The sequence below is a fragment of the Watersipora subatra genome, chromosome 8 (assembly GCF_963576615.1).
Source record: "Watersipora subatra chromosome 8, tzWatSuba1.1, whole genome shotgun sequence".
Taxonomy (NCBI): domain Eukaryota; kingdom Metazoa; phylum Bryozoa; class Gymnolaemata; order Cheilostomatida; family Watersiporidae; genus Watersipora; species Watersipora subatra.
In genome coordinates, this window is record NC_088715.1 from 52,378,831 (window position 1) to 52,450,919 (window position 72,089).

General features: G+C 35.0%; 1 protein-coding gene across 1 annotated transcript; it reads right to left on the reverse strand.

The window, feature by feature from the left end:
- Window positions 1-5,582: 5,582 nt before the first annotated feature.
- Window positions 5,583-35,579, reverse strand: LOC137402164 (indoleamine 2,3-dioxygenase 2-like). The gene is made up of 13 exons (XM_068088645.1): window positions 35,572-35,579; window positions 32,452-32,568; window positions 30,347-30,442; window positions 25,981-26,100; window positions 23,208-23,341; window positions 22,836-22,935; window positions 22,591-22,708; window positions 18,574-18,677; window positions 13,324-13,399; window positions 10,287-10,385; window positions 10,095-10,194; window positions 6,519-6,595; window positions 5,583-6,359 (listed from the first exon to the last, which is right to left on the reverse strand). The coding sequence occupies exons 2-13, from the start codon at window positions 32,536-32,538 to the stop codon at window positions 6,289-6,291; spliced, it is 1,182 nt and encodes a 393-aa protein (XP_067944746.1). The 5' UTR covers window positions 32,539-32,568; window positions 35,572-35,579; the 3' UTR covers window positions 5,583-6,288.
- Window positions 35,580-72,089: the final 36,510 nt, after the last annotated feature.

Here is a 72,089-nt window from a genome sequence, read left to right on the forward strand (position 1 = left end):
TTAAGTAAACACATTGTTTGAAACATTAAAAATCCTTAATAAAGGTGAAGCAAACACGCAGAAAGTTATGAAATTTGCTCTGAGACAAAACGAGCAAGCAGAAAAAAGTTCAACCAACTCAATACTTTTTTTATAGAACCTACGGAAACTATGTGTTCCGGGTTAGAATGGGTAGCCACAGTGTTGAATCAGCTCAAGGCTGAGGGCACAATTTTAAAATCCAAGCAAAGTTAAAAAGAAAATTTCATCATATTATAGTGTAATATACCTTTTTATTAGTCAAACTTCAAGTTATTATATCAAATTATTTGATTGAATTATTTTTTGTAATTCAATTAAACCAATTTCATCTACGTATATACAAAATATAATATCATCATTGTAATTTTAGTTGATGTTGAATTATGTGGCCAACCACTAAGCAGCATTGTAACGCAATTATTGCAGTGCAATATGCAGTAAATTTGCTGTGCATTACAACTTTCCAATGCGTAGTTGACAGTTACTGTGCTCCCACTGCGATCTACCGTGATTACCCACTATGATCTACTGCACATTTACTTGGATGGCGTATTCTCTAAAACCCAGCAATTCAATCATAGTGCAAAATTTTTTTTAATTTGAAACTGTACGCACTGCAATTGCGCATTACGATGAAGTTAACACTGTATAGATCAACTGATGCAGTGAGTTTTCCAAGTGTTTGTATCTTATTGTTCAAAGATGTCAGGTACTATGATTTGCAATTTTTGAACTTGTGTTTGAACCCCTACATCATTTTGAAATAGGGAAAAAGCATTTACACCATTTCGATGAAATTAGAGTCATTATATTCGTTTTCATTAACATCATATAACAAAACCATACTATATATTCGCTTTTTAACCATGACAACACGACATGATCATTCTGGTCAATTTTTTTGCTCACTCAAGTTTGTGCTGCATTCACATCTTACAATCGTGTTGCGGTTCTGTTGAAGTCAGCTCTAAACTTGATTACGTAATGAGTTTTAGGAAAATCTACAGCGCATGTATGTATGGTTTACTGCATCTAGCACTGCAAAATATGCGCTAGGAACACACTGACTGCATCCATCACTGCATTCTGTGTAGTAGGTAACACCGACGGCGCACTAATACTACTTACCACGCATCGATGAATAGTTGTACTGTGTGGTATGCAGTATACTGTACTGTACAGTATACTGCATACCACACAGCAGTAAAAATATGCAATGCAAATACACTACATCCCACATGGCTGTGAAATGCTTACCACTGCACTGCTACCATAGATATCCTGGCAAGAAATTAAAGCAACATTTTACATCCGGGCATTAATGAGTAGTTATTAATGCACAGTTATGACCTTGTTGTAATGGTCGCAACCTACCTGTAAGTTACTAATGTCAGAAATTACTGAATAAACTATCCACTATAATAGCATTCGGATATACATGTAAGTGCAAACTAAAATTCTGTTTGCTTATGTTAATTTTGATTAAGATGCATTTTACCAAAGTTTTTATTCTTTAAACAAAAAAAATACTATTGTGATATGAAGTGTAGTCGCCCTGCCATAAACAACTGTGATTATAGTAGTACAAAAGGCCTGTTGATGTTACATTCAGAGGGTGTTCAAGTAGTAATTCCTAGAACATCGAGTCTGTCTGCTAAGCAGATGCTGTACATGTTATTTTAAGAAGATTGTTGCGCAAAAAATTGATCTGTGATCTTGGCTGGACATGTCCGAGTCCAGAGGACAAGAGAACCTCCATGACCGGCGATGCCCAGTTGAACGGTGCAATTTAAGATTGGATGTCATTCCTGTCACCATGAGCAGCCATTTTGGGATTTGAACTCCAACCTGTTGTTTGTAAATACGGCGCTCTAGACCACCAGACCACCGCTGCTCCATGTTTATTAGTACATTGTTTGCAAATCAAGCGTTTTAGGCCACTAGACTGTAAAGAGTAATGACTGCTGGAAGGACGTAAAATGGAAAAAAGGTCATAAGACAGCGCAAACGCGTAATTATTGTTGGAGAAGTAGAGTGTAAAATGACCATTGGGCATAAACACAAAATAAAATGACCATTTTACATTAAACATTAGATGACTGTTTGATACAGAAGCCTGCAGATGACCTAGACAGATGAGTGCAGATGACCTAGACAGATGAGTGCAGATGACCGTTTGATGTAAGAAAAGTATGAATGATTGATGAAAATGAAGTGCAGATGACCTTGACATACAATGAAACGAGGTCATGACTTGAAGATAAACAATGAATTGGTTTGATTATGTCTAAATTACACGAAAGAGAATATTATTTACCTTTTAATATATCACAGCCGCTTAAAACCGGCCTACTCAACTATCACATAATCAGCAACCAATTTTTAATTTATTTTATTAAGTTTTCACTTAGTTTTCAATGTATAAATAAATGAACACAATTGGCTTATGCTCACTAGAATATATCTACAAATGCTAATTTTCTCCACTTCCGAGCAGAAATCAACTTAAATATGCTACTTTTTTACCCGATAAGGCAATTAAAACAACCGAATGCCGTACAAAAATCATGTTTGTATTGATTAGGTAGACGGAAAAACAAACAAGCTGTCAAACCCCATTGGTGAAAATTCACAAATTCAGAAAAAACCCAAGAAAGGGTCCCAAATCTCCGCATACAAAACCAGTTTGTTCCAAAATCTACATGTACTTCGTATGTTAGAGCTGTTGAATGCACAAGAAATGATTTTGTAAGATCACTCTGTAGTTTGTCAATTGCCCAGCTCAGAGCCGTGCAATAAATCCTTAACAAGTAATACAAGAAATTACACATACCATTGAAACTAATGACTTTTATGAAACTACATACAACTAAAATATATCAAAAAGTAACTTAATAAGAAAATAAGCAAAATATATTTGTTATGTAACAACAAGAAACCAAAATGAATGTTAAACTTAGCATTGTGCTTGTTCGGAGGTGAAGTTTATGATAGAGATACTCCGCATGGCCTAATCTAACTTGGATAAGGTAAAGTTTAAACTAATATGAATAAATACTCTACAAGCTTTCATATAAATACTTCTGCCTATTTGTATTGTTGAATTTTTAATTTTGAACTGAGATAAAATTACTTATTACACCTATTTACTTGCACCGACTAAAATTCAATCTACCATGATAACAGGATTCAAATAACTTTTTTTGATTTCATGTTGAAAGTGAATAGATTATATGTAAAAGTTAATATACATAGTTATTTGATCGTAAATACCAAAGGAAAGTTATACTAGACTACAAAAATTAGTTTTTAAAGAGCTGATTATAGTTGTTTATGAGCAAGGAGTATCCAGTTAGCAGGTTTTTGAGAAAACTAAAAAATATACCAAATTTCGAAAAATATTTATGAAATAAAAGACTCCTAATATAGAATGTAAAATTTGGAAGGCCATATAAAATTGTCTAGCTAGACGATCTAACTAAATTTAGCTTAAATTATCTTTATACAGAGATTAATTATTACTCTGGTTCTATTTTTAGTTTTAAAAATGGAACCATGAGAAAAACTCACGAATTATTTGGTTAGGTATCAAATAAGTGGGTTTAGTAAAACGCTTGATGCGTGGAAAATTGCGTGACGCTGCGTGATGGCTAAAATCAAGCCAGATCGTCATAAAATTGCTCCAAATGGCTTATTAGGTGCATTTTAAGTAATATCTCAACAAACCAGTGGTTTTCTTTCCAAATTTAAGTTATTTTCAAGCTAATACAGGTCGAAGTTTTTTCAAGCATGTGTGAACATGACTACTGACAATTTTAACTAGTTTTAATACATTTTGAGAAAAATCTCAAAAAAACCAGAAAAGTGCATGAGGGTCAAAATTGGTCCAAAATCCATTTCAACTAGCTAAAACTGTTTTAGTAGACCCGTCAAACAAGTTTTGATACAGCAGTTGGCATTAAAAATTGAATTTTTTTCCACACCATTCTAATTTGATTCCACTTGTACAAATTCAAATGAAGTGCTTCTTCAATGCTATCTATTTCCGTCAATAACTAAAAATATATCAATCTATTGCGAAGGATGTTTCAGAAATTGAATTTTTGATTATTTTTTCGATTATCCTTTCATTAATAACAACAAATCATATTTATTATACAATACTTACATTTACTTTCCAGTGTATATTGAATGAAGTGCATGACACAAATGCAGTCGTAATATACATATCAAACACCTATGATCAGTGACCAGTAAACATGTCATCTGAATGGCATGATGAGGAAAGAGAGCACACTTTTTCAACTTCCTGAAGGAAGGAAACCATATTGATGTAGATATTACTTCCATTGTGCAAGTCTTGAACGAGCTTTTTCAATTCTTATCAAATTCCGTATTGGGCAGCGGAGTGTATTTGGTAAAGCATAATTGCAACCATTTTTTTATAGAAGTACTTCAAATGAGTTCAAGTGTACCGATCTAGTGTAATGCTAGTATCAATGTCAGAATGCTTTCAGCTAATGGCAGTTTCCTGAACAGCATCGCTATTGATTGATGTCAAAATGCTATTGAACCAACAAGTGGACGTTTCGCGCCACTGCGTGTATGGCTCAACTCTGATGATTGCATTCGTGTTTGTTGAAAAATAGCTTTCGAAGAAAGCCTAACTTAGCTCGTAAAAATGACTATCAGGTAATAATTTTTGTGGCAAAAAACAGTGAACCAAAAACTTTGCTTCCATTTTCATAGGTTAAGATAAGTCTAAAAAAGTATCTATTTCAAAAAATAACAATCTCAAAGAGTTGTGCTTACCATTCTGTACAAAAATTTCTTCCCTAACCTAACTTGTTTGACGTGAGATTACAACATCCTGCATGTTCATAAAACAAAAACTTTTCTTGCCTGATTCACAAGTGCTCTGAAGCATAATTTTCAAAAAATTATTTTTGCACTAAATTTTTGCTCAATTTTTTTCAGACCGGGCCTGAAGTGAACTGAGCTGTGCTATTAAAATCAGCTTATAAAAATGAGAGGTAATGAGTGTTGCCTGCCACTTCCTATTAGCCTGGCCCATTGCCAATGGACAATTTGAGTAAGCTTACGGATAGTTTGAGTAAGCTACTAATAAGAGCTACTCCTCTTCGTGGCATTACGCCATCACCCTGCATAGTAACGGAAAGCTGTCCCGTATATGCTCCCATATATCACGCAATGAAATTATCAAGCTTGTGTGACTGAGTTATAAAGGCATCGAACTGGCGAGCCAGAGATCAAATCTCCTGCGATATGGATTATTTCAAGATTTTAATAGCTATAGCTAGAACGACACACCGACATTGAGAAATCTATATACATGTATATATGTATATACAAGCTGACACACCACCTTGTAAAAACGCCACATTTTAGAAAGAATGTGACATGTTCTCAGTTCCGCTTACTGGGTTAGCAATAGCCTGTGCACCATTACCAAACAGAAGGTGACTCTTAGTATAAAACAAGTACATAGTTACCAATGGAAACCTTCAACTAACAAATTGGGGAGATAAATACTAGCGCTATATATTTATTTGACTATTTCTAAAAATATATGAATAGCGAAATTAAAGTGAAATTTTCTACTTAATAAACAAGTGAATATAGTTTACTGGCAAAAGAATGATGATCCACTGACAAAAGGTTGTCATACAAAACCTTACCACTATCATTGCGTGCAGGAATATTATAGATGGCCATGGAGGGAACAGCAATACCTGATGGTCAACAGAACTACAAACTGAATTCCTTGACAATGATTGCTAGAACAAATATAAAATACTAACTACTGTTTAACATTGTAGATAAAAATACATAAAAAACAATTTCATATTTCGCCTTTCATCGTTGAAAATGATTAGCTCAAGATTTCTTTGCAATCTACTGCTGCATAAATTCATGGAAAAGCGTTTTATTTCACTATTACTATGGCTCGCTGTTCAAACTGCCAGCTTTCCGAGTATTATTATTGTTATTAGCAATTGAGTCTCATATTGGCAAAAAATGGTTCACAAAAGTGCAAATTATACCAAATGAAAAATTTGTGAACCAATATGAATAACCCGAAACTAGATTGGTACCGAGTGAGCTCATTGTATATAGTTAAAAACCTCTAACAAAATGTGAGCACAAAGCAACTAGCTAAAAATAAGATAATAATATGTAATACAAATAGTATGATGTAATGTTTTCATTTGATTTCCTACTGTGTCTGGTCAATGTTTTCTACTTCTACTCTTCACCACTGCCTATCACTGTACTCTGGGTTGTTGAACGTATGTTCTTGAGGAAAGGAACTAAATCTAAAACATAAAATCTCCGCCTTATCACTGCCAATGTTATTGTCATTATTTTTGTCAGAAAGAGTGTAAAATGAGCTGTACTAGTACGAAGAAAAACTAGCTCAGCAATGTGTTAGAGAAACTGGTTACAGCTAGTTGCAACGGGTTGAGACAACTTACTTTGTCCACCTGTGCCTTGGTTCTTAAGGGTGTTATAGTTATTTCCTCTGCTCTTTGCGGCTGGGATGGTAACATACCTAGTGAGAAGCAGCACAGTGATATAAACAACGTCAGATGAGGCATCAGTAAGGAGATGTAGTTAGTTGTCAATCAGATTTTACCTCGGATATATCTTAAAGGTTGACTTGCAGCTACAATTACATTACAGTTAGTTAGTATCAAAATATTAACCATGTTTTACTCTGCTGTGTTGTAGGTGCAAAATATGAGGAAATGTGATTACAAGCTCTTAAAAGCTCAAAAACAAACAGTTAATCGCAGCCATCACAAAAACGCCGTAGTTTGGAGTCTCTTTATTTCGACGACATACTCAACATGGTTATTGTTTTGACACATGATGTAATCACGTGAAATGAAAGGCCAATAAAAGGCTCAATATAAAATGTCTCGTAGCAGTAGTTTATGACAAGCACTTCGGATTTTACCAAAAAGCTCTTATCAAATATAGATGCTCGCTACTTTACAGTTTCACTTCAGCTTGGTCTAATCATCTAGTCGTAATCTGATCATGTGACTCATACTTCCTGCCAATAACGCGAACAATTTCTGCAGCATTTTTCAACCATCACAGGTGACCAACAGGCTCATCATGTTTATCAGAAGATGATACGCACTCCTTTGAGGTAAGGTTAAAAAATTAAACAAATTTTTGTGGTAGGTTTTGAGATATCAGTGTTCAAAGTGACAGCATTACAATGATGATGAAATAGATGCGTAAGGACAATAGACATGGTTTTATTGAATGCGTGAAGGATATTTGCGAAAATAATTCGACAAATGAGGTTGCATGAAAGTGTAAACAGAAGCCATTGTGGTCAGCTACGTCCCATTTAAGCCGTTTTGGAAAGGGATTCCAACCTACGGCGTTTTCGTGATGGCTGTGATTAACTGTTCGTTTTTGAGCTTTTAAGAGCTTGTAATAAAATTTCCACATATTTGGCACTTACAACATAGTAAGACATGGTGAATCTTTTGATACCAAACAACTGTAATGTGAATTTTGTTGCAAGTCAACCGTTAAGTAATTGATAAATTGCCATATAAATAATGAAGAGTGATGCAGTGAGTCTAAAAAATCTCAGCTACAGACAAACATTTGGGAGCAAGAGAAACACCATTTGATTCTTAGCAGTTGAAATTTTATGTTTTCCATTTTATATTCTTTAGTAATTAAGCAAAAAACAACAAATCTTAGCTATCATTTTAAGCCTTCTATAAAACAAAAATCTAATAAAATTAAACTTTTGTTAGCTTCTTTAACAATGCTCCCCTGATATCCATTTTCATAACAGAAAAATATATTTGAAACTTTTTTAATTAAGACCATATATTTGAGTTTATTGACTAACTGTTGCCCTTTTTATGATTCCTGTATGGCATAAATTAAAAAATAGTTTAAATAAAAATAAAATTATTTCAAATTGTAATGTAATAAAGTAAAAACAAAAAATGAATTTACCAATTTAGCAGGAGTGCTTTAGTCTGTACAAAAAAAGTAAATAATTTCGCTAATAGCCATCCATTCTCTTAAACTTTTCAAATCAAGGATATGACTATTATTCAGCCAACTGTATGATATCCCAATAGTTTTAGTAACAAATAAAAGTAGCATAGTTATTATTCATATCAAAAAGGACCAGTTTTTATTCAAAAACAACCTTCAGAATTTGCCTAGGGCCTAATGCGAGCGAATCACACACCATATTGTTCTGCTTGAGAGCAGCGATGGCCAGAATGTTTGACCTACAAACAAGTTGGGGTTCAATTCATAAACAGGTCAAATAAGTGAAGTAACCTTCTAAATGCTACCAATTTCTTAGTCTCTAGGGGTAATGGAGCTAGAATACAAAAATAACAGTTTGAACAGCTTGAAAAGCTCTTCACGATACCAGTCTAACTATGGCCTATATGGAGAATAAAATAGTAATTACCGTAAAACCTCTAACTGACCGCCACTTCTATTTGACCGCCACCCAGGGAGAAGGGTTGAAAAGTAGAGTGCCGCTCTTTAATTGAACGCCACCTCTATTTGACCGCCACCCAGGGAGAAGGGTTGTAAAGTAGAGTGCCGCTTTTCAATTGAATGCCACCTCTATTTGACCGCCAACCAGAGAGAAGGGTTGAAAAGTAGAGTGCTGCTCTCTAATTGAACGCCACCTCTATTTGACTGCCACCCTGAGAAAAGGGTTGAAAAGTAGAGTGCCGCTCTCTAATTGAACGCCACCTCCATTTGACCGCTACTTTGACATTATTTGATCTTTACGAGCCCATAAGATCAATTTATCAGTAGAAAAGTGTCCACAAAATCGTATTAATAATGAATCGTTTAAAATCAATAACAATTGATTCTCTCGTTGTCCAATTCCAAAGCCTTTCATTTTTTTTCGATAAAACTTTGAAAGCGACACCATAGGAATGATTAATAACTGCCTCAGGCTAGTAGTAGTTCCTTGTTTAATGCGGTATTGATACTTCGAAGTACACGCATATAAAAATGGTTTACAGTTACGATGGTAGATAAATGACTAGTTTCAGGGTGAAGGTTGTGTCTAGCGAGCAAAGCGTTGACGCATTGCATTTGTGCTAAATGCCATTCGTGAAAGTATTGCTCAGCCAAAAAATTGTTTGGACACTAATATAGACTGTTCAGCAGTGTTGAAAAAGATTTGAGGTCAGAAGACATTGTAGAAGGCATTGGACAACCGGAAGAAGCTCATTCCATTGAAAGAAACAATCAGAATTCTCCTATCCGAGCAAATGATGCAAATATCTGTTTTGAAAATGTTAATTTTTGTTTCTGCATGCAATATAAGTATGGTTCGTTTATGTTGCTCGTTCAAGAATATATATTTGTAAGATTTGATCGATTAGCATTATATAACTTATAAATTTGCAGATTTATAGCACATTTTTAATAGCATCTTTGCGATTATCTTAACATGGCTTACAATGGATTGGCGCTCATAACTGCTCTTCTATTGCATGTAAAAAGCTAGTTTTGGCTGCAAACTGTAGCAAACATATTCATGAGTGCAATGAGCTTTTATTCAACATTGTGAAATATAGATCTAAAATAAAAATATGCCTTCAAATTTAAAATGAAATAAAAAAGTAAGCTCTAACAACTTGCAAAGCAAGGCACAGACTATAATATCATCGCAGATTAATTGCAAGCAATAGATAACTGGTAGAGAAATCTCTCGGCTTCCCAATGCATATTTTATTTAGATATTTTTGACAAGTTAGAGGTAAGTTAGCAGATTCATTGCATCCAAAAGGTTTAACATCACTCCACCGGAAAAGACGGAAAAATAAAAGGGCTAAATTTATCTTCCCAAAATTCTGAGGAGCCATTTGAAAAATACAATGCCAGCCTCTATTTGAACGCCACTTCCAATTGACCGCCACTAGAGAGGTAAGGCTGAAAAATAAAGTGCCATGGGGTTCAATTAGAGGTTTTACGATATCTAATATAGGTCTCGAATATAAAACTAAACACATGCTTGTGCAACTTACTTGACAACCATCTGTATGTGAGACGATCTAATTGCTACCATGCCCTGAACACAACTGTTATATGCTTTACACAAGGATTTGTCTTCCTGATGCCTCTGTACTGCAACAATAAGTGATTTCATCTATGAGTGTGACAATTATGTTTTAGTTATAGATGAATGCACGTTCTAACTACGACGAGCCGGATCTTACCAAAGCTTTTGGTTTCTGATGATACCTCAAGCATTTCAAGAAATTGGGAGTGAATGGGTGGCATGTACTCTCTCATCTTTAGAAGAAAAGCTCTCTTGTCTGTAAAAATTACAGACAAAAACAAATCAGTAATCAAACAAATCAGACAATCAGTAAGGAATTAAATATGAACAAAAGAAAATTACCATTTTCTCAGTCGGAATTGTCTTACTGTTTAGCCATGATATTTAGTTGCTAACTAATTTGATCTTCCCACGGCCTTAATTTGACCTAACAATATCTTGAGACCAGATTTGAGACAGCCTTTGTTATGCGGAAAAAAACTGGTAGAATTTATTAACCTTTATATAAACCCCCTCAGATAGGTCAGTAATTGCAATAGTAAAACTTTGAAGTACAGTTCATCAATACTGTTTGGTTTCATTCTTTACCAACCACTGTGGCCTAGCTGCCAACCAGAAAAACGAAAAAGGCTGTCAAAACTAAATTATAACAAATTACTAAGTTTGTACAAATTACTAAACTTTGAGAATAATCCTACTGCGGAACCAAAAGCTGTACATAAACAGAAAAACATAAATCTATTTTCCGACAGTTTCAAGCAGATCGGCAATACAGTAGAAAATCTATTTATAAAATTAATTCGATCTGAGAGTCGTTTCGTAAGAAAAATTTTTTAAAAGTTGGAACAGATTTTATGCTATAAACGCCCTAATTGGTTCGAAGATCCAACAAGACCTAGACCTGTTGTTCCTATGTAATCAATAATGGTTAAAACCTGTAGAAAGTACATGTTAGAGCTAGATACCAGCGTAATAAATAAAAAAGTGCCAATATTAAAAATAACAGAAAAATTACTGAATAGAAACGATGAATGGTAGTTGGTTTACCTTTATTATTGGCCGAATTTCGTTAGCAACTGAAACTAGAGCTTCACGAAATGGCGATTTATGGAAAATCGCCGCCTTTTAAAGAAATACCACTAGCCGCATAAGTAATATAATTGTGTAATGGCGATTCATCTCCCACCAGACGATTTTGAGAGTGGGTGATACTAGAACTAAAACGCACTCGCCTTCTAGTCTTATAATAAGCTCATGTCATGGCCACATAAGCCTCGGCGAAATAAATGTTACTGATGATCGCGAACACAACACAGCGTCTTTTTAAGTTAAAATATACAAAAAATTACAAATTTTTTACATAATAATCATTTGAATTTTAAAGCAGATAATAATGCATCTCTTGCAATGACTTTTGAGGCTATGAATCAGATGACAAGAATGTTTGCATCACACGAATGCAGAAAAAGCACATTCATGCAATTCCTGCGCATGCGTTTTTAAACTTTTGTGCAGTTTAATTTTCATAACAATGGCCAAAGTTCCTTCAAAAATTGAAAAAGAAATCTTCTGGTGTTTGGAAGTTTTTCAGAGATTTAGAATATGTGGAAGTGAAACAAAAAAGCAGAGGAAAATAGGAACACTAGTATAATATACCATGATGAATAGTATAATACAATATACATAATATAATATATAGTATAATATATTACGATATACCGCAAATCGTCTATTTGCAATATCAAATTTTCTGGTGATTTTTTGGAAATCGTCAAGCCCCAACTGAAACTGAGTGAGACGCATTGCATGTAGTACATATTCACGAAGACCAAACGGGCCAATGGGATGGAATGAAACTGTTGGTCATCAGAAATGCCAGTGCAGCTCAGGCGTACCACTTTCGAACAAATGCTGCCCATCCGCTTAAACAGCCAGCGGTGAGTTTCGTATTTAGAAGCATATTTTGCTATTCGGAGCAATATTTCTACGAAAAGGTGTTTTGTTACTTAAAAATTTCTAATGCAGAGTTTTTTGTAAGCAGTTTCTATTGTAAGTGATCAAAAGCGAATGTGCGCAATCATGGCATAAACATTTTATGCTATAACTTTTAAACCATAACTGTCACGAACAACTTTTATCATATTTACTAAGTAAATCAGACACGCTGATTCCGATTTTGTACTCAAAATAAAGATTAGTTCACTAACTTTCAGAGTAATGAAGGCTTCTTTACAGCGTTTTAATATCGGTCTCGAAAACAACACGATCGGTATAACAAGCTCTGCCCATAAATACGTGACGTAACCTAGCTTTTTAGGAACAGAAGTTGCGTAGGGATGTTTAGACCGATTACGAATAATAGAGATGGGTGTTTTATAATCCATTAATATCTAAATTCAGCCTTAAAAATAATATCAGTCTTTTCTGAAAAGTAGATAAGCTATTTAGCATTGCATATTTAAAAAAGCGCGATAACAACGCTAGCTTGTGATAAAACCGCGCTTTTTGAGCTCATTTTTCTCGGCGTTCAGCCCATTTAAACGCCATGTAACAAGCTACGAGCATTTTTAAATAGTTTATATACCTTTCATAAAAAACTGAAATTATTTTACAGGCTGGATTTAGATAATAATGGGTTTTAAGACACCCATCTCTATTATTCTAAATCGGACTAAACATTCCTAACTTCCGTTCCTGAAAAAGCTAGGTTTCGTCACATATTTATGGGCGGAGCTTGTAATGCCGATTGTGTTGTTTTCGAAATGGATATTGAAACGCTTTAAAAAAGCCTAAATGACTTTGAATGTTAGTGGACTAATCTTTATTTTGAGTACAAAATCAGAATCAGCGTGTCTGATTTACCCAGTAAATACGATAAAAGTCGTTTGTGACAGTTATGGTTTAAGTTTAACAATTGTACAGATGTGGTTAAAGGGTTAAATGAGTTAGCGAAAATATTCACTAAATGCTACTTACAAGTATGTCTCAATCTCTAGTGACAATGGTAACTGGAATCAAAATAGCGTATTGAACACCAGATTCAACCAATTTGGAATTACAAAACAGAAATTTCATGACGGCTTATCACATAAGATTGACTGCTTTAAACCAGCACAATACTCGAGGCAATGCTAATCAATATAACATTATTTGTAGCAAGTAGGATAACCAAACGTGACAGATAAAGCAAATACCTGGTTCATGGTGAATGCCAAGGAACATGTCTAGAGCCTGTATACTGGAGCACTGGGCTGCTGAGCCTCCATAGACCTGTTGGTAGCGAACATGCTATAGTAATGTTACGATAACATGCATGTGTGTACACCAAGTGAAACAGTTGTACTCATAACGAAAATCTTTACTTTTTAGAAAATTTATGACACCAAGTGTATTTTTACATGTTCTACGATAGTTCTAACTTCTGGTTGGTTTGCGCTAAAATTTAGGCGTGATTTGCCTCCCTCTGTCGATGTTATGTTCAATGAAGCGATAAAGTGCCAAAATGCAACTGCTCGTTTTATATATCGCTAAACTTCTTTAAGCTCTAGCCGCAAGCCATGCTGCATTGCTGTGAAAGTGCTGCACCGGGTATCATGTAACCATTCCATACTATATGTTTTATTTAGCAACTACTAAATAGACTAAAAACTAAGTTGAAGTTCAGTATCGACGGCTTGCTGTCTGTCGGGATTCGACAATGACGACGTTTGGGTCAAGGAGTATGGTAGAAAAGGGGTGACCCAGTTCTCAGCATCTACCACTTGCAGAACTGTCAGATTAACCTGAGGTCTTTGCAATACATCCAGTCTGACAGAGCCAAGTAGCCATTTCACTTGCCCAATGTGCAAAGGACAGAGGTCGAACTTAACCGTCTAGATCCAAAAGAACCAGCAATTTAGGGTTGAAAGCTTGCTGAGAGCTTGTTGTTAGATTAGCATTAAGCAGGACTCAAACCACCAACCCCATGGTTAACAGTCAAAGACGCTACCACTAGGCCACTCTGACACCCCAAAATCAGTATCAAGGATTGAATAAATGCATCAGTGAGATGATGACTTCAATTAAGGAGAGGAATGGGTAAACAACTCCTAGCTTTCACTGCAATGAGTGAGCAGAGGAATAAACACAAACAACGTTATGAATTGGCTAAACTCTAAACACCAGCACTTAAGTTATTATGAAACATCAACCAAAAATGGAATTACAAGTTTGAATATATAACATTTTTAGAACAGCAAAAACCACCTAAATAAATTAATTGTAGCCACTGAACACAAATCAACAATCATTGTGAGAAGAGTCCAAAAACAAAGTCATTGGAGGATTATAAATTATTTCCATATAACTTTAACTTACAAATTAACTAACAGGAACCAGATTAAATTTTAAATAAACAAAGATAGATTACTAGGTACAAATGCGCATTCACTCTAAAGCCTGGTTCCCATATCGATTGCGAGACTCCGGCGGTAATCTTGCACAGCAAACACTTGCAAGGCTAGGCGGCTTCTGTTCACATAAAGCCGCATCGCTAATAATCGCATAAAAATGTTCGATCTACATTAAAATGCTGGCCTTCACCTGTACAATGCATTTCAGAAAGGCTTTGCCAGCGGCTCTTCACGAAATTTGAACAGCGCTGAACTCTTGCGCTGACTGCCAGCAACTACCGGCGGTACTCGGCACGTAGGTTCACATTTCACCGCTGATAATCCTGTGTTGCTGTCACCGATGCTTGTGGCGTATATGAGAGCCAGACTTAAGGATTGTCATTGGAGCCGTAGCTCATGCTTTAAACTGAAGTTAATGCTCAATTCACAATAGCCTTGCCACTCTAATTTTTCGACATTCAGCATAAAGTTAAAGCAAATATATTACACATGCTTCAACTAATTTCCACAATAGTACATCTAACGTTTTCTAAACAATTGTACAATTGTAGAATTGTACATCGGTGCAATTTTACTGTTTTCCTTCAGCTACACACAAAATTTTTAAATACTGTTAATCAATCTTCAAACCTTTTTTTGTTTTCAAAATCAAAAAAGACTAAAAAGGTCTAAAAAGACTAGTGTAAGTGGTAGTAATGAAACAAATGCTTTTCTTGGTATTAAAGTACAGAATTATTGAGGTATTCATAAAAATTCTTTAACAAATCTCCAAAGTCATCTAGTAGTAGTCACTTTGAGGAAGAAAGTAAGAGTGATGCAAAATGAAACAGTAAAACGGGTGAAAGCAGAGAAGCTGACCAAAATAAAAAATCAACTCTTTCACTACCGTATTAAATTCTGACCGAACAATTATTCTGCCCGAATTAATTCAAACGATTTTCGAAAAACCAATATACCGATAGTATTTCAGCAATATCTCGAGAATCGAAACAGATATTGTTTTACTGGAAAATGCATCTTATTCAAAACAAAAGTCTCTACAAGATAAGTATAAAATTATTTAGTGAATCCCACTTTTGTAAAATTTCTGACGCTCTCTTTGCGTTGAACTAACGCAGTGTGTTTTTCAATACAGTGAAGCTCTGGTTTTCCCGTTTTGAAAAGTGATTAGAAATGGAATTGTTGAACCAAAATATTTTTTATTGGTTGCATGTTATTGGCAACAAGGTTGTTTCATTGGAGACAAAACTTGATTGGTCTAGTTAATGTGCGGGCTTCGTTATGAAAAAAAAGTGAAACCCTATTGATAAGCCAATAAATACATCGGCTTACAGTAGCTAAAGAGTTAAGCACTAAAAATACATTATATAAGCCATAATTTTAACTAAGCTATGTTTATTTCAAGTTCCTGCAGCGCAAGTAATAAAGGCTAAATATCTCCATCATACCTATCCCTCACCCGCCTCCTGCATCATCAAATTGTATACCTCTGCTGACTTGTCGTTAATATGTGACAATCAATGCTTCTTTTTATTGATTATCAATACCATAGCAGTCTAGTCTGCCGTGATATATTGTCAGACGTGCCAATAAAGCACGGAGAATAATGATCCGCAGAATTATTCCTAATGTTTATTTATGTGAAAGTGTTGGTCTGCTAAGCCGAATGTCATGAGTTCGAAACCTGTACAATGCAATCTTTTTACTCAACATTCAACCATGGCTTAGTACAGACTAGAGACCTGGCAGTCAGGTACGCGATGAAAAATCATCAGGTGCAATAACTATCCGTCAAATTACTACAAATGCAGTAAGGTGGTGGATTGTCGCAGGTGTTAGAGTGTTGTTCTATGAAGTTAGTGTGATAAGTTCAAGTCCCGAACGATGCCATTATTTTTCTCAGCCTCGAACAAGGAGTTTGAACAGATGGATGGACACAGCTCGCATTATACAAAACTAGCTGTGCCTCCCGGCGTTGCTGGGTGTTAAAAATCATCTTATAAACAATGAAAAGTTATGAGATTTGTTTATCATTTGTTGGCAGGCAACTCTCCAGCAACTGGCAGGCCATTGCCAAGTGGCCTGGCACATTGCCAATGGAAAATTCCACTAACCTAATTAGTAAGCTTCAAATGCCGGAAGGCAATGACATTGCGTCAGCATTGTTGCCCAGCTAGGCTATTCTAATAATAGCTATAGCCGGAAAGCAGACAGACATACGACACACAGACATACTTTGAGAAATATATATATAGATATCACTTTACTACCGGTAGTCATCGACATATGGCCTATGCGCCATACACGCACCCCATTTTACGACCACGTTCGTGGGAAGGTCAGGCAGTTCATGGCGAATCGTAGTACAAGCTGCTCTTCGTTATTTTTGTTGAGCTTTTACATTAAGGCGAATTTTTTCTGCCGCACAATATCATCAATAATTTCTCTTGAAACTAAATTTTTGCGACTTTTTTACTAATTATATACGTTATTAAAGCACATAATATACATAATTTTTTTATCATATATTTCAATACATCAGAGTCTTGGCTTTCGAATGAGCCAATGTTTGAAATGGTAAGACAGACATTGGTTGGTGTTTATAGGATTTCCCCAGAGCTCTACCGCAGAAATGTTCAATGGTATAGGCTCGAAAATTGTTGTCACAATTTCCATATTCGTGTTGTATGCTCTTACAGCTAATTTTATTGCTTACTGCTTATATTTATCAGCTACGATAATGACGCTAGTGGCAAGAGTAGGTAAGACAACTCCAGAGAACCAATGAAGATAACAAAAGAATCAGTGTCATTAGTTCTCCATGTACAGATTATTTCTATGATGAATAACTCAGATTCCAAGCATCATATTATGTTTTCCCGATGATATTATGCACTAGCTTTCTCTTTTTATTGTGACGTTGAGGGGCACGACTGAGACTAATTAATTTCAAGCATTGCCGTTATCTCGGCGAAAGTGCGATTGATATATAGTCCTAGGGCCAAGCAACTGCAGGTCACAATTTAATCGATGTGATTTCATTACTTTTATCAACGACAGTATATTTATTGAAGCATAATTAATTAACCCAGAACATGTGTTTGTCTTGGTAGGGCGGTAGCACTATCCCCGGCATTGTTGATTATGTAGAATCCTAGTTTATTATTAGCGCTCTCTGGGTTTAACAGCGCCGATTGACACAGAAAAGCGCAGCCTCAATGGCAGCGAAAAGGGATCGACTATTTAAGGCTAAATAATAGTTATGACATCACATTGTGGGAACCACAACCAAGTGTTTTTTTATTGCAGGACATACTTTTGACACCCTGCTTTTCATAGTTCTATTATTCTTCGTGTATTGAATATAGGCTAATTTGAAAGCCAAGACTCTGATGTGTTGAACTATATGACAAAAAATGTTATATAATTTATGTGCTTTAAAAGATATACGTTGCTCGCCATGGCGAGCTCAGCGTTATCTGTTATGGTGAAAATGGATTCGCAAACAGATCAACGATAAAATCTTAGTTGAAAGTTTGAAGTTTACTAAAATACATACTAAAACTTCCTTCAAGTATGTGTTTAGTAAACTAAAACCATTTAAGTTAGATCAGAATGTACAGAATCGACTTACGTCTGAATCGACCTACGACCGGCCGGAACCAAACAAGATCGTAAGTCGACGACTTACTGTACTTTACCAGTTTATTCTGTTTTACAATAAATTGTCACATTTTTATATAATTAATCTATTTTAATGCGATACATAAAAACTGAAGCATTTATAATTAATTTCCAAACTATAGAGCAATTAAACAAGTCAAAGATCAACATTACAGAAATATTTGCTCCAATTTACAAGTCTTGACATATGAAACAATCATGTGATCAGATAAACTTCTGAAGTTGATGTTTGACTGAACTAGATATCATCAAAAGATTGTTGAAAAGCTCATTTGTTAGGTGGTGCTTCCCTAGCACCTCATGGAAGCTACTTATTAACAACTAGCAGACAATAAGCACCCTTGACTCCAATTGAAGCTAAGGAAATACCTTGATAGGTTCATCGGAGACCCCAGCATAGATCATACCCTTCTCATGCCATCCATTCAGATACGGTCTGACAACATCGTAAAACATCGTTGCGTCCAGTTGTTCTATAACAGTACATTATCATCTAACAAAAAAGCCGAGCTAGTATAGTCGATTATTGGTGCATGTAATAAGAAAAAGAGTCGCTATTTACTACACACCAGTTTGCTAAGTAAACCACTAAACAACATAATGTACTACTCTGTGGGATACACTATGTATAACACACTTCAACGTCGAGTGATCCAAACAAAATTTGCTTTATACGCTAAAACAATCGGGTGTTGCAGTAAATTTTTTTTAAATATAAATTCAAGACACTGTATTATAGTTAATTCATTCCAGATACAAAACAATCATAAATACTTCAAGTGAGTGCATATAGCATTTAAATAAACACAAGATATGAAATATGTACAAAGTATAAAGAAAAACTGAAACTGTATTTAAAAGCCAATTAATAAAATAATAACCCTAATATTATAACTGATATGCCTTAACGCTGAAGAGCTAACTGAGTTTTTATATATTTGCTGTCTAAAATACTCAGATCGGATCTCCTTTCTGCCTGACCATCCATTGCATTCCTACTTCGCCAGAAAATCCACAACACCCCATACACACAAACCATGCATATCATCAGATGGTAAATAACCTATATAAGGCAATAAATAACATAACACACAATGCTTATTTAATTCTGCTCTCTATACTATTTTATATATTGAACTATATCATATATATCATGTACATGTTTTTATGATATATCAAATACTGTAATACGGCCCCACTAGTTATACACATACAAACCATCTAAAATAAAATATCATAAAAAACTAAATACAGTCAAACATGGATAACTCGAACTTCACGGGACCGAGCAAAAATGTTCGAATTATCAGAGCGTTCAAGTTATCAGAGCACTGTCACAAGTCCATGTATTTACTTATTTATTAGTAGATACATGTACATATGCAAACTATAATATAAATCAAAAGCACAAATGGCTTGTTTCAAATTAAATGCTTCTAATGTAAAGTTTAAAACGTTTTTATCAAAAAGTATAGAGATTTTTCTATCACTTGAGATTGGTTTGTTGTTTGAGGTGATGTTATTGCCAGGACGTTTTTTTAGATTGACATTGGCAAAACTTGATCGTTGTTGAAATGCTCAAAAGAAAAGACATCTTTTTCTTTTGAGCGTTTTACCCACGATCAATTTTGCCGACTTTTCTTGAAGTTTATGCAACTTCAAGAAAAAGTTACCAAAGAAAAATCTCTTACTTTACCTGGGATTCGTTAAGAGCAACACTCCGAGGCAGTTCAATTAAAAGTTTTACGAGGTTTAACGGTACATTGTATATCACTCACGCTTTTTGAATGGATACTTGTTGAATGTACACACGTATTCTGTGTTTAGGTCAAACGATGAATAGTTTTTTTAGCTAAGACAACGTATACGTTTAATAAAAAACAATTTTAAGACGTTTTAAACATTCAACATTCCGACGTTGATTCAACACGGAATCAACGTCGGAAAACTATTCGTCACGGGCTAGCCGGGTCACGCACTCAAGGATTTTCGCCACACACATACAAAACAACATGCTGTTTTTGTTTTGTATGTGCGTGGCGAATATCCTTGCGCGCGTGACCCGGCAAGCCCGTGCTATTAATCGTATAGCAGTATAAATCAAATTTGACCAAACCTTTAGAAAAGTCGTTGACAAAATTAATTTGCCGATGGTGGTAATAACAACGCTTATGAATTACGAAAATATGAGGTTTACCTCTATGGCTTTGAATAAAGTGATTTTCTAAAGCGATAACAACCGTTTCGGTAGCCGTTGGGCAAAAAAACAGTTCGAATTAACAGTGTTGAGTTCGAGTTATCTATAGCAATTTATCATTACGTGGGAACGGACCAAAGAAACTGTTCGAATTAACCATGTTTTCGAGCTATCCGTGGCCGAGTTATCCATGTTTGACTGTATATCATTAAATATTATAATAATAAATATAAAAATAGAAATCTAGAAATTATATTTTTCCATAGAGTATTGAACACGAAATGTCATAACAGAATATATACCAAAATAACAAGATACATGAATATCAAATCATAGATGGCACACTCTACCATTTAATATCATATTAGCTGCGTATAATATAAGCCGCAATATACAGTGCACCCTCGGGATACGATTGTAGTCCGTTTCAAGGTTGGTATCATATAGTGAAAAAATTGTATAAACGAGTATAGAAACCATGGTAATTATATAATGCCAATTTCCCATGTTGTAAAAATCATCAAAATTTTACAAGTGCTGTACATATTAAAAATTAGTAACAAAATAGTATGTCAACTTTATTAACTATAGTTACCTACAGTAAGTTTAGTATATTTATTGGTTATAACCTGCATTAAAATGAACTATTATAATGGGCTATGTGCAGTACATACCGTAGGGATTTCTTCACTTCAAAAAAGACATATGTATAACATAGACTTTGAATACACACTTGCCGCTGAGTTTTAGTACATATTTTTAACTATTTTACTGAACTTCAACTTTTTGTCACTAAAGCTAAAATTTAATCAACTATCAGTTTTTGGCTTCGTTTTCATTATAACCTTTAGCTGACCTCATTAGAACCTTTTTAACCTAATTCGACACAAAATCCCGAGTGATGCTGTTCTCAAAAGTACCCTCTCGCACACTTGACCAATTAATGGCCATAGAAAAGAACAATGAAATTTTATTCACTGTATCTTTAGAGTGACGTGACTTAAGCTGGTACGTGTAGCGAGTAGAGCGGAGAGGAGGCAAAAAACACATCAATACTAATTATGTTACTGTTAACTTAAAATGAATTTAATACGTAATTAAGTGGATTTTTATTCGTAAGCTAAAAGAAGTTGTCTAGTCCTGACCCTCTGTTCGAAGGAATCACAACTCCCACTTTGCAACTTGCTTTAGAGAAAATTTTATTACTTTGGCGTTTTGACAAGCGGAAATGGCTAGAAAGACTCAGCTTTCCTGCTGGTGCAATGCGTGCTAAAAAAACAAGCCAACTTGGTGCAATGTGAAAGATCCGCTACTTGATCACTCGCTAGCTAATGCTTATACAAAGATCCAGAGAAGGGTTGTAGTTTGTATGGAATGTGCACAAGAATGACTTTAATGAATAATGGCTTCCTTCTTTTTTATAACGGTTGCAATTGCCGATTGGTTGCAGCCATATCCCTTGGCAATATTAACAACACTGGTACCTTCTTCATGTTTATTTATGATCTCTAAATTTGTTGTCGTGTAAATCCTTTTTGTCCTTCCTTTAAAGGTTGACTTGCAACAAAATTCCCATTTCAGTTATTTGGTATCAAAAGATTCACCATGTCTTACTCTGTTGTGTTGTAGGTGCAAAATATGTGAAAATGTGATGTGAAATCGATTTCACACTGCATAGCTAGTGAATCAAGTATATATATTTGTAGTTCACTACGTATGATGAATTTAGGTTTAGAGTAAATATGATTATAACACTAAAATGAATATTCTCTCTCGCTTACACACTTTTTACAAAATTTTTAAACTTAGAAAAATTGGTCATCGTGCCTCTTTCAGACGTTGTAAAAATGTTTTTGGCGAACAGCATTTCGGTGTCTTTGTTATTTTAGCATACGTAATAAGCACACCGGCTGCCAAATTTGAACTCAATCGAAAAATTTTTGACCCCTTCGTATGATAAAATCGGATTTGTAGAGTGAGGAAAGAAATCAGCATGTTCCACTCCGTAAGGCAACAAATCATATAACAGGATAATCGTATAGCAGGGTGCACTGTAAGATACACCATTACACCATACAACGCTAGTACCATGTGCTATGCCACATCACATGCAGTACGTCATGCTATAAATATTGCATTCCATATAGCACACATTATCTTACAATATAACATGTATACACAGTACCTACCATGCATCCTTACAAAGCATAAACGAATCCTCTCAATGATGTGAGACAGCTCTGTGAGTAGGGAGACAACTCTTTCAGTCATACCTCTTTCTATGCAGTACTGGCATTTCAGTATTGTCTAAAACACAAACATCCATGAGAGACAGATATTCCTTGCAAACATCATCATACTGTGCAGGCCAAGTTTTCAAATGCTGAAGAATATGAATTAATTAATTCCTTAAAAATAAAAAAATTGGACTCACTGAAAGAGCATCAACTGCTTCCAGTTCTACTCCCACTGTCACCAAGAAGAACCAATCACAGCTCTCATCTCCAGACAGTCGGTATCGTAGCTTCATATTCCTGACAAGATGATGCAATGAAGAGGAACAACTCATCGTATAACAAGAAAAAATATCTCAGAAAAGAAAATAAAGCAAATGGCATGACAATGCTGATACGGAGATGAATAGTGTTCTGAGAAGAAACGAGAAGAGAACAAGAATGAAAAGAACAAGGATCCTAAAAAAGCGAGGAACATCATTTAAAATCACTATATATACATTACTACAATTACGTAATTACTACTGTAACAGAAGCTATTACACGTTCAGGATAAGACAACTTGTATTTACCCAAGGGCCAAAGGCTTTGCGGGGTCAACAACAATATAGTTGGTGAGAACCATGTCTGTGTGGCATATAACTGGCTGAATTTCAGCTCTTTTAGATACGTCCATGAGTGGCACGGCTAATTGCTCTGGAATGCACTGCAAAGTTAAGGCACTGCAATAATCATTGGACAACAAAACAAATGCAGCGTTATAGTGTTGGACAAGAGCAATAATAATGCAGTGCATTACTATAACATTATTATGCATTAAAACAACACACTGCAATGATTATAAATTTAAATGAGAATTAATGTGCCGCAATAACAATGCACTACATTAATAATGAAATTAAAAATAATGTACTGCAATAATGACACATTATAATTATGATTTTAGTACATTAATAGTGCACTGCAATAACAACGTATTGCGATAAGAATGCATTTCAATAAAATGCACTAAAACTAGTGCAATGTAACAACAGCTCAATAATAACATGATGCAATGTATTAATAACCTGCTGCAATAACATCACACCACAAAAATATCGCGCACTAACAATAGTGAATTTAAACAATAACACATTATAATCATGATACATTGTGGTAATGATGTGCCACAATAACAATGCACTGCACTGGGAAATACACAAACACTGCAAATACCCACGACTCACAAGGGACTACCATAATTGAATATTAATTTTAAAATTTGCTAGTCTAGCGAGGGATATTGTAGCAAGGTGTAAGATATTAATCTTTACCAGGCAAACCGCTGTAGAATATTAGAACAATATGAAACAAGCGTGAGCTACAGAAGAACATTTGGTGTTAGTGTCCAAAGTCCAGTAGACAACTCATAGCGATGTAAAGGTTTGCAGTGATTACTACACACATGGTATTCACGCATGTCACACGAATCTATTGAAGCCATAGACCTATTAGCTACACTGTATAGTTCAGTGGTCGGCAACCTTTACCACTCAAAAAGCCATTTGGACCCGTTTTCCGCAGGAAAGAACACAATGGGAGCCACTAACCCCCTTTGACATTTCAAATTAAAAAATAATAAATCCTACATGTAACTTTTTTGTTTAGCTTTTAATGCTTTTATACCAGGTTTACACCATAAAACGAAAAGGTGTGGCATGTATAATGATTTAACTGGTGAGAAAACAAAATTACACTTTTGCAAAGAACAATAAAATAATTTTGGCGGTTTTATTGGCGCATAAATTGTTATAAGGTGTTCTACTTGTATTAGTGTTGTTGTTTGTCAGTAGTGTTGTTGACGATATTGCAGACCTAAGTGGCTGGCCAGCCTTACTGGATTTCTAATTGTTTAACCCAGTTCTTTGACATAATATCAGAAGGTATACCGGGGCAATCTGGCCCTCCGGGCAAATCTGGTAGTAGGGCCTACGTTTTTCTGTACTTTTATGTTAAAGTTATCATGTGATAAAATACTAATAATATAACATAAATATTGACGCATAAAAAATGACAATGTTTGATTTATCACCATAATTACAATCTTTTAAACTATATTACAACATCTAGCGATAAAACTTCTATATTGTTATGAATTACTTGGCATCTGCTACAAAATGAAAAAATCCAAAGTGAGAGGGAGCCGCAGCGAGGGGATGAAAGAGCCGCACGCGGCTCTGGAGCCGAAGGTTGCTGACCCCTGGTATAGTTAATAGGTCTATGATTGAAGCGCACTCCTTACCAAGCACCTATTTGAAGGTCTTTTTAAACTTTCGCTGTAACAACAAATCAGATTACAACAGAATACTAAAGATAATATTTCTGGGCTAACATCAAAACAATTCTGGAGAGCGTGCAACTATGGAAACCAGTAACGCTGCAGCAGACATGCACAGGGCATACTTAAATTGGAAAAAATTGTTAAGAAAGTATCAAGAGCATGTATTAGTATTGTACATAGCATGAAATTCATAGCATAATTGAAGACACAAATATATTAAATGAAAATTACCAAAAGACCAAATAATTACTGTTGAATGCTCTTCCATCAAGAATTCACAGCTCAGTGGTTCATTCTGTACCCAAATTTAATTGTCTTAAAAACCATTGAAAATTAAAATTAAATTAAAAAATGAACTGTTGCTAATTTTGATTCTGGTTTTATGATTAGGAAAGTATTATTCAAAGAAACATCTCTAAAATGCTGTATTGCTTTACCATTTATACAATGTACATTGACATAAATTGTTACACTTGCAAGATAAACACAAATGTGGTAAACAATTTAGAAATTCAGAAACAAAAACCATGAGTTTATCGACTATGTGGCAAGCTTTACCCAAAACAGAAAACCCTTTCAAACTGCTGTAAATCCATATTAAAAAATCTTACTTTGTTGTTGTGTGTGTCTGATAGTCCACATAGAGGCTAAGTGCTTTCACATTTTTGGCAACTTTTATACAAACTTCACATATCCCTTTCCTAAGGACGGCAGTTTTTTCCGTTTCAAAACTTCATTTGGTGGCAGCAAACCGACCTTTTAAACACTTACCGGCAGTCTATCTAATTCGAAATACATGTCAAAGAAACTCTGGGCATTGACGAACTAACAGCTAGTTGGCACATTAACTCCTAAAGCAGTAAAGGGTTAATTAAAATTGTTAACAATAATTGATAACAAAGTTTTAGTTTACAGCTGCTAACTGCTAACCTTATAAAATTCGAAACGCAAAACTCAAGCAAAAAAAACCATCACCGATGGGACTTTGTTTTAAATTTAAAATTGAAGCAAAAAAGGCTCCCTACCGGTGGGACACCATCCTCTCCATCCTGCCAGATGTATCCACGTGTCAGCAGTGCGAAAACTAGGTGAGCGTGTCTCATTGTGAGGTAGTCAGTCAGGTCGGCCGTGCTTACTACGGGCATCTGCAAGGAAAAAGTGAATCTTTGCAGAAATAGTACGATATACATTAATGGGGCGAATAGCTTGCGATGTTGGTACTGGAAATATTTGTTTTCCACAAAAACCCTCAAGAGCCAAGGTAAAAAAGGATACGACCGTTTTATCAAGTCCTCTCTAACATACGCAACAAATAATGCCCTGAATTCAACAACTTTTTAGGAGCAGCGAACAAATTAGATAAATATTTTATTTTTTTCTTTTATTTTCTATATATATTTCTCAAAGCATGTCCGTATGTGTATTCTAGGTTTGATTGTCCGGCTATATCAATTATTAGATTAGTTGTAGCTGGACAACAATGCAGACATAAAGTCATGGCTTACCGCCATTAGAAGCCTATCTTATTAAGCAGCTTACTAGAACTTTCCATTGGCAATGTGCCTGGATAACAGCTTGAAAGTTAAAGTTGTTTGACAAAGTTTTAAAACCTTTACAGTTGTTTTTATTTTTCTCTTAATTTATTTCAACTACACAAAACACTTCTCTCATGATATGTAATTTGAAAGTTAGAATGGGAAATGTTGTTATATGTTAAATACAAATCAATTTTCTGTCCTGAAACTTTTTATTATCCGGGCAATGCCGGATAGCACAGCTAGTATTATAATAAAACCTACTTTGACAAAGCAGGTTTGTGACATATTAAAACTAAACTGTGTCATAGCAAAGCAGTTCGCTGTAATTTTGTGGTGCACACTTGCTAATGCGCAGTGGACACGTACTGCTACTTCGAATGCATTCATACTGCAGATTGCTCATTGTGATCTACTGCACATTTACTTCCATAATGCATTACCGAAACCCAGGAATTCATGTATACAGCAAATGCACACTCCGAAAAACATGAAACTGCATGTGTACTGCAACTGCGTATCAGTAGGAGGTTGATACTATGAAGCACCTGACACTGCTGGATTTCCATGTGTCTGTGCACCGCGGAACAAAATAGTCGGATGCAATGTTTAGCAAGCTCATTAACTTGCGCTTCAACTCCCTTATAATTTCAAAATAGGGAGTCGACCATTAATAATATTCCGATGAAATTTGGACCATTTTACTGTATTTTCATTGAAATTATTTGTTAAAAACCATAACGTATTTTCATTTTAACCCTATGCAACCCTGGTTGTGATCATTTTGTTTGTCCACTCATACCCAAGTTTGAGCAGCATTCAAATCTTGCAATAGTGTTGTGGTTGCGTCCGAGTCAACTCTATATAGTAGATGCCCATATAACGTAAACCCCAATTTATGTAAATTTCACCTAACTTAAAGAATTTATGTGAAGTTTTTGCTTCATATTACGTAAGAAAATCAATATAACGTAAAGCAAGAAGTTGGTACAAGTTCTCACATTTGATTTCAATAATGAGAGTTCTATTATAGTTAGCATTGAAATATCGTTTTTTTCTTGTAGCACTTGGGAGAGAAAACGTTGTACAGGAGTACCTCTATTATATATACTAGTACCCTGGTGGTCTAGTTTGTCATGAGAGAATGGCTGATGTGCTAATAAAGCACATATAACAAGTAGCAGAGCTATTATTTAGATATACCTTAAAGGCGGTCGATTGGTGCAAGTGTTACAATGTTAGTCTACTAAACATATAATGTCATGAGTTGGTGTCTCATTAAAAGCAATATTTTATTCTGACTTCTAACCTTGGCTTCGGACAATTTGGATGGACAAACGATAAAAAAAATTTATAAAAAAATTTCTTTTGCTTAATTTTACGTGTCCAAAATTTAAATTTTTTCTTTGCAGCATAACTCTTGCTGTCTAGAAAAACATGAAAAAATTGACTTAAATTTACATTGAAGATGAATGTTCCCCTTAATGTCAGGCTACCATAGTCATAGACCGAACCAAGTGAAATGATAAGACAAAAGTTGTAGATGGAAATCAATAATACCGCAGTTAATGTACAGTCATTAAATCCAAATTCTTTTTTTTGTCTTAAAAAGCCTAAGAGACGAGTTTGGGACAATTTTGGAACACATTTAGCAATGTAAATTTATTTTATGGCTCATGTAACATAAAACTCCAATAATGTAAGTGTTCATTTTTTCTCATGATGGATTATTTATGTTTTAGGGGCTTTTATTGTACTTTATTTTGTGATGAGTTTCCCAAAAGTGTGCTGTGCATATATGTACAGCATACATGTAACACGAAAGTCTCTACTGCATCTAACACTGCGAAATGCGCACTAGCAACATGCCCACTGCATCCAGCACTGCCCACTATGCAGTAGGCAATACCACCGGCAATACAGTGTGCAATTGCTGCTTACTGTACATAAAAAATAGCTGTAACGCATGTATACAGCAGTAGCAAAAGTATGAAATGCAATTACACTGCTTGCCGCATGACTGTGACATGCTTACCGCTACACTGCCAATGTGACTACACAGATATGCATGCAAAAATTTACTGTAACTGTGATGCATTTTACTCTTTGGCATCAATGAGCACTTATCAATGGACAGGTATGATTTCTTCGTACTGGTCACAACTCTGATACAAAATTATTCTATACTAGTTAGTGATTGCCTTCTATGTCAAAACCAAGTAATTTGTAGCAACTATTTCTATAAGAATGCATATTTTCAATTAGAAAATTTTTCAATTCCGGGGTTAAAAAAAGTGATGACAAATATTTCAAGACAGTAAATATAGCACTAAAACAAATGCGTTAAAAAATCAAAAAATATTAATTACATGTAAAAATTAAATTAATAAAGTACTTATCAGTATAAAGAAGGTTGTTATTGTTATTTTCATCTCGGAAACACATTTAAGAAGTGCAGACATAGCCAAGCACAGGTTCAGTAGCAGAGTGAGAAATAAGAATCACGCTAGACATAATTTATAGGTTGACTTGCAACAAAATTCACATTATAGTTTTTTGGTATCAAAAAATTCACCATGTCTTACTCTGCTGTGTTGTAGGTGCCAAATATGTGGAAATGTGATTACAAGCTCTTAAAAGCTCAAAAACGAAAAGCCGCCGTAGATTGGAATCTCTTTATTTCTCTGACGTAGCCATGAAATTTATTTATTGTCTTGTCACGGATGTTCTTACATGAATTGAAAGGCCAATACAAAGCTCAATATAAAGCTTATCGTATCACTAGTTTATGACAAACACTTCGGGTTTTACCGAAGACCCCGTATCAAATATAGATGCTCGCTACTTTGCAGTTTTGTTTCGGTTTGGTCTAATCGGCAAGTCGTAATCTGATCATGTGACCCAATACTTCGCAAATAATTTCTGCAGCACTTTTCGATTATCACAAATGACCAACAGGCTCGTCATGATTATCAGACAATGATATGTACTCCTTCAAGCTAAGGCTGAAAAAATAAACAAAATTTTACGATAAGTTATAAGATATCACTGCTAAAAGTGACAGCATTTCAATGACGATAAAACAGGCGCGTAAGAACAACAGACATGGTTTTATTGAATGCGTGAAATATATTTGTGAATATATTTTGACGAATAAGGTTGCATGAAAGTGTAAACAGAAACCATCTACCACAACTACGTCACATTTGAGCCATTTGGAAAGAGAATCCAAACTACGGCGGTCTCGTGTGGCTGCGATTAACTGTTCGTTTTTGAGCTTTTAAGAGCTTGTAATCACATTTCCACATACTTTGCACTTACAACACAACAGAGTAAGACATGGTGAATCTTTTCATACCAAATAACTGTAATGTGAATTTTGCTGCAAGTCAACCTTTAAAGCAACTTAAATCATATAAGCTTAATATACATTTCCTTTTAATTTACGAAATATTAGATCTTTTACATGTGATACTATGTTGATCCAAACAATTTTAAACGGCGTATGTAGAAAAAAACTTTGTATGTCAAGACAAACATTTGCTCAAATTTTATATTATGTGTTAAAAGAGTTGTAGAGAGTAGAGCATACGTGTAAGTCAAGTTTTACTGAAACAATAAAATCATAAATTGAATTCATAGTAATTCATGAATTCATGCACCAAGAACACTAATTCTCCGTGAACTTTACCTAATTGTCTTTTCAAGATCGAAAAAGACTGAACGATGTTGCCACACATTGAATTTACACTAATCTTCCCAACATTGACAATTATGTCAAACTGTCTAGCGTAGCTTTAAACTAACGGCAGAGCACAAAAATGAAAAAAATGAGATATTTACAAAAAAAACTTACTGGATCAATAACAGAGCGAAGTTGGTGTTTTTCCAGGAGAGTAGACAGGTTACGGGCAATGTTCTGGAAAACTCTGAACTTCTCAGGAAGTTCTGGCTGAAATGATAAGAATATGAATATATCAAACTGATTTCAGCATCCGAATCAAATTAATTGAAAATTTTCGGTATGTTGCAATTCTTAGGAGCGAATTCTCTTGAGAACAACTATTTTAGATAGTTTAGTGACAAGTTGGAAAGCTTACAATGCTATTTTTGGAATCTTAAGTTATGAAAGATGCAAAAAAATGAAAATCAAATATCTAAGAAAATGAATAACAATACAAGCATTTGTTAATTAAACATTATTTCCTTATGCCATACAATTTTGGCTAACATTTAAAATCTTGGAACGCATCAAAGTGACACGATAACTATTTATGACAGCCAGAAACTGTACAATCACTAGTCAATAATGCATCACCTAGCTTATGTAACCCATAGATGAATGAGAGGAGTCACATCCTTACCAGATATTGGCTGCCTATGCACACATCACTTGGTTTAGAATTAATGATCTTTTGACCCTTGAACTGGGTGTTTATTTGGACACTATTAAATGCTGGAACTTGTATAAATTATGTGGGCAATGAATTCTAATGGTCATGCGAGTTTGATTGAGAATGGAAAAAAACAATACTCAGCTTTAAAATATAGATAAAAATTGTGCAGTTATTAGATTGAGCTGAAATCAGGATGTCCGCTAGCTTTATTTCCTGCAACACTTTAAACTCACTATAACATGAAGCATCATTACAATGTGAATTATTAATGATATTGTGTTTGTAAAATAATGTCTTTCGTTGTTCTCAAGTCTAACGATGCTAGAAAGGGCAGCCCCTCAGTTAGGACATTCCAAGCCATGACAGAATGACATTAACACTAATTTAAAAGAATGAACTATCTTTTTCTAAAACAACTGTTCTCTTTAGAGCCTGACTAATTCTCTTAAGCAAAACTATTTCAGATATTTTAATGACAAGTTGAAATGCTTTACTGATAATTTGACCGCGCAGTATAACCGCTAAGGTAAAAGGTTTGATGATAACCTAGCTATGTGAACAACCAAGAAATTTCATTTCATGCTATTTAAAACTTGAACTCAAATAGATTTCACTTGAGCCTCAACATAAGCGCCTTTGGAAGCTCACAACAAAATTGCTTTTATGAGCTGACCGATTGACAGTCGAGTTTAATCAACTTGTGCAATGTCGTCATGTTGATAAAAGGTTTCTAGCAGCGATAAACTGAATGACCATAGAACCAGACTTGATGATACAATGAACGTCTGTAAAAAAAAGTAATGCGATATTCACATTAATGCGTTCTCTTGGATTTACCAAAATAACTTGAATATTGTTCACCTAAACTTTGCGACAAAAACTGGAGCTAATATTAGACAGCACTCTGACTATGATTAGCAAACGAGTGAAAATGTATGATAACACAGTAATTAAAAAATACAAAGCAAGCACCAAAGATGGAAGTACAACCCAACCTCGCCTTCCGATTAGCTCAGCTTAATAAATAGGTGTTTTAACATACGATAAGTTTGAGAAAATATTTGTCCCATTATACAAAGTAACACCCAAAATGCATGGTATGAAATTTTGTAAAAAAAATTACAATCTGTTAAAAACTAAAGATAAAACTTGATAAGAAATACATTATTAGGTCAACTTACATCATATTTAATGCAAGTTAGTCACATCCCTGGGTGTATTCAGCTATCAGACTTTTACCTTGTAGAGCCTGCATTTCTTTTCATCGGTTTTCATGGTTAGGAACTAAGAATACTCTCTTTTACTGACGATTATTTCCAGAATTTAACTTGATACACATCTTTCCTCTAGTAACTTAAGTTTTTACATTGAGATAACAATGTAAAAACATTTTTACATTGGTTTAAACAATAGTCACTTGTAACAGTTCTATTTGCTTTGAGCTCTACAACCAACTACAAAAAGAAAATCTATCTTTATGGAAATCTTTGGTCCAACATACAGTTTCAATTTACAAAGCAAGTATTGTAGCAAAGTTAATTCATATGTCAAGGTCACTGCTTACCAAATCGAGGCCGTGAAGAAATCCATATGTATCTGATATCATGTATTGGTCGAATATCCGAGAGATGTAGTCTTGTTCAGTTTCCATGGTTATAGATGATGAACTGGTGATTGAAGCCTAAACACAAGTCAAAGAAACATACGTATTTTGGTGAAAACATCTGCTTGGTAACAAAAAACATGTTTCACTCATGCTCAAAAGGTGTAGAACATAAAGGAAGTTTAACCGCAACAAAATTTACAAAACTTTATTATTGAGCCAAAGATGACTTCACCTCAATCAAGCAGAGTAGGTTCTTCACAAAGTAAATTTTACATTAAGGTAAGAGAAGCACCCACCTTCAATGCCAATTTAAATTGTCTTTTTTCTCTTTTTGTATGTAGAAAATTGTCTATGTCCAAAACAAAGCAAAGAAAAAAATTTACAATAGTAAAAGAGATGCGTCTGTCCAAGCCAGGTTTGGGAGTTAGCATAAAAGGCTTAGCTTTCAAAGGCTCCAGCCCATGACATTCACCTCGTAGAATGATACCCTAACGCTTGTGCCTTCAGGTATATCTGAATAATTGCGGACCTACTTATTCCTCTTACTTCTTACGTAATACAAAACCAAAACTACATAAATTTTTTCGAATGAATGCAGCTTCAAGTGGGAAAAGAGGTTTATGCTATGGGAGCATCTACTGTTTCCAACAAGACACCAAGGAAGACAAACTTATAAATCGTTGTGATACAAATTTAGCAAATAAAAGTAAATAAGAGTAAATAAAATAAAATTTAAATCTCGCATCCCAGTTTGAAAAACGAGTTTTTGTATAAGTAATTTAATTTTACTAGTGAAAGTGAATGAACAGAAAAGCAATACTTTAGCAAGAATATAACAGATTATAATATAGCATTAAATCTTCAGATCACGGCAATCCCTGCCAATCTCTCCTATGGTATGGTACGAACTTGTTATAGGCCTACAACGTGGCAGGGCAATTGCGTACACGTTCTTTGTAGTCTAAGTTCCTATTGAATTCCTATAACTGGCATAGATCCTTGTTGTGAGCTCTCAATATTGCCAGCACTGTGAATGAGTACGTAGTACCTACACTTGTCTGCGAATTGTCTATATTGGGTTACACTTAACTAATCTTGAATTGCCCTTACTCTGATACCTTGTTTACTTTTGCGCATCAATCACAAATCATTGAAGGCTGACATCCAGGGAAGGTGAGGTAATTGAAACGGACTAGCACTAGCATCAGCCTTGCAAGAAGTACTCTGCAAAGCCTACTTGAGGTCTCAATCAAGGGTGCAATTTTTACTTTTGGAATTCAAACACAACAATTTTTACCGCCACATCTAATGTAAACTGTGTATGTTAGCAAAGATTTTTGATGAAATTATATTTAAAACCATGTTTATTCCAAATTGAGTTAAGTTACTGTACTGTTTGTATAGACCAGACTAGTTGTTTGCACAGTTCAGATTGAGTTTTAGCATATGTTTGCCGATAATGAATGAGCCATTCACAACAAGGTAATAGGAGTAAATATCAAGAACTCCAATGGCATGCAACTCTGCTGATGTTATTTTTAGTGGTAGTAGCAGTGTCAATGCTAGTGAATGAACTAGCTAAATATTCCTCTATTTTAAATCAGCAACAAGGGTACGATCTGCAGCGAAGATGCTTCTGTTAACATACACACAGCTGGGCTGCCTTCAAAAAGTAATCAAGCATGACATAACAACAATTAAACCACTTGAAGACTGCTTGAGGTTACTTGTATTTGGAGCTAGTAGGCATTACTGCGGCTACTCCCTGATCATCAACGGGTAATAGAAATCATTCTGACATGAGCAGTTGTCTGAATTTTTAATAATAGAATGAACTAGACAAGGGAATAGTGAGCTACACTGATAGATCTTGCTATTTTTCTTTTGTTGCTATTGCCACTGTCTCTTGAGGATAATAATGAAGTGGATAAGCTAAGCAATAGGAAAAAACTTTTGCAACATGGCCTTATTGAAATTAAATTTTTGTGACACCTTAACTTTTAGAAAAGGCCTCAACCTTGTAACAAATGAAATACTAAACAAATAATTAGCTTCCTATTGCATTTCTCTGCTGCATTATTTTTGTGAAATGGTTAATTTAAAAATAGAATAATATTTTTCTAAGGAAAAATTTGTCACCTATTGCTTTAGTATTTAGCTTTAGCAGCAATATGAAAACACTGAGCAAGATCAAAAAATTGATTTACATAGTCAATGGAAAAATATGGAAGACTTTGAGTGGTTGAAAATTTTTTGCGTGAGTGTATCTATTGACTTCCTGTTTTTCCTCTATTTTATATATTAATTTTCTTATATTTTTTGGAATGTATTGACATATAGGTTATATATTTTTATATCTTCAAAGCAGGCTTTTTTAGTTTTCACTACCGTTCATGATGTTAGACATTGAAAAGATACTTCTAGTGAATTTCAAATTACTGGATAGCGTATCATTAATAAAAACTTAGAAAAATGCTACAGAAAGTTTTAAAAAAAGACCTCAACAGTACATTATATAACTGATTTTTGCTTTAGAAGGGAGATGCAACACTCAACTGTAACTGTCGATCTGGAAATGGGACTGATTAGGTATACTCAACAGAATATATTACGAAATTATTTTTTGCAACTAAATATGTAATTGATGGCAGCTCCACAAAACAACTAAAAATTTGACAAGACACGAGCTTCCCGTTCTCGTCCATGCATTGCATATCTAGCTGGTGATAACAAACGCCACGTTTAATGTTGCCACATAATACGACAATACACAGCTTAACACTTCTCTTTTCGATAGAACTTACCTACAAATTCGCATTAATGCTTGCCAAACACAATTACGGTGAATTACCCACACCATTCCATAACAATTATATAATTCTACAGCAAATACGCTCCACGAAAAATGAGTGACCATTGCGCATAACGCAATGGTGAATTGATTTAATAAATGCTGACTTGCAACTATTCAATTAAATTTATTCAAAACAACCAAAAAATAATACCAAGAAATGTTTTTTTAAGTTACATAAGCTTCCTAGAAAGCAGCATTGGCAAAGTTACATTAATTCTACGCACCTTTCCGATCTGTCTCTAGGCGAGCATCTGCGGTGGGAATTTTCCACTAGTGTAGCAGTGTACTCTCCTCGATGATAAAGTCGGGGAAGTAGCCAAAACACTTTAACGGAATTTTTAACGATTCGGTTTAATGCTATGTCAAACGATTCCACTCAAATACCCTAGGACACTTATATTTCGCTAGTATTTAGTTTCGTGAGTAGCACACAGAGTAAAATTTCGCTGCAACTTAATTTCGCAGCTCTGATGAGTGCGAAAATATAGTGATGTGAAAATAAATACAATGGAACAAACAAATTAGATTCCTCAGGTCCGGTCCTCTAGTAAAAAAAGTTTTTATATTTGCGACTAGTTTGTATTTGTAACCCGCAGGTATAAATGTATGGCAGAAATCGATAATTCAACGTGATCGCTTGCTGCCATTTGTTTCTTGGACTATCAATGACGTCTCGGTCCTTTCCGTCGTGACCGATATGGTACTAATATTAGATCGCAAGTATTTATAGCAAGCGATGGCCATGGCTCGTTTTGAGTTCACTTGCGGGCTGAGAGGATTCCATGTTTACCGAGAATTCTGGACTCCAGACATGGAAGACGTTTTGACAGTATGTTATTAAAAATAGCAGAGAAGGAAGGCAATTACTCATGGAGTTTTTTTTTGTTAAGGAAACGGATAGTGATTTGATTTAATCGATGAACAAAAATAATTTAATTTATTGCAAAAATTTATCAAACACCATATTAAACAGATTTCAGAAAATCACCATTGGTTTCCTTAACTTTCTAGCAATAAGTTTCCAAAGCTCATAAAATACTTGTATAACTAATCAGCTCCTACAGGTGATAAAACATAGGTGTTGGCAAGTAGACTTGTTAGTTACCAGATCAGATGGGTGTAGACAGCCTAGTCGTTACATAGATGCACCAATCACAACCAGAAAGTGAAATGCTGCTCAGGTGTACTTTTTTATCAGTCTGGGCTCGATGTGAAGTGATAAATGATTATTTTCACTAAACTCAACTGTCAAGACAACTTGACATAAAAAGTAAAAAAATAATCATTGACCACAAACATACATAGTAACAACAATATTTGTGTTTTTCACATGATCATTATCACATGCTCTTGGTGTTGTTATTTACAGGTAGAGCTAGAATCAAACAATGGGATAGATCCATTTGCCATTGGAGTGAAGACCCAAGTTAATGGGTGTCTCAGAACGGTTGGTCATCTGCCACGGGAGATTTCACGTCATATGACGTATTTTGTGAAACATGGTGGACTGGTGGAATGTTTTATGCATTCTACTACCATAAAGAAATCTCCAATCCTCCTTGGTGGGCTGGAGATTACCATCAAAGTGTGCACCAGTCACACAATCAAACAATACTTGGATAGGTCAGTGACTGTGAAGGAAACTCAATTATTGTCTATTCTCAATGATAATGCAATATTACCCCTGCCTTAATCGTGACCAACCACTTGTTGCAAATAACACTATCAGTGAATAAGTTTTTATCGTGACGATTTGACAGTTAGCATTTTTATGGCTGTGGGGGGGGGCTGGTGTAAATTTGACATTCAATTTAAACGATACATATAATTTTGCAGCGATGAAGGTAAGCGATGAAATCCTATTGAGAAGACAAGTAATCGCTACATTGTTAGGCGAAAATTCGACAAACGAAGCGTATTGTCAATTGAAAGCGACACATTTGAAATCGACAATGCGTTTCGTTTTCGAGTTTTAAAAGTTTTTCAACTACCGTAAACACATTCTATTGGTTAGTATTAGCACTGCCGTAATGACCGGTCTCTTGCTACCATGTCGTATTGAATTTGTCAGAAACTGCGGCGACTCGGGTGTTTGGGTAGGCGTTTGCAGTAACGCTATGTGCGTACGTTATACACTCGTGGTCTAGCTGGATTGAAATAATTATAGCTTGCTTTATATTCTACAACTAGCTGTGCTATCCGGCGTTGCCTGGGTAATAAAAAAGCCTTTGAATAGAAAATTGATTTGTATTTAACATATATTTTTTGTTTCCTCACCCTGGATACCCCGTATGGGTGGTAGATTCTGCTCTAACTCGGGTCTCCTACCAGAAACCTGGGAGTTTGAGCACTCGCCTCAAGATCTTAGCTGTTCCCAATAGCGCACTTTTCTGCAACTCACCTGAGTTGATTGTTGTTGGTATTTGGGCAAGCCACATTTTATGCGCCGGTGTTATTGCGCCCAGTGCCCCAATGACTACTGGGATTACAGTTGTTCTTACATTCCAGCATTTTTCAATCTCTTCTCCAAGAGGGAGATATTTCTCTACCTTTTCTTTTTCTTTGCTGGCTATATTGTAGTCATTGGGTACTGCTATATCTATTATAGCAGTACCCAATGGCCTCAATATACAACAGATATATATATATATGTATATATATACATACATGTATATATTGTATATTGAGGTCATATACATATATATATCTATATATATATATATATATATATATATATATATATATATATATATATATATATATATATATATATATATATATATATATATATATATGTATGTATATATATATATATATATATATATATATATATATATATATATACATGTATATATATATATATATGTATATATATGTATATATATATATATATATATATACATATACGGGACAGATGGTGTAGTTGGTAAGGTGTTGGGACAGTGATCATTGGGTCCTAGGTTCAAACCTCCACAACTGCACCCTTCTGGCAGGTCCTTATACAAGACCCTTGCCTGTAGGTTGTCTACAACCTCTATGATGAGTGCAATAACCAAAGCCATACTGGCTTGGAAATCGCCTGACCAAAAAAGGTCTGCACTGCCTGTAGCTGAACCAGAACAAAGCAGTGAAAAATGGGCTACTGGTTCAAAATTGTATACCAAAATGTATTGTATTGTAGTAATTGCAGTATTGTACCAAAATGGTTGAGTGCTCAAACTCCCAGGTCTCTGGTAGGAGACCCGAGTTAGAGCAGAAATTACCACCCAAATTGGTTAACCGGGGTGAGGAAACAATTTTTTATATATATATATACTCATGCTACAGACAGTACTGTTTCGGCTATTGAAGCCTCATCAGTGCAGCTCAGAGCTAAGTGAAGAGACACAAATCCCATGGCAGGGAGTTTGACTTCCTGCCATGAAACAACTAGGTTGCCTCACAGACTCTAAGAAAGTCAATGTGCTGGCACCAGAGTGCTCAAATCACAAAGGTGATGAGCTTTGCACAAAGGCCAATAGTGCCGCACCTCTCACAGAGTGCTCAACCAAACTGAAGTGAGTGAGCATATATTCATGCTACAGACAGTACTGTTTCGGCTATTGAAGCCTCATCAGCGCAGCTCAGAGCTTAGTCAAAGGACACAAATCCCATGACCAAATCCCATTACCATTATATATATATATATATATATATATATATATATATTGCCTCAGATGAGTTCAGGTTTTTTGTTAAATCGTACGGGTTCACACATATCACCAGTTCTCCCAAACACCGAATATGATGAATACTCATCATATATATATATATATATATATATATATATATATATATATATATATATGCTTTTTTATATCAGCCCCGTTTTTACTCAATACATTGAGCACTCTTTCTACTAATGTGTATAAATTTAACTTATATATACATATATATATATATAAAAATTGTTTCCTCACCCCGGATACCCCGTATGGGTGGTAAATTCTGCTCTAACTCGGGTCTCCTACCAGAGACCTGGGAGTTTCAAGTGGTTTATATATATATATAACAACATTTTGTTGTGTTTTAGCACACTGATGCGAACAAGCCCGCCAACCCAAGAGTGGGGCAATGCTTGAGATTTCGTTTTGGGGCAATTGATGTGTCAGTGTTAGTATATATAAAATTGTGGAAATTGGGGCAAAAATCTAACGCATTTCTCACACATTTTCCTTTTTGCTTTTGTGTGATTGCATGAGTCTCACGCCCAATGTGTGAGAGTTGGCAGACCTGAATGCGAAAGAGGTAACTTAGGAATATTTCGGTGAGCATTTATTTAACCGGAAACTGCCTGACATAAAGATACATCTCTATAATAAGATTACAAAGATAAGGAAACGATACTACATAAGTATTGATCTCCAAAATAGTATTATGATTATACAACATTTTCCTTTCCTGGGTTGATAAAATAAAGCAGCTAATTAGCAGACCACAAAATACAAATGGATAAAACTGCTACTACAAACTATGTAAAGCAATATACGAATAAAACCATTATTCTATTTAATAATGTTGACAGGATTGTCGAAAGCCTGGCGTACTACATGCATTTCACTACAGATCTAAAATTTGACGTGGCCTACTAGTTCAGCCAAAACTAGACTGCGTTGCACTATCATTCACTCCGGGAGAACCTAATAGTTTGGCCAAAACTAGACTGCATTGCACTATCATTCACTTTGGGAGAATCGGTTGGTTCTAACGGAACTATGTTAGTGATATTTCGCCTAACTACACTCCCCCTGCTATCCTGTGCCACCGCGGAACGGGGCGTTGGGGAGACCAACCAACAACTTCAGTGTCTCGCTTTAGGTCTCGAACATGAACATTACTACCTGGACTAAGGCAAGGCGGGACTACAACACGACATCTTTCATCAAAGTCAGCTTTACACTGAATTCAACTGAGAGACTGTTTGGAGCGTACAGCTTTCAGATCAGGCCGTTTAGGAATTAAAACTGAAGGCAGAGAGGGTAGCGTTGTGCGAACTTTGCGACTCATTAGCGGTTCAGACGGCAAGAAACCATTTCTTATTGGATAAGTCCTGTATGCCATCAGACCTAAATAAGGATCTGGCTGTTTCTTGAGAATTTTCTTCATGGTCTAGACTGGTCGTTCAATGGCACTGTTTCCTTGTAGGTGTTTGGGAGAACTGGTGATATGTGTGAACCCGTACGATTTAACAAAAAACCTGAACTCATCTGAGGCGTACTAGGGGCCATTGTCTGAAATTAAAACCTCAAGGACTCCATGGCGAGCAAAAATACTCTTTATGTGCAAGATCATTTTAGAACTAGTGGTCTCTTCTAACAATGCAACTTCGATGAATCGAGAATGATAATCCACTACCAGCAAATACCATTTGCCGTCAAAAAAAACTAATCACTGCCTTTTTTTCAAGGACAGTTGGGAATTCCGAATGGAGAAGAAAAACTTGCTCAACATTAGACTCCTTCCTGCAGGATTCACACGTATGCACCATTTCAGCTATCTGTTGGGACATGCTAGGCCACCATGCTGATTGGGCAGCTCTAGCTCGACATTTTACAATGCCAAAATGGCCACTGTGGATTTTTTCAAAGACCGAGATATGCTCAATTTAGGGGATTATGACACGGTCATCAAAGACCAGGATACCATCAACTATAGAAAGCTTAGACCGGCAATCAAAATAGGGACGTAGTGAAATCTCATGAGAAGGGAGATATGTAAGCAAGCCAGACCTCACATAACTGAGAACGCGGGAGGTGACTTCATCATGCTTTTTTGATCTTTCAACACTTCTAAGCGAGATGATGAGGCAGTGCGATGAAAAGCTGACACAGCAAACAACTCAACTTCATCCATTACCATAACATCATTTTCACTGATAGAACCAAGAGAACGTAAGAATGCGTCGGCAATGATGTTATTCTTTCCTGAGATGTGTTCAACATGATAGTGAAATCTCATGAGGCGCATTCGAAACCTCTGGATACGGGCTTGGCTTTTGTCTAATTCTATGTCGTTCAGTAGCGAGATCAAGGGCTTGTGATCGGTTTTATTACTACTGTCAGTCCTATGATATAATCTCGAAACTTTTCACATGTCCAGACAACGCCTAAAGCTTCCTGCTCAATAGTGGCATACCGTTTCTCGCTTTCACTCAGTGCTCGAGAAGCTGCACTGACTAATTGCAACTCCCCATCATCTTGCACTTGAAACAAGGCAGCACCGATGCCACCTCAAAATGTGTCTGTGTTTAGAACTGTTTCACGTTGTGGGCTATATGGTGCTAGTTCAACTGAACGCTTCAACTCTTCCTTGGCACATTTGAACGCTTGCTCCTGAGCTTTATTCCAAATCCACACAGAAGTTTTGTGAAGTAGCTCTCACAATGGAGCACTGAGTTCACCAAGCTTGGTGGTAAACTTGCTGAGCTAGTTTGCCATACCTCGGAAATTACGGACATCCTTAACACAGGTTGGTGTGGCCAAACTTTCAATGCTTTAAATAGCCTCGGGTTTAGCGCTAATACCGCAAGCAGATATGACATGACCGAGAAATTTTATGCTGCTGCGAGAGAACTTGAGCTTATTAACATTTAGAGTCATACCAGCCTTAATCATCCTACTCAACACAGCACGAACTCTGGCGTCATGCTTAACAGGGGACTTTCCCCATATGCACACGTCATCCATAGGAACTATTACGCCTCTGAGGCCATCCAGAACTTGAGACACAATTTTGGAATACAACTCTGGGCTAGATGACAGACCGAAAGGCAACTGATTAAAAGCAAACCTACCAAATAGAGACAAGAACGTGATTAACAGTTTTCCTTTAGAAGAGAGAGGAATTTGGGGGAAACCAGAATTGGCATCAAGGACAGTAAAGACGGTACCATTTCTAAGTTTGGCAAGACTTGACTCAACATGAGCAATTGGGTGAACTTCTCGACGAACTACTTTGTTTAATTCTCTATAGTCGCCACAAATTCGTACTTTTTGTTGGCTTTAAGGACAACAACCATTGGGGCTGTCCACCAATCGGTGGGCTTGCTGACAGGGAACACGACAGCTTTAGCAACCGTAGCAGCCAACTCTAATTTAACATTAGGCAACAGCGAATGGGGCACAGACCTTGGGGTGTTGATAGTAAAGGGTTTGCAGTCATGGCATAATTCTATGCTTACTTCTTGTTTCATCTTGCCTAAGCCTTGAAAAAGTTTAAGAAACTTACTATGAAATACATAAGGTTCAATGGTATCATAAACAGTCTACATCACATTAACAAGTTATCAAACCTAGGTTAATACATGCACTGCGACTATGTAACGCTTTAGTTTGATTGACAACATACATTGTTTCACTATGATTAACATTATTGACAGAAAGTACAGCCGTAAATGGTCCTAGCACTGGTATTTTAATGTTATCCGGGCCTACAAACTGGTTCTTTGTTTCTTCAAGGGCTAAATGTGCGCAGAGTGTACTAGGCAGTATGGAGATGTCTGCACCGGTGTCCAACTTGAGCTGAACGGGAGCATCGAGCTTGTCGGTAGAGATGGTTTTTGTCCATATGCCCACACTGGTGTCGGTTATTTCACCGAGGAATATGTGTTCTTCTTTCACTTGGCTAATGTTGGTTTCGAATTTAGATAAACACTTTTAGCATAGTGACTGACCTTTCTACAAGATTTACGGCTAACACTTTTGGCAGGGCATGTTCCTCTTGTATGCTTTAAATATCTACATCTGCCGCATGGAGTTTATTATTCTGCTTGCTGGTGTTACTGTTCGCTAGGTGGTTGCCTCTAGATTTTGGTCGGCTGCTGCTTTGAACTTTTGAGATGGCGTCGACAGCATCAGATTTGTTTGCCGCAGATCCACTATGCCCAGCTAAGTCTTTCATGTGTTTGTCCACCTCTTCTAATTGTCGAGCCATTTTGACGGCAACTCTTTCTGTTGGCTGGTCCACATTCATCTTTTGCATTTCACGGCTGCAGTCATTGTCGAGGATGCCAATTACTATACGGTCTCGTATTTGCTCAGACCTGTTTAAAAACTCACATCTGTCTGCAATGTCATTAAGAGCTTGGATATATTGCTCAACTGTCTCTCCTGGCTGTTGATTACATATGAAAAACCTAGCCTTTTCATAGATAATGTATTTAGTGGAGTACAATATTTCTGAACAGCTTCAGTAAATTTTTTGTAGCTTTTTGCACTAGCAGCGGACAGACTTAGGCTATTAAATATTCATTCACTCTTACTTCTTAGGCAGTATAAGAAACTGTCTATTTGTAGCTGGTCTTCACCTTCATTGAGCTTTGCTACTGCATGATAGCGGTTCCAATGAGCAAACCATTGTGTCCAGTTTGCCGGATCAAATCAAACTCCTTCGGATGAGTTAATTTTGGCATTATACGTTACAGAACGTATTTAAATATATGCAATAAATTTCTGTGCATCTAGAATTAGCATGTACTGGGCACCATGTTGTGTTTTAGCACACTGATGCAAAGGATGTAACTTGGGAATATTTCGGTGAGCATTTATTTAACCGAAAACTGCCTGACATAAGGATACATCTCTATAATAGGGTTACGAGAATAAGGAAACGATACTACATAAGTATTGATCTCCAAAAGAGTATTACGATTATACAACACATTTGCCATTGCTAGCTGAATGACCGGCGTTGCTCGGGTATTAAAAATCAGTTTATAGACAAATAGAAGTAATGAGAGTTGCCTGCCACTTGCTATTAGCCTCGTACATTGCCGATGAATAATTTGAGTAGGCTTACTAATAGAAGCTACCGCTTCTCATGGCGTTACGTCATCACTTTGCGATGTGACATAAAGCGGTAGCATATCTGCTCCCATATAGCGACATATATTGCTTAGCGAATATATCCAGCTTGTGTGGCTTAATTAGTAAGGTGCCCGGACTGGTGAACAGGAGGTTCCGAGATCAAATCTTCTGCAATACAGATTATTTATTCCGGAATTTTAAGAGCTATAACTGGACACGCACAATGACGAATACACTAATACACACAAACTTTGAGAAATATAAATATATATATATATATATACATATATATGCACTATATCTATATATATGTATATACATATATGAGTCTGTGAGGCAACCTAGTTGTTTTATGGCAGGAGATCAAGTCTCAATGGCAATGGGACTTGTCCCCCTTGCCTGCCCTGAGCTGCACTAATGAGGCTTCAATAGCTTAAACAGTACTGTCTGTAGCATGAGTATTTGCTCCCTTACTTTGGTTTGGTTTAGCACTCTGGAAGAGGTACGACAATATTAGCCTTAGTGCGAAGCTCGTTACATTTGTGATTTGTGCACACTGGTGTTAGTACATTGACCTTTTTTAAATCTGTCAGGCAACCTAGTTGTTTCATGGCAGGAAGTCAACTCTTATTGGCAATAGGACTTGTCTCCCTTGCCTGCTCTGAGGTGGACTGATGAGGCCTCAATAGCCGAAAAAGTACTGTCTGTAGCATGAGTATATCGGTATACATGTATGTATACATATTTACATGCATGCTACTGAATGACAGGAAATGCTACAGAATATTTGCTCTCATTTAACATGTATATAACATCAGTTACCATTTTAACTTTTAAGCTTCATATCAGGAGAAAAAATTATTTTGTGCAGTTCAAATGATTTCAGAAAAAAATTAAACAACAGTTAAAGTGTTTAAATTTAAATGTAAAATAATTAGCAAGTACTTGGTGTACACAATTTGCATCATTTTAATTCATATCAGTGTTGGCATCGTAAGACTAAAGTGTTGTATAGAGTAGGATAGAAACCCATTGTAATAATGAAATGCAAATACTAACTCCAGTATAAAGCATCAAAATTTTATATACATACTGTACATATTTAAAATTTGCAACAAAACAATATGTAAACCTTAGTGACTATATTTATCTAAACTAACTTTAGTGTATCTTGTGGTTATTGGCTGCCCGAAAATGAAACATCACAATGTGCGACATGCAGCATGTACCGTGGGAAGTTCTTACCTTCGAGACCGACAGATAAACATTGAATTTAACTTAAATTAATTTAGCTTACTAAACGTATGTTTGGGACATAGATACATTTTTTGATGCGCTTCAATAAATTTAACTTTAACTTTGTCATAGGCTAAAATATTATCACCCCTCTGTTTTTGGTTTCGTTTTACTATAACTTATAATAAATAACGCTGAGATTAATATAAATAATAAGTAAATATACAATAAATATTATAATGTATTTCTTTCAGGTATTGTGAGAAGGATTTCAGTGAATAGCGTATCGCCAGTTTAGTTATTTTGTCTTAATCAGTACAACGGTTTCCAATTTTTAACTTAGAGAGACATTTTAGTTGATATCGTATGGCGGAAAATAAGTCGAAAAGATTTTGTCTATTGTATGGCAAAAAAATCTTATAAAAGAGGCATCATAACCCTAGACGCTCAGAAGTAATGAATAATTTACCGTATGCAATCACGAAAAGGATATGCAGTAAATGGTGAGAGCGTTGGGAGTGATAAGAACGGCTTAGCCTTGTGGTTACGCACACTTATTGGTGGACCAGCAGTTTTAATGCTGTGACTTCAAATCTTGGTAGGAAAGGGATTTTTTATTGCCAATAAGAAACTATAACTGGACAGACAATCAACATACAAACTTTTAGATTTGTATATATAGATATACTTTTAAACCTCTATTTGAATGCCACCTCTAATAGAACCCCACTAAAGGAGAAAGGTAAAAAAATCTATTGTCACTCTTTACTTGAACATCACAGCAACTTTGACACTGTTTGATGTTTACGATACCGTAATAGAAAATTATCAGTAGAAATGTATTCTTGAAGTGGCACTAATAATGACTCGGCTGCATCAATGCGAATTAATTCTTTCGTAGTTGTTGTAATGGTTGCCGTGGTTTTAGTGGCGGTGTACCTGACAAGATCGATTCTAACAATCATTAGAGCCATACTCTATTCTGAAGACAACTAAAGTCTAACTCTGATCCAATGTCTTCAGAATCATCTATAATGTTGTATACAATATGAACTGAAGACTAAAGCGTTTTGATGAACAATGAGAATATCCTTCTGGAACATTGTGTGACGTAATAGCAGCCATTTTTATGGTATATCGAAGTACGTTTTTTATTTTTACAGCTTAACGTTTTGCTCTTTAAAACTTTGAGAGTTACACAATCGAAATAACCATTGACTGTATCCTGCTTATAGTATTAATTCGGTATGATACTTTGACGTACTCGACAAACAGTTTAGCAAAAATACTGAGGCCGACATCAGTAATGTCGCTCTGCCTGAAGGAGATGCTGCCTGCAAAGTATTAGTAACTTTGGCATTTTTACTGCTTTTCATTATGAGTCCTATTTTTCCAAAATTCTGACGAGCTAGTCGAAAAATATGACATCAATTTCTAGTTGAACACCACTTCTAAGAAAAGCCCCTACCGGGGGAAGTTTAAAACATTTACACCATAGCATTCATATAGAGGTTTACGATATATCTATATATATAATTCTCAAAGCCCGTGTGTCGGAAATCCGGCTATAGATCTTAAAATCTTGAAACAAATATTCCGTACTGAAGAGGATTCGATCTCGGACCAAGCCGTTCACAAGTCTTACACCGAGCCCACTGGACTATGGAAGTCGAATTGCTAGCCTGCCAATATATGGCATTATATCAGAGCAGTGCCTAACTGCTTTCCGTATGACGCGGGTCATAGCATAACGTCACGAGAAGCTGTTCGCTCACATTTTTAAATTGCCTAATAGCAAAACTCTCACTACTTCTCATTGTTTATAAGACAAAAAACTTTTCTCATGATATGTAGTTTGAAAGTTAGAATGGCAAATGTTGTAATATGTTAAATACAAATCATTTTTCTGTCCAAATACTCTTCTATTACACGGGCAACGCCGGGTGGCACAGCTAGTATCTATACATTTCAAACTTTGTGCATGAGTATGTGTGTAGTTCCAGCTACAGCTATTAAAATCTTAGAATAAAGAATCGGTATGGCAGAAGATTTGATCTCAAACCTCCAGGTTTACCAGTTAAACACCTTACCAATTCAGCCACTCAAGCTTGATGATTTGTTGGGCGATATATGTCACTATATGGTAGCAAATACGCTACCACTCTCCGTCACGAAGTAAGGTGATGGCGTAACGTCATGAGAAGCAGTAGCTCCTATTAGTAAGCTCACTCAAATTATCCATTGGCATTGTGCCAGGTTAGTAGCAAGTGGCAGGCAACTCTTGTCATCTCTTACTATTCATAAGCTGATGTTTAATACCTGAGCAACACCGGATAGCACAGCTAGTACATATATATAGCAGCACATAATAGGAACAGTGGTTTCAGCAAACATGGTACAGTAACAATGAGCAAGCACTTATGAATTCTCACAAATCCAACAATTTATTAAGTCGAGTCACATTTTACAAGCAGTTACACAAACGGCTACATGCTGCTTTACAAATCCACAAGCTTTGGAATGCACATGTTGCATTTGTCTCATCACCATTTACATGGTTCAATAATTCCCATTAGTTCTGCTAATTGCAGCATCTGCTTTGACATGTTTTTGTTTTCAGGAAAACCATTTTTATGAAAATGAGGATCCTCCATATCATTCCTTTCACTATTTCTTAAATATGCTTTACCATTCTGTATGATGGAAAAATTGTCTTTAAATATCTTCCTCACTCTTGACAAAAGTGCATCTTTCAACTCATATTTCATGTTTTAATAGTTTCCTCTCACATGAATGTGCTAGTCTGCACTGATGCCAAGCTGACGGTGATATATTGTCAAGGAAACGGATAGCTAGGCCCAGGGCCATAAAAAGCCGTCACGATCAGTCGGCCGCGCCATGGTCAAGAAAATGGCCCGGCCATACCGAGCCGAGAGAACTCGGATCAGCCCGCACGCAACTGAGGCCAGAGGAAACCTGGCTGGCCCATGACCCGCCCAGGAGCATAACCATCCTGGCATTAGCCGGTAGAAGAATGGCCAAGTCGACCCCCGAGCCGGAATATGTGAACAGCCTATTGCCAAGAGAGCAACGAAATGTACCTACCTTTTACCGAGCTGGCACAAAATTGACCAACCTGCTACGAACTGGCCATTACAGAGAGGAGCCAGAGCCCGCCAGCACGAAAGATTTAAAATGAGCCTTATGGTCAGAGAGAGGCAGAGCATAGAAAATCCTTATTTCATGCAGTTGTTTATTGAGCATGCATTCACTGTAATTGTTAATATATTGGCACAAAATACATCATGTCTCATTTACTCTAGGTGGTTTGATTTTTTGTGGAGCCGCAGATCTTTCACAATATCAAAAATTAAATATGTCTGCTGGTTTCAATCTTTGTTGTTGGTCAAGTACAGTAAGTGCTCTTACAACGTAAATAATCCGTTCCAGGAACCTTTACGTTATAGGAATTTAATGTTATAAGGCCAATAAAATACATGCAAGTTGCCTAATCCATACCAAGGTTTTTTCAAACTCATTTAGCCAAACAAAAAGAAAAAAAAAATGTGACTTAACTTTTTTAGTTTGTTGGCTGTAATGTAACTGCAGTATTGTTGGCTTAAATCGACAACTTTTTTCCTTTTTCTCATTAATCTCACTGGATATTTATTGACCATGATTGCGGTAATTTTACAATAATTTGATGGAGAGGGCACATCTTCGATGTTCATTTACAACGACTTCCCTTTTTCTAAACAGGCAAGTTTATTCTACAAAGTAAATCTAATAACAAATATTTTGTGTCTACAATAAAGCAAACCAACAAAAAAATTTTACTATAAAAAACAGTACCACTTGTTCGTCATTTTTCTATATTTAGAAGGTCAAGATCAGAATCAAAGATGAATTTTGATGGACCCTTGCACCTCAAACACTTGCACCAATCGATTGCTTTTAAGTATTTATGAGCAATTGCGCAGCTACCAATTTTTTGTCTTTTCGACACATCTGACGAACTATCACGACTAACTAGAATGTCTTGGAAATTGTATAATAGGTATAACCTATGTGCAATAATAGATATATCTTGCAAGTGTGGCGAGATAGATTAACATTCAAATTGAATTTGAGAACTCACCCGACTTTACACTTTACATTATTTAGAAGTTTTTACATAGTATGAAGCAAAATCTTTACATAATATTTTTACGTTATTTGGAATTTACGTTATAAAAAGTTTACATTATAGGAGTGTCTACTGTATTATTAATTCATCTGATGATTTTAATACATCAACATTACATTTACAAATATATTACATGTAATCGATTTTACAACCATGTTGTATCAGCTTGAATAATTTACACTATCAAACCCAAACATCAGAGCTAGAAGCATTTTATGATGACCCTTTGAAAGTATCATTTGCGGTATTTGGTCAAGTGGTGTATGCTGCCAGCCTTCTATCTAGCCAAAAATTAGAGATACTGGCCAACATATGACTGGGTTTAGCTGAACTAAGATTTCAACCCTAGTCGAACAAATATTGACCAGCCAGTCCCTGTGTCAGAAAAGCGTGCCCGCCAGTATAAAAGAGCATGCAGGAGCCCTAGAACAGGCACAACTAAAGCGCTTAGACAATACTGTTCTTCAGTGTATTAGACTCCACTTGTAATTATACATTATTGATTAAATACATTCCTACTCTCAACTCGAAATGGCTGGTTCTCTAAGTGTTGAGAGGTATACGGTTGCAGTGGATCTTTTACAATAACCCCTTTTAAAACATTTTCTCACTAGAGTTTGTACTCTAAGGCAAAAATGTCATAGCTTATCTTTGATTGAGACAGAAAAAACCTTCAGAGGCAAAAAATTGGCTAAGACGTTTTAGAAATGTCAAAATTTAGCCGAGGATTGATTACTGCTTCTAGCTAAAAGTTGCATCTTATAAGAGGATAACATGAAAAATACTAACATAGATGGACTTTCTCGTATCTTGTAAACCATTCATAAGAAACTGCCTGAATGACAATGCTAGTCTTAAATCCTGAATTTATGCTGGTATAACAGAAACCAGAAATCTCAGCCGGCAAATGTCGGGCAGCAGCATCAGCTTACATAAAATGGGCACCAGAAAGTTCACATTTTCATGTTTTCACACTATTTGCTGATATCATTATGAAACTGTATTTATCACGAGGAAAGAAAAGGCAGTTATCTAGGTTAACATGCTTTTAAGCAGTCGGCTTGAGAATACTTGCTGGAATGCTTTTTGAAATCTGTATGAGCGCAGAGAAACATACATTCTTTTTATCTCTGTTTCTCCTTAAATGACTCAATGCAAGCGCATAGTAGAACACTCCTTGTCTGTTTTCCATTACAAGACATTGTAAAAAAACATCTGCTTACCAACCATTCAGAAGATGCATAATTTATAATTAGTTTCCTCTTGAGCAGAATCTTACGAGTTACATTTTGAAACAGAAGAATATTTATAGATGAGCGCAAGATGTACTCAATGCTTATAAAATACTTTTAAACTTGAAAAACAAAATTTATTTTATGACGGTGAAGATACAAAACACACCCAAAGTGAGCCTTTAGGTTATCAATAAGTGTACTACATGCAGTATTGTTTTTCAGGGCATGATAATTACGCAATTGTAGATCTATAGGGCTGCACAAAGTAATAGAAATAGTTGTTAATTACTACAAATAGTTGTGGCACATGTTATTCCGGTATTAGATGAACACGCCGAGTCAAATTCATTCACTGCCGCGCCTACTTCTTTATAAAAATAATGCAAGCGTTACGGTTGCTGCTATATGCAAAGCAGTAGCCATCACTTTTTCTGCAGATACTCTGGCAGCATAGAAATGCAGTCGTGTCATTCCTCACAAGTATCTTTGACTCATCTTTCCAGCAACTAGTTTCTACTCGTCCTACAGTGGAGTAATGATGGTTCTGATAGACAACTTGATAGTAGGTGTAGTCGTCAGGAAGAACACCCAAAGTCGAATCTAAATAGAACAACGCTATATGTATAGTTTACTAATAAGAAAAAGTTTGCTTCAAGTTTTAATAAATACATCGACTCTACTACTTTTGTAGTATGGCTGGGGCGTGGGAGAAACATGTCAATTTGCTAATTCTTCTATAAACGTAAACGTTCATTTTAGTTTTTAGTTATGCGGGTACTAATATTAATTACAGTGCCCTTGGTTATTGGTTACCCTTGAGTTACGATGTCCTCTTTTACAGTTTTTATGCCTTATGAAGTATAACACAATGTTTTTAGGTCGATTCCGTACAGCATTTTTTTGGTCACATGACATTAACAAAAATGTCTTTCAAAATTCAAATTCAGCGGTTAGTGTACTGAATACATCCAAATAACAAAGATGCCAATATGCTATACCCTGAAATCCCTCTCAACGCTTGAAAGAGATACGATTCTTGATCTCTCTCTATGTTAAAGTTACAAGTTATAGTGAAAACGAAACTAGAAACATGTAATAGAAATTAAGAAGATAAACAACTAAAGCTTGATTTGGTAAAATACATCCCAAAACTGACCTTTACCTGATCTTTATATTGTATGTCTGTGTGAAAGGTAAAACCTTCATACATTTTGCAGTGTACATAGTAATATTACATTTTATTGCAGCTTACCCCTAAATACACTAACGTTACTGAATGTAACTATAATTACTAAGGTTGCTAGACAGTTTTGCTATTGATATTTACATACAGCGCAGCATATGTACAGTTATGTACAGTACATATATAAAATTCTGATGTTTTTACTAGGGGTGTCTGCATTAGCTAATTACCATGGGTTTCTATACCCCTCTATACGACATTTTTGCCTTACGACGCCAACACTGAAAAAAATTAATGTTGTATGGCAGAGGTACGAGTTACTTGCGTTGATATCAAAAGTCATTTTATGCGGCTCCGCATTATTGGTATAGATTTACTGTTAATGTTGGAAGCAGCGTTTGCTCAATCAATGGGTTTATGGTTTGGCGTAACTCTTTCAGACAGTACAAACACTATTACCGATATGTCACTTTTTCAGACCCACACTATTGGCAATGCAGCGATAATTTCAGACCCTTGCTATTAACAATGTGTTGCTCACTACAAACGCACGCTGTTAACAATTTCCTCATTTTAAACTCATCACTTAAGCATTATTTTTTTCATTTTAGACCAACATTATTCATGGTCTCTTGCTCATTTTGGACCTATGCTGTTAACAATAAGTTGGTCATTTTAGACCCATGTTGTTAATAATATGTCGCTAACTTCAAACTCCAATATTAACGATGTGTTGCTCATTTTGTCCTCACATTATTAACAATGTGCTACTCACTACATACCCACTGTATCAACAACAAATTTGTTTTTAGACTTTTGCAAGTAACCATTTGTTGCTCATTTAAGATTCACATCATTAACATTGTGTGGCTCACTACAGACAAGCACTATTAACTATATGCTGCTCATTGTAGACATAAACTACTAAGAATGTGCTAGTCATTTTAGACTAACACTAATAGTAATATGTTTCTCATTTTAGACTCATTTTATTAGAAATACGTGGTTCATTTTAGATCCACACTACCAATGAAGTATCGCTCATTAGGGCCCCACACTGTTAGGAATACATCAATCATTTTTGACCCACACAATCACCAACAATTTTCTCATTCCGGACCAGTACTGTTAACGGTGTTGTGTTAATTTTTGATCTATACTATTAGGAGTATGTTGCTCATTTTAAATTTATGCCATTAACAGTATGTTGCTCATCTCATACCCACACTTAACCACTGACCACATATCTGTGTGTTGTGTGTGTGTGTGCGTGCGTGTGTGTGTGGGGTGTGTGGTGTGTGTGTGCACGTGTGTGTGCATGTGTGCGTGTGTGTTCATACATTGCATTGTTACACTGTTCACTGAATTGTTGCACAAGCAATGACTCTGTAATTCTAGCTGTACATGTCTGAGTCTAGTGGCAAAGGAGCCTTGATGATTGGAGACATGCCCAATTGCAGAGAATAATTCAAGGCTGAAGGTCATTTTACTGCTAGTGGCCTTCTCTGGAGTTGAGCCTCAACCTGGTGTTTGTGGGTTGGGCATTCTAGGCCTCTAGGACGTTAGTGTTGTTTACATTTGTGCATTGATATGTGTTTTGATGAAGCATTAACAATTACTAAACATAACTCATTTTCCTACTAACACATGATACAACTAATGGGAACAGAAGTAACTGCCCGAAATAGCCTTGAACTCTTAACTTTGTTTGCCGATGTAAAACTACGTAAGCTTCAATTGAAAATAGTGGCGGTTGATGAAGAATATTACAGAAACCTTGGAATGTACCTTTGGACTGTGTAACTACTAATGCAACAAACTAATATTTCATGCTTAACATTGGTGGAAAACATCAATACTGAAGGCGATCGCATATTATTAAAATCGAATTGATTTTTTCGGCTTATTTGCATGCACAATAACAATTATATATATCATTGTTTAATAACTGTTCAATGAATTTTTTTAAAAGTTGGCTGCAGTTCTTCAGTCTATTTGACTAACAGCTAGAGCAAGTGAAGAGAAGATAAAAAAGTGTATGGCAAAGGAAACAGCGAGCCTAACCCTGCTGGTATTTAAAGCAATTTGCATGAGCAAAAGTAACTGCATACTTTTGGCAGTGGTTGAGGCAGCATCAGTAACCATGTCTGTATCGATCATAACTGTTGTAGTATCAGTTGTAGTAGTGGCGGCAGCAGCTCTAGTGGTCATGGTAATAGCAACATCAGTTGTAGTAGTAGTAGCCAAGCTAGTAGTCGTGACAGTTGCAGCATTAATTGTTGTAGTGGCAGCAGCAGAAGTGGTCGTGGGAGTGGCAGAATCAGTAGTAGTTGTGGGGATTCCTTGTTGAGAATTGTCACTGTTGCAGGTGAGGGAAACAATGCAGTTCTGGTCAATTTCATTGAAAGCCCAACCATCAGCACAGCTTCTAATTTGTTGTACCATGCCACCTACACAGCTATAGGACATCTGGCAGTAGGAGGGATGTGCGTAAAGGCCATCAGCTTTTCCATTGCAGCTCACTGCAAGAGCACGCGATAGGATACTATAGTACTATAATATTAGTTATACTATAAAGCCCTTATTTAAACGCCATGGTGCTCTATTTCTTACCTTTCTCCTTTAAGCGAAAGAATGGCGTTATATTTTTGAAACGACCAGTCTGAATTTTGAGAAAATAAGTTTCACCCTTTCACGGGCAAAGCGAATGCGACCCATATTTTGTACTCTCCATCGAGTGGGGCGACACTCACCCTTTTGGATGCAAAAAATCTGCAAACTTACCTTAAACTTGTTGTAGATCGCTAGCTAAATTTGCCCTGCATACTGATACATGTCTCTATAATTTGATATCTATTGCTTACAATTAACCTATGATCTTATAGCTAGCCTATCTTGACAAACTGTTGTTTTTGTGGAGTTGTTCCCCCGTCGATCGGGCGAGCGACTCCGCAAAAACAACAGTTTGTCAAGACAGGCTATCTTATAGCCTGCATTGCAATTTGTTCGAGCTTTCAAGTTTTCTATGTCAGCCTAGATTAGAAGGCATATTTTCATTTTATGATTATATTTAACAAGGTTGCATAAAAGCTCATTGCACTCATCAATATGTTGGCTATAGTTTGCAACCAAAACTGGCTTTTTATGTGCCATTGAAAAGGAGTTACGACTGTTGATCATTGTAAGCTAATGTAAGCTGTGTTCAGATAATTGCAATGATGCTGTCAAATAGTATACTATACATCTGCAAGTTTTCAAGTTATATAATCATAATCTATCAAATGCTACAAATATAGTTCAAGAACAAATTACATAAACCGTGCTAATAATATGTTCAGAAACTAAAATTCACATTTTTTAAACAACAATATTAGCATCATTTCTCGTTGTTGCTGATGTGTGGAATCATTTCATATTCTTCTGGCTGTTCAATACCTTCCACAAAGCCTTCTGACCTCAACCCCTATTCTGTGCATCTGAGCTAGTCGATATTAGCATTTAAACAAGTTTTTAGCAGAACAAAACTTTTATGTGATGTTATTTAAAATATACACTCATCATATTAATAAAGAGAAATTGTGTGTCATCAAAATAGCCTCAACATTTTAGCTTCAAAATATGTAGTTGTAGTACCGATTCCATCGAAAATGCTAAAACCTTTTTCACATACACGAAAGTATCAAAACCGCATTACACAAGGAACTAGCTAGCTAAGAATCGCTAAGCTAAATGGAGGAGTGCATGGCTGCTAGCCAGGCTAGCGCTTGGCTTGGCCAAGCTACCAAAGAATAAAGACAATGGCCGGCATGCAAGAAAGGAAAGAAAAGCTTCTTTTACCTTGGTTTTTATAAAAATAAACCCACAAGTACTTTACAGAGCGTCTTAGCACCTCCCCTATACATGCGTTTCATGGTATAGTGTTTTTATATAAATGCATATAGTTTTGAGTACTACTGTGCAGCTGACTTGAGATTGGTGTGGCGCACCGTTAATGAATCTTTCAGACTTTCATTACATACCTAAGATACTGCTAGTTTAAGTCAGGAGGGTACTTTCCTCTGTGGGTTCTGTTAAGGTAGCATGAGTTTCTTGAACAAGCTAGTAGGGTATGAATTTGAGGTAAATGAGCATTCAACATAGTCCAAAAGTAAGGCATGGCAAGATATTTTGTGGTGTCATAATAATTTACAGAAATGCTATAACAAATGAGCGTGTAACTCAAATTAGATTTTATCCTTTGGATATGCAAATCAGCCAGCCAAATTTCTAGCTAATGATTGGCCAATCAACATGGAACGTGATCTCAGCAATTTCAGCCTCGAAAGCAGGTGTTTATATACATAAACATAGCAAAGTTTTGCTAAAATTTGAAACTTGAAATCTAGATAACCCCTGCACTTACAATGCTTGTTCCACTAGCAGTTTTTTTCAAGCGGTATCTTTCTATAGTGGTTCAGAAATTTGTCAAAAAGTCAATGCAAAACTTTTCATTCGTGTTTCCGAAAGATAAACAGTAAGGGGTGTGGGCAAACAAAGATGGGGTAGATTATTACACACAAAACAGTTGTTGGCACTACATAATCACCGACTGCAATAATATGCCTGTTTAATATATCTTTATGGCTAATATTTGGATTATAATACGATAAGACATATCATTTGATATGTTTGTTTATAAAATTTCAGATACTTCGTGTTTCATGTCAAGTTGGTAGATGCCCTCTGTGGTCAAACTTCAAGCTTGTCTTTATGTGACTTGCAACTAATAACAATTGTTACATAAATATACCTGCCAGTTCTTCAATATGATAACTCTCGTCTTCTATTTACCCACAAATAGTTATAGCAAGGCAACTCTAAAGTAGTGGTTAGCATATGGTAAATAGCTGGTGCACAGCAATGTTTCAACAAGCAGACGACCACCATCTAAAATCCATATTGAAAGTAATAAACTTACTCTGGTCACACACCATTTCCTTGACACAAAATAAAATCAGGAAAAGCATTTTTTGTGTTCTTCTCGTAACTGCCATGTTCTTTGAGCGTCTCTTCTAGTCTTCTGTTGAAAGCAGAATGATGCTACAGCATCTTCATCGTAACGAGAATTATCCAATCAATTTTTCCTGAGCAATAAGCATTGATTTTCATCCTCTTTCTTGAGCACTTCTTCTGGTCTTCAGTAGAGGCTAGAGTGCTGGCTCGCTATATCATTGGCTCTTTTCATTTTAACTATTTTTCCAATCAACTTCTGAGCATATGAGCATTGATTTTCATCTGCTTTCTTGAGCCATTTTCGGGTCTTCCTTCAAGATGAGAATTGGCTCCTTTCTTGGTCGGGAGAAATCTTGTCTTGTCAATTTGTTTGTATACAAATAATGATTATTCTTTGCCTTCCTTAGCCACTTTCTTGGTCTTCTGTGGAGATGAGAGTGTCTAAACGAAAGATTTTCAATCAATTTTCTTAGAGTATAATAATAACTTCAATCTTAACCTGGTCTATGTTAGCATCCTAACATTGTCAGCAATGTTAGCCCATTTGCTATCACCTTTTTGAAGATTCTTTGATAGCTAACATTAGTTACATACTGTGCTCCCGCAAATAATTTTCTAAATTTCCAAGAAAGTTTTTGAAATGGGTACTAACCTTTTGATACTCACTTTTTGTACCCAAAACCTTTGGCTTTGGTTCCACAAACTCTCCTAGATACATTCCACATGCAGTCTTCATGGTCTTTGCTATCTACACGATGTCAACATTCCATAGACTCAATCGTGCTCTATATATCTCTAATAATCACCTTACATGTAGCTTGATAATACCTAAGAAATTTACTTCGATGTCTATGGCTTAATAAATGAATGTTTATTTGCATATCACGTAAAAAGTATTAGGTTAATCATCCGATGTCAAAGTAGATCACTCACCCAAAATGTAGTGAATGATTCAGCTAATACTTTTTATACTTCTATTGCTTTTGCTATGCGGTTTCTAAGAGAAGTATGGGAAGTAATTGTTTAGACATATTGTTAGTTATTGGTACAAAGCTTGCTGTGTAATACAACCTACAAATATTTAGGTTGTAAATAAAGCACATCATGTTATGACATAAAGTGTTTTCATAAAGAATAACAAAAAAACTGAAAACGTCGATTCGATTTTGCGTGAGAAGGCAATGAATATTTGAAACTATAATAACAAGCATTTGAATTTATTATTAAAAATATATGGAATATTTCAAAATAATTGGTACTTATACAATTTCAAGTAAAGATCAACTAAGAAATTCGTAAAACTTTCCATAGTTGAGTATTTATAAAAAAATACTTTACAGAACTTGTACATATGAACATCAACCCTTTTGAGGCGGCACCTGTATTGCCATAACAGGTCACTCTTATACACAAAAACAAAGAGTAGTGTGGTATTTTTGAAATAACTCGTTAGAATTTTGAGAAATTAAACTCAAGAGGATTGAACCAAAATAAATTTGAGCTCATACTTTACTCAGTAAAATAAGGCTCCTAGTTGCCATATCATCACATATTATTTATTCCGGCCTTTTTTATCTTCTACTCTATCAATTTAATCTTATGTAATGGTGAATTTGTATGCCTGCTTGTATAGGATTTAGGGGTCCTAGCAACATGACGCTCTCAACAATAGAAACTAAAATTTTCTATATCCTAGCAATCATTTTTTAACTAAACACAGCCACTGCTCGAAATATATAACCACTTTCACTGCTAACTATTTTCCGTAAGCTTTTATTAACTTGGAAAAGCTGAAATCAGTAAATAATATAAACAATACTTTAAAGTTGGCTAGTCAAAACTTATAGCTATTACCTATTCAACCTATGATTGCAACTACCTGTTTGAGATAGAGTGAAGCCAGCTGCTCATTCAAAATGTATTTTAATATAAATATTTTGAGTTTACTTAATTAAAATCTATAGATTTTTCTTAGGCTACCTGTCGGTAAATTGCAAAATCAATGTTACCGTGGTTACGAAGAAAGTCATTTTAAAAATTGAAGTCCATATTTCCTTTTAGTGTAGGTTTTCAATCTATTTTCTCACCAACTTATTAGCTACTTAGGCCTTTGACTTTTAATTTGTTCCTTTTAGTTTTAAATGAGTTTATTGATTCAACAATGCTTTATGAAAGAAGGGCTAGTTCATATGATAACTGGCTGCGTTAAGTTGTACCAAAGTTTTTACCCTAAAGAGTACGGCCTTAGCCACCAACCGCAGTAATGACAATCATAAAACCAGTGCTAATTTCTGATTGAACACTTTTTGGCAATCTGAGCAAGGTCTTACTCAGAAATAGCTTCCCAAGCTCATCGTTCAGTGTGACATTAGAAAACTAAAAGTACCATGACTATCTTGATGACGTATGACGACGTATGATGACGTATCTATCTAAGTATGACTATCTTGATGTGTCAATTAAGGATATATTGTATTAACTGTGTTTCATACTCAACTAGCTGTGCTACCCAGCGTTGCCCGGATTTTAAAATCAGCCTATAAACAGTGAGAGGTAATGGGAGTTGCTTGCCACTTGCTATTAGCTTGGCACATTGCCAATGGCTAATTTGAGTTAAACTTAATAATAAGAGCTACCCCTTTCCGTAAAGTTACATCATCACTTTGCATCGTGACCAAAAGTGGTAGCGTATTTGCTCTCATATAGCGACATATATCATTTGAATGTGTCAAGCCTATGTTGCTGAATTGGTAAGGTGTTGAGCTAGTTAACTGGAGGGCCCGAGATCAAATCTTCTGCAATACGCAACCATTGTTTTAAGATTTTAACAGCTATTGCTGGAATAACACACAAACTTGCAGAAATGTATACATAGATGTATGCTTTCACATTTGCATATGCATGAATTATATACTGGTTAAAAAGACAGTTTAATGATAGCTTCTGATATTTGTCTATCTCTAGAAATAATTATTCTATCAGTGTGTCACAGTATAAAAAATATAACTTTAGAAATGTGAAATTTTCTGTATAGCTTTAACATAAACAGTGCCCAACTATATCTATACATTGTGGTGAGAAACCTTGAATTTGATCAGGTGTTGCTACACTCACTAGGAACATGTAGGTCGTGATCTCGGCAATTGGGGTTAAGTCAAACGTATTAAATTGCGTAGTAGCGATATTAAGTTAGTAAACTCAATGCAACGTGAATTTGTTGGTTTTTAAAGTTACATTTATTTAGACCAATCAGGTATGCTCTTTCAAACTCTGAACTCCGCTCAACTAATAAAAGCTTACAACAGCCTAAATTTGCCTCTCGAAGCCGTTGCTATGCAAACTGGAAATAAAAACAACATGGCGTCACATACATCAAATGAGCACTTTTTATTTACAGTGTAAATAAAAAAGTGTAAATTTTACACTATTTATAATAAAGTTATAAATGATATTTTTGAAGAACACTTCAGCAATGTAACTGATGCAGAATTATCTGATGAAGAGGAAGGTTTGGATGTAGAGTGTAAAGATTTGTATACATTAAGACAATTGTAGATGTATGCTGCACATAAACTCTTTTACTCATAGAATTATTGACCTGACTAAGCAAGAGTTTCACCTGTTTGTATGGTCATTTTAGCAATAAAACACACATACGTGGTGGGCAAACCAGTTTCCTGTTGTTTACAATGAAGCTGTTTTGCTGGCTGTTATTATCGCGTTTCTTCTGAGTAGCCCATTCTGTCATTGGATCGGAGTATGTTTCCAAGTTTTGTGGCACCAATAAAAGAGTAAAAACTGAATAAATATCTTTGTTTTTACCCTATATTTTTTTTACCTGCTCTCACCCTAGCCAGTCTAGTTTTGCTAGCCAATAAAAAAACTGATATGCTCTTGACAATTTCATTTACCATTTTTAAACACTATTATATTTATCAAGTATTTTCGACAAAGCGCCAGAGAGAATGCGAAAGACTTCACGGTGTTGGTGTTTCTCAATGTAAAAAAGTATTAGAAAAATGTCCAGTAACCACATCATCATCAGTAAAGTTCTATGCCAAAAGTTCTAGCAATTTTAGAAGTTCAAACAAAATTGCTATATAGATGATTTTCCATATTCACTTGATGACAAAAATGATTATGAAGCAATAATTGCACAGTTTGAAAAGCAAAAAGCTGTTAGAGCTTTGACTGCATTTAGAAATTCCGTTCACGAAAGTGAGCTTCACGCTGGTAACAAAAAATTTAACCTTTCTAACCACTCTCTTATTTGTAAATGTTCCTGTACATTGGGTTCAGAAGGCTTCAAAGGTATAACTCAGTTCGAGAACAAAAAAGTCAGTCTCTGCAGATATGATTGCTCTGAAATATGCAGTACACAGTTGTATATTGCTATCTTAGCAAAGAATGAATGCAGATTTTATGATAGTACACACACAGTTTTTATGAAAAAAGCTAGTAATCTACTTACAAGTATAGGCAGCATTTTTATGTTCCTATGTGATCATATTTTTGTGCCTAAATCTGAGTTCGGAATGCATCCCTCGATAACAGCTACAAATCATTATTACTAGCACTGTTCAATAAGGTATTATTAATAGAGAGTGATTGCTTTTAATTTAATTCAAGTACCATTCACCTGAATAATTAATTGAATTGTTATCGAAAGATTACTGATGTGATTAGAAAATCGTTTATTCTGTAATACCCTGGAGGGTTTGAAAAATGAAAAGCGGATTGTGGGACGGTGCTATAATTAAATTTTGCGGAGCAGATCCCTAAGTTGCATATAAACATTAACCAAACACAGTCAATATGCTGGTTTCATAAAGTTGGTAAAGCCTGTATTCTGAAAAAAGTTTTTTTAATTCCAATTATATAATCCTTACTATGCAGAATTGGTGTCTGTTTGTCCATCTTTCTAAAGCCAAAGTTGAATTAAAAAAAAGATTGCATTCCATAGGTTTCAAAATCCTGAATTACCCCATGGTGTACCGACACTCAAACGCTCGCGGGAGTTGCCCACTCACTAGCTAGACTGAACAATTATATTTAGATACTTGGCTATCTCTTATGACAAACCAAAACAGCTGTGTTACTAGTATAAATAATTTTAATTTGATTGAAATTTTTAAACAAGCTATTAAAATTGTTTGACATTTTTTACTATAACAAGTATACTACGTGAAAAGATAATGAGTTAAGTAGACTAAATTTTTTATAAGTATTACAACAATGTACAAAAATGTACTTCTGTATCAAAATCTATAGCGGCTTGTATTCCAGCATCAGTTTTCAAGATCGTATGTACCCTGGAGGATAGAATAGTCTTAAAGGTTGACTTGCAACAAAATTCACAATACAGTTATTTGATATCAAAAGATTCACCGTGTCTTACTCTGTCGTGTTGTAGGTGCCAAATATGTGGGAATGTGATTACAAGCTCTTAAAAGCTAATAAACGAACAGTTAATCGCAGCCACAAAGACCGCCGTAGTTTGGATTTCCCTTCCAAAACGGCTCAAATGTGATGTAGTTGTGAGAGATGGTTTCTGTTTACACTTTCTTGCAACCTTATTCGTCGAAATACTTTCACAAATATTCTTCACACATTCAATAAAACTATGTCTATTGTTCTTACGCACCTGTTTTATGGTCATCGCAATGCTGTCACTTTTAGCAGTGATATTTTATAACTTACCGTATAAATTCATTTAATTTTTTAGCCTCGGCTTGAAAGAGTACATATCATTGTCTGATAATCAAGACGAGCCTGTTGGTCACCTGTGATAATCGAAAATTGCTGCAAAAATTATTCGCGAAGTATTGGGTCACATGATCAGATTACGACTTGGCGATTAGATAAAGCCGAAACTGTAAAGTAGCGAGGATCTATATTTGATACAGGGTCTTCAGTAAAACCCTAAGTGTTTGTCATAAACTAGTGCTACGATAAGTTTTATATTGAGCTTTTTATTGGCTTTTCAATTTACGTGAAAACATCACGTGACAAGACAATAACCAAACTGTAATGACTACGTCAGAGAAATAAAGAGAGTCAAATCTATGGCGGCCTTTCGTTTTTGAGCTTTTAAGAGCTTGTAATCACACTTGCACATATTTGGCACCTACAACACAACAGAATAAGACACAGTGAATCTTTTGATATCAAATAACTGTAATGTGAATTTTGCTGCATTCTATTAATAGTGTGAAGATAGTGCTATAGTCCATGAGACTATGCCTAGCATAGACCTATTTACTATACTACTACCTATTAGTATAGTTAATACGTCTAAGGATTGCCCAGTCTACTATAGTTAATAGGTCTATGATGCCCATGTCAAAGCAAAACATGTAAGTGTTTTGGCAAACTACCAGGGATTTGCGCTGCACTGGGTGTGACATTTTTGGTTGAACAAAAGCTCATCTGTCACCAGTTGTGCTTTCAACATTGACAAAATAACATAGTTTCAATGATGCTACTATTTTGCCTTTAGCTGTTTGAATAAATAGAACCAGTGAATTGGTAATCTTGAGCAAAAGGGTATGTAGTTATTTTCAACCGCCTATGTTGATATATAGATGTGTGCACAAACGTGTGCATAATAATTAGTAATGTCAATTGTCAGTACTACATGTAGGTTCATGTGTGGTTTCCCATTTGTGTTTGTTTAGTTACAACCTTCGAAGAAGTCACCTACTTTGTCAGTGGCTTGAACAAAACAATATTCTATTGACATTTCAGCCCCATTGGTAAAATTGGTTATACTAGTTATAATAGTTATATTGGTATATTGGATATTGATATTGGCTATAATTATTTAGTAAAAATATTTATATATTTATTTTGTATAAATATTAGCCATATATTGGTCATATTGGTTATAGTGGTTATAATCGTTATATTGGCTATAATAGTTATATTGGTTATAATAGTTACATTGGTTATAATAGTTATATTGGTTATAATAGTTACATTGGTTATAATAGTTACATTGGTTATAATAGTTACATTGGTTATAATAGTTATATTGGTTATAATGGTTATATTGGTTATGTTGGTTATATTGGTTATAGTGGTTATAATAGTTATATCGGTTATACTGGTTATAATTGTTATACTGGTTATACTGGTTATGATGGTTAAAAAGGTGATAATAATAAAATAACCATTTAGGAAATCAATAAAGATTTAAGCCATCAAAAAGATTCAGCTGGCTATAGATCCAAATATAATAATACAGGGGTATACTTATAAACTACACAGAAATCTAACATACAGCCAATATTTCAAAAACCGCCCAATTTAACAGCAAGTAGAATTCATGAGAGGAACAGCTGAATGCCAATCTGCTTGTCTGGTTTCCTAGGCTTATCTCTGATCGTTTGATGCTTAAGTTGTTGTTCATAATCAAAAGCAAAACATCCTCACATTTTGTGCAGACTCTGAATTGTTTGACTCTGTGGTATGTGAAATTATGTATGCGCGGTTGGATTATATTAATAGTTAGTGCATGTTTAACAATAGCTTATGATTTTATAGCAAAAGCTTTTGGTTGTGCTTTTTTGTTCTCAAATAAACACAACACAGCTTTAACTTTAATCACATTTGAAACTATAAATTTGCAAAAGTAAAATATACTGTATCATATTTGTTTATTTATCACCATTTTGGATTTACTTGACTAACGCAACATATGGATCAAGTTTACAGCAAGATCACTACGACTACATCTAATCTATGCTTATTTTAGAAACGTTTGTCATATGCATGAGTAATAAGCTGTCTTAAGGTAAGAAGCTGGATGACTACAAAGTTAGTTATTGTCTGAGACACCAAACAACCCTCGCGGGACCTTCATGATCTCCCTAGTTGAAGCTCAAATATATGAGTAGCACATCAAAGTGAGCTCCTAAAACAGAACAAAATTACAATTAGCAATGAAATACCAGTTCAATAGCTCGTGGTATACGCATAGGCGAGAACGGTCTGTAATAATTTGTATTTATTTATATGCAAAAAACGGTGCAACTACCAATTTTGTTGCTTGCAACCGTAGATATTATGACCCATTAAAACTCTCTATAGAGTTGTAGAGTTTGCGGTTTGAGAAGAACAGCAAATACAGATAGGTGCTTGTTTACAAAGCATCTTAACATATTTTATCAGATGAATCTTCCCGTTGCCCTTAGTTGATTAAGCAAATAGGCCAAGTCAGCATTTTAACGCAATGATATATTTGTTTCTTTAAAAATAATTGTTGCATTGTCTTCCTTTGAAGTGACAATATTTAATCATTAATATATTTTTACCTGAACAGGACCCTTATCTATATAAGTTTTCTTTAATAGTGCTAATAAGGTTTATCTGCTCACCACATACATGTAGATATATATATATGGGCTCTGCATGCTACACAGCTAACATGCAGAGCATCATGTGCAAGTTATAGTCTCAAGTCTATAAGAACAAAACAAATTAAACAAAAACATTTTATTAGAAAATACTTGAATAGTGCCAATTTTTAACTAAAATTATTTTAACTTTTAAATTATTTTAAAATTTGTAACTGGAAATTATTGCTTTGAGCTAGAAAAAAAACAAATAATGCATTTTACAATGGCTGTCGCAAATCATTCAAGAAATGAAAAAATCTTTTGTACAGAGATCTCATTTAATTGACGCAGCATTTTTGAGAAATATAATATTAAGCACAAAAAGCAATAGGTTTTTAGGATGATTAAATTTTTAGAATTCAAAGAAGTCCGACTATAAACTACCATTATATTTACTAAAATGCTAAATTGAAAATGAATATTGTAGAATTTTGAAACTATTACAAATACAATAGAAAAAAATGGTCGTAGCTGCCAACGTACATGCATGTTGAGAGGTTTAAAACACAATAAAAATCAAACATTTATTCGCGAGTGTAGTCTGCTTTTATTTTGTTAAATACTAGTAAAAACTAAAAGTGAAAAGGTCTAACAAGATCTGTCAGCATCCGACTAAAATAAAAACAGTATTGAACAAAACAATGATGATACGAAATACAAAGCAGCAACTTTGAATATTTAACACTTGACTTAAAATCCTTCGAATAAACATACCTTTTTGGTTCTGTGAATGGCAGATTAAATTATTGATGAACACGAAATAGCTCCAAAATAGGAGCGGTTGATGGCTCTAAACTGAACAAGTTTCAAATTTAAACAAACAGGCATTTCAGTACAATCAATACAATGCATGACCATTGCTAGTGATGGCTTTTATAGGAGAGTTGTGGTTGTTTGCTGCTTCTATTCCTTGTTACCGGGTCAGGAAAGATAGAACATGTTGTTTGCTAAACATTCTTTACAAGTTGTTTAATAGGATGAATGCCCAGAAAAAAAAAGCTCAAAAAAGTGCAATAACAACGCTAGCTTGTGATAAAATAGCGCATTTTTGAGCTCATTTTTCTCGGCGTTCATCTTATTAAACATCTTGCAACAAGCTACAAGTAATTTTAAATAGTTTATATACCTTTAAGAAAAAAACTGAGAATATTTGAAGACTGAATTTAGAAAACAATGGGTTTTAAGACACCCATCTTTATAATTCTAGATCGGACTAAACACTCCCAACTTCCATTCCTAGAAAGCTAGGTTACGTCACATATTTATGGGCAGGACTTGTTGTGTCGATTGCGACACCGATATTGAATCGCTGTAAAAAAGCCTTCAAAAATGACTTTGAAAGTTAGTGGACCAACTTTTATTTTGAGTACAAAATGGAATCAGCGTGTCTGATTTACCTATGATCAAACAATGAAAGCTGTTCGTGGCAGTTATGGTTTAATTAATCAATCATCCAATTTTAACTTTGGCTGATTTTTATGACCACCAGTTTGTGTTGCAAACGAGCACTTCAATACACTAATAAATATGCTTCAATGTGCTTCAATATACTTAACAAATATTAAACAAGCAAACGCATTGGTTAGTGCTGTTGGTTGTTTGAAAATTACAAAAAAGAATATATCTAATAGTTAACTTTGCAAAGTAAATGGAATTTTTTCCTGTAGAAAGTGAAACTGCATGATTCACCTGCTCTGATTGGTTGTTACAAAAACAATTTACTGAAATCAAACTAGCTCAAACAGCGCCTTGGCCTATTCATCAGCCCATTTTAGGAGTGGAAAATAAAGAAAACTGAAATATTAGCCAATTATGATTTAGACAACATTGTCTGATTATCAGCTGCAGTACTCACAGCTGAACTTGCCTTTGATAAATTAATTTGTTCGTTTATTGCAGTAAGTTCTCAATCATTTGAATACTCAAAAACCTTGTTCATCAAAGGATAGCAAGAGTCAAAATTTTAGCTAACACCAGTATGTTTAAACTAGCAGTGAAACAGTCTATGTAAATAACAGAAACAGCCTACACCATTGCTTTTTATTTGCTCTAGCAGTTTTTAAGATGTCCTTGTAAAACCTTCAATTTGAACTATTGACTTTAAGCAAAAACTATTATTATTTATAATTTTAGGATTATAACAACATATGTAGAAACTAAGCTAAACCGACTTACTTTTGTAGCTAAAGGTTTATAGAAAAAGTATTGCTATTAATAGTTCGATATGTACATATGCTTGGTTCATTTTGCTTTACGAAAAGTGACTGATGATGTATGTATGACCTGTAACACATTGCAAGTCAGCGCTACAGACAGTTACACCCTAATTGACATTTGGTTTGATTGGAGGTTGCTATTTTAATGAGTAAAAGGCTTACATAAAAATAATGCCACCTGGTACCAAATTTAAAACTAGAATACTTGATTTTTAATTTACTATATATATATACAATGTATATATATACATGTATATGTATATATATGTATGTATATATATACATTATATATATATATACAATGTATATATATATAAACATATATATACATACAATGTATATATAAATATACAATGTATATATACAATGTATATATATATATATAATGTATATACATGTATATACATATATGTACATTTGTTTTAGTGTAAATTTTTTTGCATTAAAATAAAGAATTTTGCATTGTAAGTGACAAAGTGAAATAATCGATTTTCTCAAAGTTGTTTGAAAAGATAGCCAATTTTTAAACTCTTTCCTCTAAAGCAAAATATAAATTCTGTTTAAAATAACATACAAAAACAATTAAAGACATTGTAGAACTCTTTTTAGATAATAGGAATTTTATTTCCATTACACATATTGAGTGTACAGTAAATTCCTTACTTTCATTCACCCAGTTGATACTTGTTATCTTGGGAGAGTAGAGAAACTCGGGTATTGTATCCGTGAGATCCCATGATGGGCATCCTTGGTTCACTGTTGCTTTTATTTGAATCCAGCCTTCATCGTTTTCACAGCCAGGATGCTTCCGGCTGATGTAAAATGTTCTGCCGCCTGTTGGACTATGAAAATATCATTGTGCAAAAAAGAAAGAACTCAGCGCCCATATTTCCTATACTTTAAACTGCCTTGGACTTGATAGTTATTGAGTTGGTCACATCAAATTTTGTTTCATTATATAAAAGAATATCAATCTTCTCACAATTTAAGATTTTGTTTGTTACTCTATGTTGTCTGTGTACGATGCTTAAATATCAAACAACAAAACTTTCTCTGCAGATAACCCGCTCAGAAAAAAGTCGTTACCCAAAAATGGATCAATAGTTGCACTTCCTGTTTGCCCCTCATAATGACATTGACCGTTGCGCCCAAGTTGCAGTTTAATGTGTGTACATTGAAAATTCTTTTATTTTGCATTTCTGCATGATCGTTGAAAATTTTAACTTAAAAAAGGTGTTTCGTTGAAATAAATTGGACGAAAAATAAAAATGTGAAGGTGTTTAAATTTAAATGTGAAATCATTAGCAAGTATTGGCTAAATAAAGTCTGTTTTGCTATGATTACCATGAAAATTATTTGGTATACAATTATATGATTTTAGTTCGTGTCAGTGTTGGCATCATAAGGCAAAAATATCTATAGGTTTCTATGGATTTCTGTACCACTCTATACAGATATAGAGTGGTACAGAAACCCATAGTAATTATATAATGCAATCACTGCCTGTTAAAAATCATCAAAATCATTCTCATCAAAAAATAGTAACAAAACAATATGTTAACCTTAGTAATTATTGTTACCTACAATAACTTTAGTGCATTTTGCGGTTAATATTTGCAAGAAAATTTAACATTACGATGTACATGTACTACGCCCAGAATGTACCGTGGAGAGTGTTTACTATCAAGGCAGACCTGTAACATAAACGCTGAATCTAATTTAAATAAATTTAGCTTACTAAACACATACTTGAAGGAAATTTTAGTATGTATTTTAGTAAACTTCAAGTTTTCAACTAAAGTTTTATCATTTATTTGTTTGCAAATCTGTTTTTACCATAACGGATAACGTAGAACTTGCCATGGCTAGTAACGTATATCTCTTAATAACGTATATAATCAGTACGCAAATCGCCAAATTTTAAGTTCGAGAGAAAATTTTGGTAATATTGTATGGCAGGAAAACAAGTTCGCCCTAGTATAGCGAGGATGAAAAAGCATCATGTTTTATAGAGTTGAAGGAAAAATATTTTATAGCAGAGGCATTGTAACCCGGAGGCGCAATGTATCAATTAAAACATCATTTAGCGTGTGAAACCGAGAAAAGGATATACAGTATATTGTAAAAGCAATGGAATTGTAAGAACCTTTGTAGACTTGTGGTTAGATGATTGGTTGACAAGCATGCAGTTGCAATATTTGTGAGTTCAAACCCAGTATGATGTGAGCTTTTTGTTCCGAGATTTTAATTGCTACAGTTAGATACACGGAAGTACAGAACCACAGAAAACATACAAACACTGAGATTTATATATATGCTTTTGTATACTCTTTTTGGATATATACATATATTTACACTTAACCTGTTTTGACTACAATAAATTGATAATATATTGCTATCACTCTTTAGTTGTATACAACGCTTTTACTTTTTTACACCTCGCTATAACTTTAAAAAAGCTAAAATTATTGATTTAAACTAACATTTGAGGTGCACACTTTTTTTAACTTAACGTAAAATGACCATATTTAAGGAGTCTAAACCAAGTGTAGCGGATAAGAAATTTTTTTTCGATACAAACCGATGATACCACAACTTATCTACAGACATTAAATAGCAAAGTTAATTTTTTTTCGTTCTCAAGGGTCAAAGAGGTGAGTTTGGGAATAGTTCGAAATAGATTAGGCTGCTTACATTTTTTTAAACTTCATGTATTGCTAATTCCCTGTAACGGAAACATTCCCAATTTGAAGTATTTATGTTATAGATGTTATAGAGCCCTCTACCATACTGATATACAATAGCCTAACTAAATCCAAAAAAATAAATTATGACTTTATTAAACAATATTCAGTCTTTCTTAGCTTTCAGTTATTTAGGTTTTTTAAGTTTTCAGTTAGCTATTGCAAAAAAGTTACAATCACATTAAATGCATTTCACATATATGGTAAAAATTCTCCTCTCACTTTCTGGCTCTCGTTGTTCAGCCTTCAAAGGATACAAAAAGATAGAGTGAACTTTAAATCTGATGGTTTCCTTTTGCCAAGTTGTGCTCTAAACTTGTACACAAGATGAGTATTTTCATTTAGCTCATACTGTAACTGTAAAAAGCATATTCAACTTATTAATGTCTTAATTGCCTTTATGCATGAATTCAGAGAGGGAACAACTTCTATGAAATATTCTGTGCTGCGTCACAGCATACTAATGCAATAGGGCCAACTAGCTGGCAGATGGTAATAGACTAAATACATGGTAGCTAATCTAGACTTGGGATGCACAAAGATAAAATTACTTTCAAGTTTGATGGCTTCTCCTTGCCAATCTGCCCTATAAACTATTCCAAAAGAACATATTATTTATTTAGCGCAATTTTTTTAACTGCCAAAAGCAGCTTGAACTTATTAGAGTGTTAATTGCCTTCCTTGCATTAAGAGAGGGAACAACTCTTAAAAGGCTGTGACAAATATTAGAGTTGTGCTATAATTTATCAGAAAAAAGTATGCATGAGACCATTAGTAGCTTGAACTCTACTTGTAAAGTAAGCAGTCATAGCCAGGTAGAAAACAAAATAATGCTCATACAATTTCCTATAGTAAATTATAGCAAATCAGTATGCTTGTTAATTGGTGCCAGCACTGTTCAAACCCTACTTGTGTTATGTTATTATCATAACTATTCTGGTTCAAAATAGCTGTGGTATTATCTGCTCGGTTTTTATGATTAAGGAAGTATTACACTGAAAGCACTTTTTTACTTTTAGATAAAAAATTCTATATCCAACCACTCATAACATCCCATTTTTTCCCCAGAAAATCTACAACCCCTTATACCCAACACTAAAACCATAGTAAAATTCGCACTCTAGCACAGCAGTACACAAAGAGAAAGTTTTCTTCCAATACTCACAACTTTACTATTTTATTTCTTTTTTCATGGTCTAATTTGCTTTAAACTAACCAACGGAAATAAAGCTCATACCCATCTATCTATTATTAAGTAATATTGAATATTATCATCAAAAGTGCCTTAACTCTTTCACTATCGCGTTAAATTCGTTATTCTGACCAAATCAAATTTGAACATATTTTTCTAAAAAACTGATGTGCCGCTAGTATTTAAGCAATATCTCAAGAATCAAAACAGATATTGTTTTACTGTAAAATGCATCTAATTTAGAACAAAGTTTTCTACAAGATAAGTATAAAGTTATTTAGTGAATCTCACTCTTCCAAAACTTCTGACGCTTTCTTTGCGTTATAGGAACGCTGTGTGTTTCTTATTGCCATGACGATAATGATCTGATTTTCCCGTTTAAAAAATACATGTAATTAGAAATGGAATTGCTGAGCCAAAAGGTTTTCTATTGGTTGCACATGATTGGCAACAAGGTTGTTGCATTTGAAACAAAATTTGATTGGTCCAGCTAATGTGTGGGCTTTGTAATGAAAA

Bases quoted from the DNA above. Each gene is read 5' to 3' on its own strand.
- LOC137402164 (XM_068088645.1), bottom strand. From the start codon at position 32,538: ATGGAAACTGAACAAGACTACATCTCTCGGATATTCGACCAATACATG. The intron at 23,342-25,980 runs GTAGGGAGCCTT...TTAACTTTGCAG, and splicing joins GAGAGGATGGTGTCCCACCG to TGCATTCCAGAGCAATTAGC. The intron at 13,400-18,573 runs GTATTTCCTTAG...CGCTACCAACAG, and splicing joins TCTCCGATGAACCTATCAAG to GTCTATGGAGGCTCAGCAGC.